Source organism: Pyrus communis, chromosome 4, assembly GCF_041283825.1.
Source record: "Pyrus communis isolate YQ-2024b chromosome 4, ASM4128382v1, whole genome shotgun sequence".
NCBI classification, from domain to species: Eukaryota; Viridiplantae; Streptophyta; class Magnoliopsida; order Rosales; family Rosaceae; genus Pyrus; species Pyrus communis.
In genome coordinates this window covers 9,787,687-9,859,775 of record NC_142568.1, presented here as the reverse complement: position 1 = coordinate 9,859,775, position 72,089 = coordinate 9,787,687, and positions in this window count along the sequence as shown.

Here is a 72,089-nt window from a genome sequence, read left to right as displayed (position 1 = left end):
GCAGAATGTAATTAACAAAGAGAAGAGTTTAGGGACGCAAATCTGGTTATGGAGTGTAAATTCCCTCTTCTCCTTGGTAATTGCATTGAGGCTTTGATCATAGTGACTCCACAGGCTTACTCTTGAACTGGTTTCCGCCCATCATTGATTTTCCTTTGTGCTACTGTTGAACTGGGCAGCAGGATTCTTTTGGTCTTCCCCGAAGGTCTGAGCTTACCCCTTTGGTCTATTTCTTTGTTCAATCTTTCCAATTCGTATTGAAAAGCGTTGGAGGATAACTCAGCCTATGTTTGTCTCCACATGCTTCAATGTATCATTTTCACTTGCCTTACTCGCTCCCTTTTGCAGAAGTGGTCCCTTCTCCGGAAGTGTATCAACCGTTGAAGATGACTACTCGAGAGCAACGCTAGGTAAGCAATCAGGAATAGATTCCAGGCAGTTGGCTCCAGATCGGAAGATTGACTCCAAGTGCCGGCTGATTGCTTCTTTTACTTTGCCATGCGAGTAAGAACAAGCACAAAGAAAAAGACAGGGAAAGAGCATGATATGAGATACTTTTGCTTTTGACCTTTATGATATGAGATACCTTTGCTTTTGAAGAAGCGGTGAATGAATCAGCACATGTATTTGTTGTGCTGTTTCCTCCTGGGTCATATGTACTCCAGGCATCTGGTATCATCTTTGGGGAAGAAGAAAGAATTGAGTCTTTCGAAAGGCTTTGCTGGGAGTGCGCCCTCAGAGGTGAGGGAGAGTTGGGCATTTTTCTTCAGGTTTGCCTTGCCATAAAAGACGAAGGTCGACATATATAGAGATAATATCAAGTGGTGGTATTGTTCTTTTACCCTTGTCGACAAACGTTTTGATCCCGCAAATCCGGCTTTTTGAAATAGTGGCGCCTCTTCGATTTCTGAATGACGCCTCTTCGATTTCTGAGCAGGCGCCCCTTTGCTTTCTGAACGACACGTAGTAGTGCGGATGCGGCTCCTTTTGACAAAGCTGCACGCGTTTTCTGAAAAGCAGCGAAAGTGTCGCCGAACTTTGCGCTTGTCGGCTAAAGATGTGTAGTTGCGGTGATGGCCTCCACGTGTTGTCTGAAAAGAAGAAATCTTTTGACAAAGTTGAACGCGTCTTCTGAAAAGCCGAGAAAGCGTTGCCTAAATTACGCCGGAAATTCCGGCTTTTTGAATCGGTGGACGCGTCGCTTTGGCTTTTTTATTGAGCTATCGATCACCACAACAAACACACTCTGAAGATTTCCCATTCTTGAAAATCGACTCCGGCCCTTTGAAATTTAACTCCATCCCTTCTCTTTGAACACTTTTGAAAAATGGCAAACTCATCGAACCTTAGCTTGGAATTGAGCCTTAGCAGTGATACGGGCGCGCCGCGTCAAGGTAACGTATGGCGCCCTTCTTTCTTATCTTCTAACGGTCCTCTCACAGGTGAAGACTCCGTGATGCAGGACGCCACAACAGCTACAATAGTAGCTAGGAACCTCCTCACTCCAAAAGATAGTAGGCTGCTGTCAGGACGGTCCGATGAGTTGGCCGTTCAAGAGTCCCTCGCACTTAGTGTTCAGTGTGCGAGTTCTGTGTCCAACATGGGCCAACGCCTACTTGCCCGCTCCCGTCAGGTGGAATCATTGATGGCAGAAGTGGAAAGTCTTAAGCAAGAGATCCAGCAGCTTAAGTACGAGAATAGAAGTTTGCATGTGCTTGCAAACAACTATTCGACGGGCATGAAGAGGAAGCTTGATGAGCTGCAAGAGTCTGAAGGTCGGATTCACAGTGACCGTCAAAGGTTTTCGTCTTTCCTCCAGAGGCACCTTTTTCCTGGCTCATCCAGCGCTTGGCCAAGTATTGAGGCCTGGAATGCTCTAGCTCCGATGCCTCCCGCTCCGATGCCTTCCGCTCCAATGCCTTCCGCTTCGATGCCTTCCGCTTCGATGCCTTCGGCTTCGACGCCTTCCGCTTCGACGCCTCGTAGTGGGGCTTCACGTAAACAACCTTTGTGAAGGTCCACCTTTCTCCATGTTTAGTATCCTTTTTTTTTTTTTCTTTTTTTTTTTTTTCTTTTGTTTTTTTTTTTTCTTTTTTTTATGAACATGCTTTGTTTTATTCAGCGCATTGGGTTGCCTCCCAAGTAGCGCTTTCTTTTACGTCTTGCAGCCGGACGAAGAACCCAATCACTCCAGGATATGTTCACAAATCGGATGAGAACTCCGAGTCATGAACTAGTACCTAAAACAAGAAACAAAACAAAATTACGAATCTGGAAAAATAAAAACAAACAAAAATAAAACAATCCAAGGGATTAGCAAATTTTCTAATCCCCGGCAACGGCGCCAAAATTTGATGCGAGAATTATACGCACACAAATTAAACCCTCTTTTCGTCAAATTGTAGTATATGTATAAGTAGGGATCGTTCTAGACCGGGGATTAGGAGGGATTGTTAATCACTTGGATTTGACTCAAAAACATAAAAACAAAGTTAAAAACGTTCACAAAGACTCAAAGGACTCAAAACAACACAAACACACTCAAATCTGCCTAAAAACCACTTTCTGGGCAGATTTGAGCACAAACACAAATTTGGACGAATTTGTGTAACAAAATGACTCAAGAACGTAAAAACACAATATAAAACACTAAACTAACTCAAAGAATGTAAAACTAAATGCTTGAAACAGTAAAACAAACCAAAAGACTCAAACATCACCCAAAACACTCAAAACTGCCTTAAAATCACTTTCTGGGCAGTTTTGAGCACTTTGGTGAATTTGGACGAAATTGGGAAATAAAATGAATCAAAACACTCATAAACACAAACTAAGATACTTTCTAACTAAATTGGACATTAAAGTAAAGGGGGATTGAGGTTTATACGAAATTAAATTAAATGAACAAATTAAACTTAAAACAGAATGTAACTATGAAATTGATGAAATGGAATGAATGGATGATAGAATAGCTAAGGGGTTCATCTCCACATATGTTATACTTGCATAATAAAATGATTTCCAATTGCATTTCAATAAACCATGAATTCTCAACACCCCAAGTTAACCGTGATGCACTAATTAACCTTCAAATCTTCCTAACGTTATTGAATTGGATGATGCATGCGACAATTCAAAACATTCCCCACAAGTCCTCAACATGAATGCATAGAAGAGGTACAAGCAAGAATCATTACGCTCTATGAAAATTATAAGTGTTGACGAGGCATTCGTTACTATGAATGCATGAAACTATGATGGAAATCTGATTTCTTTGAAGATGCATGTGCAATGAAGTGGAATGACAGCTAGGTTATGATGATGAATGCATGTGGCTGATTTAATTGAATAGGAAAGCATGTGAAATGTTTGTGGTGAGTGAATGTTCATGTGAATTAAAGCTAAAGTGATGATGATAAGTGATAAGTGATAAGTGATATGATATGTGGTTATGATGTGATAAGTGGTTATGATAAGTGATAAGTGATATGATAAAGTGATGATGATAAGTGATAAGTGATAAGTGATATGATATGTGGTTATGATAAGTAATGGGAGCATGTGGGTTAATTAATGAAGGAAATGCATGTGCAATGACAATGTGTTAGAATGGATGTGTGTTATGCATGGCATGATTGGGATTAGGAAAGGTTTAAATGTCCTAAAACTAAAGAGAACAAGGTTCCAACACTTTGGCTCCAATTAGGTCTTCAATTTCGTCCAACACTTTGGCTCCAAGCATAAGCTATCCATCCTTAGCCCAAAAGTGCTCCAAAAATCTCCAAAATGCATCTTTTTGCTCCTTTAGCCCTTTGGACCTACAAACACACGAAAATAGCTTAAAGTACTAAAATAACTAAAGAAACATAACGTAAATGCACGAGAACAAGCCATTTAAGTCGCATGAATATGCTCCTATCAGTGTTCAAAGTTGACTTCTGCGTTCTAAAGGGAATTCTAAGTGCCTAATTCAATACTTTGCTCACTATTGCTTAAAGAACATTTGTTTTCCCTATCCTTTCTTTGTTAGCCAAACACCTTTAGCCCCGTTTCAACCCTTATGCTTCTATCTTGATCGTTATGTGTTCAATAATGTGGAGTTTGGAATTGATATGAGCTTATGGAATCACTGGTTCTCGTTCTAATTAGTAGCATTCCATTCATGAGATCATATATATACATGTTAATAATTCCAGAAAATGCTTTCCTTGTTATAACATATGTGAGTGTTCGTCTACATGTTTACATCAATCTTCTCACATATACCTAGTGTAGGGTGTGTAGTCAGAAAATCTGTGTGAAAAACGAGTGCATATCTTGTAAGGATTTGAGCAAATTCTCTAAGGCATGTTACTACATTCAAAACATAGTTTTAAATGCTTAATTGTGAAATAATATGTGGTGACTATGAGTAAGAATGTACTTAAGTGTGAAGATGACAAAAATCTATGGGACTAATGATTTTTAACTTGTCATGTGCATTGGAAATCCGTGAGACGATTGTTGGAAGGTGTAGGTTGTGTTTTGTTCGTTTTGTCTAGTTTCGTGTTCTTTTGTTGTTTTGTTTTGCTCGAGGACTAGCAAAAGATAAGTGTGGGGGTATTTGATAGGAGCATATTCATGCGACTTAAATGGCTTGTTCTCGTGCATTTACGTTATGTTTCTTTAGTTATTTTAGTCCTTTATGCTTCTTTTGTGTGTTTTCAGGTTCTAAGGGCAAAGTATGCAAAAGGATGCCTTTGGAGCCTTTTGGAGCAAATTAGAGATTGGAATGGATATCATATGCTTGGAGCCAAGAGGATGGACGAAATTGAAGGATTCCTCCTCCATTGCAGCCACATGCACATTCAATCATTCACACCAAAACCTTGCACATGCTTTCCCATTTCATTATTCATTCACCTTGCAGCCACTCCACATGCATTTCTAGCTTTTCCTTTGCATTCCCCCTTTAATCAACACATGCATCCACTCACCAAGAAATCATTCATTCCACATGCACCCAAAACACCACCAGAAATCATCATTGCCATTGTTCCTCCATCATTGCACCACAATGCAGCCACATGCACTTGTTCCTCTAACATTTCAGCCACTTGCACTCCCATTCTCTCCCAAAACCGTGCACATGCCTTCTCCTTGCATTTCCAGCCATTCCACATGCTATTTCAGCCACATGCACTCATAATCATTCAACCAACATGTGCACATGCAACCTAGCTGTCATATTCCCCCCCATTTCACCTATAAATACTCATTCATTCACACTCATTCATAGACATCCATTCACCACAGAAATAAGGCCTTTGTGCCAGAAATTCACCCATTCCAAACACTCTTCCATGGACTCATCCATTGCAGAAATGTAGACCATCAAACTCCCTTGTGCCGTGCTCTCCCTTACAATCCAAACACCATTCTTCCATTTCCACCACTCCTCTTCCATATCTCCACCACTCCCCAAACCATTCACACCATCAAACTCACCTTAGACCTTGTGCCACAACGAAGAGGAAGAGAAGAGTGCCTAAACGTTCATACAATTCAAGTTTGAGTTGTTGGAATGTTTAGGTGTTTCTTTGATTTCAATGTTTAAGTTCAATGCTCTTTGTTTTGTACGAATGAGGAATGGATGATAAGAGGGCCTAAACGTTCATACAATTCAAGTTTGAGTTGTTGGAATGTTTAGGTGTTTCTTTGATTCTCTTTGTTTTGTACCATGAGGAACTAAACCCCCCTTGGTTAGGGGGTGATTCGAATATATGTTTATGCTTGCATTTTGATTTGAATACTTCTAATTGCGTTTCATAAGTTGTGGATTCAATTCGTTTAACTGTTTGATTGATAACTTATTTATGTATGTTCATTGAGAGTGCACACTTAATTTTCATGCATGAATATGACGCTAGAATATAAGTGAGTTTCACCTAATCGTTATGAACTTATATTCACAAGTAGTGGAGGTTGCTTATAAACAATCGCGTTAAATGAATTCTTGGCATAAGTTTCATGCAATCCATAGTAACGAATGCCTCGTCAACACTTATAATTTTCATAGAGCGTAATGATTCTTGCTTGTACCTCTTCTATGCATTCATGTTGAGGACTTGTGGGGAATGTTTTGAATTGTCGCATGCATCATCCAATTCAATAACGTTAGGAAGATTTGAAGGTTAATTAGTGCATCACGGTTAACTTGGGGTGTTGAGTATTGATGCGAGATTTATACGCACACAAATTAACCCTCTTTTTATCATTTGTAGTATAGGTGCAAGTAGGGATCGTTCTGGACCGGGGATTAGGAGGGATTGTTAATCACTTGGATTTGACTCAAAAACATAAAAACAAAGTTAAAAACGTTCACAAAGACTCAAAGGACTCAAAACAACACAAACACACTCAAATCTGCCTAAAAACCACTTTCTGGGCAGATTTGAGCACAAACACAAATTTGGACGAATTTGTGTAACAAAATGACTCAAGAACGTAAAAACACAATATAAAACACTAAACTAACTCAAAGAATGTAAAACTAAATGCTTGAAACACTAAAACAAACCAAAAGACTCAAACAACACAAACACACTCAAATCTGCCTAAAAACCACTTTCTGGGCAGATTTGAGCACAAACACAAATTTGGACGAATTTGTGTAACAAAATGACTCAAAACTCTTATAAACACAAACTAAGACACTTTCTAACTAAATTGGACATTAAAGTAAAGGGCGATTGAGGTTTATACGAAATTAAATTAAATGAACAAATTAAACTTAAAACAGAATGTAACTATGAAATTGATGAAATGGAATGAATGGATGATAGAATAGCTAAGGGGTTCATCTCCACATATGTTATACTTGCATAATAAAATGATTTCCAATTGCATTTCAATAAATCATTAATTCTCAACACCCCAAGTTAACCGTGATGCACTAATTAACCTTCAAATCTTCCTAACGTTATTGAATTGGATGATTGCATACGACAACCCAAAACATTCCCCACAAGTCCCCTACATGATTGCATAATAGAGATACAAGCAAGAATCATTACGCTCTATGAAAATTATAAGTGTTGACGGGGCATTCGTTACTATGATTGCATGAAACTTATGCCAAGAATTCGTTTAACGCGATTGTTTCTAAGCAACCTCCACTACTTGTGAATATAAGTTTGTAACTATTAGGTGAAACTCACTTATATTCTAGCGTCAAATTCATGCATGAAAATTAAGTGTGCACTCTCAATAAACATACATAAATAAGTTATCAATCAAATAGTTAAACAAATTGAATCCACAACTTATGAAATGCAATTAGAAGTAATCAAATCAAAATGCAAGCATAAACATTTATTTCGAATCCCCCCCTAGCCAAGGGGGGTTTAGTTCCTCATAACTTTGAAATCAAAGAAACACCTAAACATTCCAACAACTCAAACTTGAATTGTATGAACGTTTAGGCACTCTTCTCTTCCATTCCTCATACGTACAAAACAAAGAGAATTGAATTTAAACATTGAAATCAAAGAAACACCTAAACATTCCAACAACTCAAACTTGAATTGTATGAACGTTTAGGCACTCTTCTCTTCCTCGTTGTTGTATCACAAGGTCTAAGGTGAGTTTTGGGATAGTGTGAAGTGTTTTGGAGGGATGGGGAGTGGTTGGAGTGGTGTTTGGATTAGTAGGGAAACTCAGGGATGATTTCTGGTGGTGTTTTGGATGATTTTCTGAATATGGACGAATTCAATGAGAATGAATGCAATGGATGCTTATTTATAGGTGAAATAGGAGGAACATGACAGCTAGGAGGGAATGTGGCTGCATGTTTGAATGATTAAAGGATACATGTGGGTTGGAATTGCATGTGCAATGAATATGTGGCTGCATGTGCAAGGGGACAATCTGAAAATGCATGTGAAAGCATGTGTTGGCTGCAATGATGAAATGGATGGGAGTGCATGTGGCTTAATTAATTAAAGGGAGTGCATGTGCAATGTTTTGAAGGATGGAATGCATGCTGATATGATGGAAATCTGATATGGTGATGGGAGATGCATGTGGCTGATTTATGCATGTGATTAAAGGGAGTGCATGTTTGGTTGTTGTTGGTGCAATGATGGAGGAACAAGTGCATGTGGCTGAAATGTGGAAGGTGTGTGGCTACTTCAAGTAGGAATCCTTGTGACATCAATTCTTCAATTTCGTCCATTCCTTTTGCTCCAAGTATAAGTTATCCCTTCCAAGTCCAATTTTGCTCCAAAATGCATCTTTTTGCTTCCTTAGCCACATGAACCTAAAAACACACGAAAATGGCTTAAACGCCAAAAACAACTATGAATTAACAATATAAATGCACGAAAACAAGCTAAGTAAGTCGCCTAAATATGCTCCTATCAAGTATCATAGTTTATTGAAATGCAATTGGAAATCATTTTATTATGCAAGTATAACATGTATGGAGATGAACCCCTTAGCCATTCTATCATCCATTCATTCCATTCCATCAAATTTGTTTTACAATCTGTTTAGTTTATTAACTTGTTTTGTTATTTCAATTTTCGTATAAATCTAAATCCCCCTTTACTTTAATGTCCAATTTAGTTAGAAATCAATTTAGTTTGTGCTTTTAAGTGTTTTGATTCATTTTATTTCCCAATTTCGTCCAGATTCACCAAAGTGCTCAAAACTGCCCAGAAAGTGATTTTAAGGCAGTTTTGAGTGTTTTGGGTGATGTTTGAGTCTTTTGGTTTGTCTTAGTGTTTTAAAGTTTAGCTTTGCATTCTTTGAGTCTAGTATAGTGTTTCATATTGTTATTTTACGTTTTTGAGTCAAATCCAAGTGGTTAACAATCCCTCCTAATCCCCGGTCTAGAACGATCCCTACTTATACATATACTACAATTTGACGAAAAGAGGGTTTAATTTATGCGCGTATAATTCTCGCATCAATAAGTAAATTGAATTCACAACTTATGAAACGCAATTAGAAGTAATCAATTCATATAGCAAGTATGTTCATGGTTTCGAATCCCCCCCCTAGCCAAGGGGGGGGTTTAGTTCCTCATACGCACAAAACAAAGAGAATTGAAATTAAACATTGAATTCAAAGGAAAAGAAACACCTAGAAATTCCAGCGACGCGAACTCGAATTGCATGAACTCCCGAGCTTCCTTCTCCTCCTCCTTGGTGCGGCAAGGGTCTAGGGACAGGTTTTAGGGCCTTAGGTGTATGGATGCATGGTTATGGAGGGATGTAGTAGTGTTTAGGGGAAGGGGATGGTGCGGCAAAGCTTAAAACTAAGGAGAAAGGTGTTTGGTGGCTGCGGCAAGGGTGTGGAGAGGGTTGGACGAATTTCTGGAGTTAATGAATGTGTATGAGAGGTGGTGATCTGATCTAGGGGTTAATATGAGTATATATAGGCACTTAAAACCCTAGGGTAATCAGATATGGACTTGAATAACCCAAATCCACAAGGAAATAAGCTTAGAAATCAGAAATAGAAAGGGATAATGCTTCCTAGGTGCGGCAGGTAAGGAGATAAGGTGATAAGGCTTCTAGAATGCCTTGCAAGGCAAGGGAAATCAGCTTTCTAGAAGGATTTGGGGCGCCACTTTTGTAGGAGATAAGATAAGGTTCCTAGAATCATGTTTTAAGGGCCAAATTTGTAGGGAAAAAGAGATAAGGGTGCAGCACCTTTGTAGGGATAATGTTAGGGCTTCTAGAAAGCCTAAAAACTGAGGGGATTTAGATAAAACCCACGGCAAAGATAGGATAGGGCATCTAAGGCTTCTAGAAACCCTCCAAGATAAGGTAAAGTGCATGGCATCCCTATAGGATTAGGATAAGGTGTCCTAAATGGATAAGGACTCCTCATTGCACTTGGAAACTTTGCCTATTAGGATTAGGAAACCTTGTCTTCATCATTCCTTCTTCATCTTGGACTCCTTTTCCTTCTTGGACTTGGAAAACTTCTTTGTTGCTTCACATGAGACCATTTGGACTTTGCCTTTCCTACTTCAAGTAGGAAACCTTGTTTGAGTAGGCAACTTTGTTCTTCTAGGAATCCTAATTCAACTAGGAAACCATCTTCCATGAGGGACTTTCCTACTTCAACTAGGAAACCTTGCTCAAGTAGGAATCATCATCTTCAAGTCTTCAATTTCGTCCATCCTCTTGGCTCCAAGCATATGATGTCCATTCCAAGCTCTAATTTGCTCCAAAAGGCTCCAAAATGCATCCTTTTGCATACTTTGCCCTTAAAACCTGAAAATACATAAAACTAGCTTAAAAGACTACTTTACTAAGGAAAAACACTATAAATGCACAAGAACAAGCTAAACTAAGGTGCGTAAATATGCTCCTATCATGTGGAAGTAGGGGAATGGTGTATAGTTGGTTGTAAGGTCACCGCAAGGGTGAATTTCTGAATGAATGTATGAAAGTTGTGTGAAGGGGTGGTGGTTAAATGGCACGGCAAGGGGGTCTATTTATAGTGCAAAATCCCTTCTAAATCAGCAAGGAAAAAGGACTAAGTATTTGAAGATGACAAGGAAATCAAAACCCATCAGGAATAGGCCATCTAGAAGATAGGAAACCCCAAAGGAAAAGGAATAGAGGCGCCAGATTTTTAGGGTTCTAGAAACAAAGTGTTTTGTGGCAGAAATTGGCACTTCTAGAAGGATTTGGGGCGCCACCTTTGTAGGAGATAAGATAAGGTTCCTAGAATCATGTTTTAAGGGCCAAAATTGTAGGGAAAAAGAGATAAGGATGCGGCACCTTTGTAGGGATAATGTTAGGGCTTCTAGAAAGCCTAAAAACTAAGGGGATTTGGATAAAACCCACGACGAAGATAGGATAGGGCATCTAAGGCTTCTAGAAACCCTCCAAGATAAGGTAAAGTGCATGGCATCCCTATAGGATTAGGATAAGGTGTCCTAAAGTGTTTAGGACTCCTCTTTGTGGCTGAAAACCTTGTGCATTAGGATTAGGAAAGCTAATCCTTCTTCATCTTGGAATTCTTCTCCTTCTTGGACTTGGAAAACTTCTTTGTTGCTGCAACTTGAGGCCATTGGGATTTAACTTTCCTACTTCAATTAGGAAACCTTGCTCAAGTAGGAATCATCATCTTCAAGTCTTCAATTTCGTCCATCCTCTTGGCTCCAAGCATATGATATCCATTCCAAGCTCTAATTTGCTCCAAAAGGCTCCAAAATGCATCCTTTTGCATACTTTGCCCTTAAATCCTGAAAATACATAAAACTAGCTTAAAAGACTACTTTACTAAGGAAAAACACTATAAATGCATAAGAACAAGCTAAACTAAGGTGCATAAATATGCCCCTATCAGTAACTTTCTTTGTAAAACAGCGGAAATGATAGGAGCATATTCATGCGACTTAAATGGCTTGTTCTCGTGCATTTACGTTATGTTTCTTTAGTTATTTTAGTACTTTAAGCTATTTTCGTGTGTTTGTAGGTTCTAAGGGCAAGGTATGCAAAAGGATGCCTTTTGGTGCCTTTTGGAGCAAATTAGAGATTGGAATGGATATCATATGCTTGGAGCCAAGAGGATGGACGAAATTGAAGACTTGAAGTAGGAAAGTTAAATCCTAAAAGACCTCATGTTTGAGCATCATTGAAGACTCCTACGCATTTTAGAACACAAAAACAACATTCCTTGCAACCTTAGGACATTATCGTAGGTTTCCTTGTGTCTCCCTTCCTTGCCATGCAAGGAAGGGCTTTGTTCCCTATCTTAAACACTTCCACATATCATTCACCACTTATCATTCATCACATATCATATCATACACTTATCACTTATCACAACAACAACCTTGCACATGCACATTCATCCACATGCACCCATAATCATTCACTCATCTTTAATCCACATGCATCTTCCATAAATTAAATAAGCCACACCCACATGCAACCATAATCATCCTTTACCATTTCAGCCACATGCATTCATACAAAGCTTTAATCCACTTGCACTCCCACCCTTTAATCACATGCATAAATCAGCACATGCATCTCCCATTCCCATCAGATTCCCATCATATTCACATGCATTCCATCCTTTAAAACATTGCACATGCACTCCCTTTAATTAATTAAGCCACATGCACTCCCATCCATTTCATCATTGCAGCCAACACATGCTTTCACATGCATTTTCAGATTGTCCCCTTGCACATGCAGCCACATATTCATTGCACATGCAATTCCAACCCACATGCATCCTTTAATCATTCAAACATGCAGCCACATTCCCTCCTAGCTGTCATGTTCCCCCCATTTCACCTATAAATAAGCATCCATTGCAATTCATTCTCATTCACTCTTCCATATTCCAGAAATTCGTCAAAACCTCTCCACACCCTTGCAACAGCCACCAAAACACTTTTCTCCTCCATTACAGCCACTTCAACCACTCCCCAAACCATTCACACCATCAAACTATCCTTAGACCTTGTGCTACAACGAAGAGGAAGATAAGAGGGCCTAAACGTTCATACAATTCAAGTTTGAGTTGTTGGAATGTTTAGGTGTTTCTTTGATTTCAATGTTTAATTTCAATACTCTTTGTTTTGTACGAATGAGGAATGGAAGAGAAGAGGGCCTAAACGTTCATACAATTCAAGTTTGAGTTGTTGGAATGTTTAGGTGTTTCTTTGATTCCAATGTTTAAATTCAACTAAACCCCCCCTTTGCTAGGGGGGGATTCGAAATAAATGTTTATGCTTGCATTTTGATTTGATTACTTCTAATTGCGTTTCATAAGTTGTGGATTCAATTTGTTTAACTATTTGATTGATAACTTATTTATGTATGTTTATTGAGAGTGCACACTTAATTTTCATGCATGAATTTGACGCTAGAATATAAGTGAGTTTCACCTAATAGTTACAAACTTATATTCACAAGTAGTGGAGGTTGCTTATAAACAATCGCGTTAAACGAATTCTTGGCATAAGTTTCATGCAATCATAGTAATGAATGCCCCGTCAACACTTATAATTTTCATCGAGCGTAATGATTCTTGCTTGTATCTCTATTATGCAATCATGTAGGGGACTTGTGGGGAATGTTTTGGGTTGTCGTATGCAATCATCCAATTCAATAACGTTAGGAAGATTTGAAGGTTAATTAGTGCATCACGGTTAACTTGGGGTGTTGAGAATTAATGATTTATTGAAATGCAATTGGAAATCGTTTTATTATGCAAGTATAACATGTATGGAGATGAACCCCTTAGCTAGCCTTCATTCCATTCATTCTATCACATTCACATTTACATTTTGCTTTAATTTACAATCTGTACATTTTAGTTTAATTTCGTATAAACCTAAATCCCCCTTTACTTTAATGTCAAATTAGTTAGAAATACATTTAGTTTGTGTTTATAAGTGTTTTGTTTCATTTTGTTTCCCAAATTCGTCCAAAGTACTCAAGGTGCTCAAAACTGCCCAGAAAGTGTTTTTAAGGCAGTTTCGAGTGCTTTGGGTACTGTTTGAGTCTTTCGGTTTGTTTTAGTGTTTTAAAGTTTAGTTTTACATTCTTTGAGTCTAGTTTAGTGTTTTAATTACGTTTTTACGTTTGTGATTCAATTTGTTACATAAATTCGTCCAAAGTACTCAAAGTGCTCAAAACTGCCCAGAAAGTGATTTTAAGGCAGTTTTGAGTGTTTTGGGTAATGTTTGAGTCTTTTGGTTTGTTTTAGTGTTTTAAAGTTTAGTTTTGCATTCCTTGAGTCTAGTATAGTGTTTCATATTGTTATTTTACGTTTTTGAGTCAAATCCAAGTGGTTAACAATCCCTCCTAATCCCCGGTCTAGAACGATCCCTACTTATACATATACTACAATTTGACGAAAAGAGGGTTTAATTTGTGTGCGTATAAATCTCGCATCAGGAAACATTCTCACTTACCCTTACTACCGCTTTATGTGACGCCTTCTTCCTTGTAGTGCACAATTCCTTCAAGAACTTAGCGTATTTGGGCACTTGCTTTATGGCATCTAGGAGCGGGATATTGACTTGAACTTTCCTAAACGTCTCAAGAATGTCCTTCTCATGCTCCTCTTTCTTTGTTTGCAAAAATCTGTGAGGAAAAGGCACATTGGGTGGAACGATGTTAGAATTAATCAAATTTGAACCCAACTTACCTTTGGTGGCCGAATGGGATGGTGATAGGAGCATATTTAGGCGACTTACTTAGCTTGTTTTCGTGCATTTATATTGTTAATTGATGCGAGAATTACACGCACTCAAATTAAACCCTCTTTTCGTCAAATTGTAGTATATGTATAAGTAGGGATCGTTCTAGACCGGGGATTAGGAGGGATTGTTAACCACTTGGATTTGACTCAAAAACGTAAAATAACAATATGAAACACTATACTAGACTCAAAGAATGCAAAGCTAAACTTTAAAACACTAAGACAAACCAAAAGACTCAAAACAACACCCAAAACACTCAAAACTGCCTTAAAATCACTTTCTGGGCAGTTTTGAGCACTTTGGTGAATCTGGACGAAATTGGGAAATAAAATGAATCAAAACACTTAAAAGCACAAACTAAATTGATTTCTAACTAAATTGGACATTAAAGTAAAGGGGGATTTAGATTTATACGAAAATTGAAATAACAAAACAAGTTAATAAACTAAACAGATTGTAAAACGAATTTGATGGAATGGAATGAATGGATGATAGAATGGCTAAGGGGTTCATCTCCATACATGTTATACTTGCATAATAAAATGATTTCCAATTGCATTTCAATAAATCATTAATTCTCAACACCCCAAGTTAACCGTGATGCACTAATTAACCTTCAAATCTTCCTAACGTTATTGAATTGGATGATTGCATACGACAACCCAAAACATTCCCCACAAGTCCCCTACATGATTGCATAATAGAGATACAAGCAAGAATCATTACGCTCTATGAAAATTATAAGTGTTGACGGGGCATTCGTTACTATGATTGCATGAAACTTATGCCAAGAATTCGTTTAACGCGATTGTTTATAAGCAACCTCCACTACTTGTGAATATAAGTTTGTAACTATTAGGTGAAACTCACTTATATTCTAGCGTCAACTTCATGCATGAAAATTAAGTGTGCACTCTCAATAAATATACATAAATAAGTTATCAATCAAATAGTTAAACAAATTGAATCCACAACTTATGAAACGCAATTAGAAGTAATCAAATCAAAATGCAAGCATAAACATTTATTTCGAATCCCACCCTAGCCAAGGGGGCTTTAGTTCCTCATAACTTTGAAATCAAAGAAACACCTAAACATTCCAACAACTCAAACTTGAATTGTATGAACGTTTAGGCACTCTTCTCTTCCATTCCTCATACGTACAAAACAAAGAGAATTGAATTTAAACATTGAAATCAAAGAAACACCTAAACATTCCAACAACTCAAACTTGAATTGTATGAACGTTTAGGCACTCTTCTCTTCCTCGTTGTTGTATCACAAGGTCTAAGGTGAGTTTTGGGCTAGTGTGAAGTGTTTTGGAGGGATGGGGAGTGGTTGGAGTGGTGTTTGGATTAGTAGGGAAACTCACGGATGATTTCTGGTGGTGTTTTGGATGATTTTCTGAATATGGACGAATTCAATGAGAATGAATGCAATGGATGCTTATTTATAGGTGAAATGGGGGGAACATGACAGCTAGGAGGGAATGTGGCTGCATGTTTGAATGATTAAAGGATGCATGTGGGTTGGAATTGCATGTGCAATGAATATGTGGCTGCATGTGCAAGGGGACAATCTGAAAATGCATGTGAAAGCATGTGTTGGCTGCAATGATGAAATGGATGGGAGTGCATGTGGCTTAATTAATTAAAGGGAGTGCATGTGCAATGTTTTAAAGGATGGAATGCATGTGAATATGATGGAAATCTGATATGGTGATGGGAGATGCATGTGGCTGATTTATGCATGTGATTAAAGGGAGTGCATGTTTGGTTGTTGTTGGTGCAATGATGGAGGAACAAGTGCATGTGGCTGAAATGTGGAAGGTGTGTGGCTACTTCAAGTAGGAATCCTTGTGACATCAATTCTTCAATTTCGTCCATTCCTTTTGCTCCAAGTATAAGTTATCCCTTCCAAGTCCAATTTTGCTCCAAAATGCATCTTTTTGCTTCCTTAGCCACATGAACCTAAAAACACACGAAAATGGCTTAAACGCCAAAAACAACTATGAATTAACAATATAAATGCACGAAAACAAGCTAAGGAAGTCGCCTAAATATGCTCCTATCAAATTCCCCCACACTTAGCTTTTGCTAGTCCTCGAGCAAAACAAAACAAAAGAAACCAAAAACAAAACAAAACGAACAAAACACAACCTACACCTTCCAACAATCGTCTCAGGGATTTCCAATGCACATGACATGTTAAAAATCATTATTCCCACAGATTTTGGTTATCTTTACACTTAAGTACATACTTAATCATAGTCACCACATACTAATTCACAATTAAGCATTTAAAACTATATTTTGAATGTAGTAACATGCCTTAGAGAATTTGCTCAATTCCTTACAATATATGCACTCAATTTTCACTCAGATTTTCTGACTACACACCTTAAACTAGTTATATGTGAGAAGATTGATGTAAACATAAAAACGAACACTCACATATATGTATTTCAAAGGAAGCAATTTCTGGAGTTAATAAGCATGTTTAGATATGATCTCATGAATGGAATGCCACTACTTAGAACGAGAGCCAGTGATTCCATAAGCTCATATCAATTCCAAACTCCACATTATTGAACACATAACGATCAAGATAGAAGTCAAAGGGGTGTAACGGGGCTAGGGTATTGGCTAACAATGAAAGGTGAAGGATAAACAAACATTCTTAAAGCAATAGTGAGCAAAGCATTTGAATTAACGTAGAATTCACTTTTGAATGAAAACTCAATCTTTTGAACAACAAGGGGGAACAAGCTCTTTTTCCTTTCTTTCTTTTCTTTTCTGTTTTTCTTTTTCATATGTTTTTCACAATTTTTTTTTTCCTTTTCTTTTGACTCTCAAAACATACATAAACACTTAAGAACAAAACATTCTCTCCCCCACACTCATTTTCTTTCATAATGTACTCAAAAGGAATTCATTTAAGTCATGCTCACTATCTTTTAAGAACAAGGGTGTGGACTGTCCTATACTAGGCTAGGTAAGGGGTGATGTGGTTAGCAAAGAAAATAGGCTAAACGAGGCTCAACAGGGTTAAAACTAATATATACGAAATATGGGAAGTAAGGCTATTTGGCTATGGTGGCAACTACACAACTTCATCTTGATATATGTTATGCAATTCAATGTCATGCTTTGAATGAAACGGATATAAGTTCTAGTATTTAATTCTATCATGATACAATTGCATTCTAAGTAGCAACCAAGCAAGGAATAATGAGATCATGCAACAACTTTAGAAAACAAAGAATCACAGAAGATAACTCTCCAAAGAAGGTAATGGCTCGAGTTTCACAGGGTTGTAATGTTTGTTTGAGTTCCTTCCTTCAAGCATGTTACAAAAACGAATTTTTCTTTTATGATTGCATGTGAAGTCATACATTATAACCATAACCAAGCATATACCAAGAGTAAATCAAACGTTTCTCTATGTTTATAACTCTTTTTAACCGTCATGCAATTACAAACCAAATCCTTATCATTGTGTTGGAAGGTACCCTAAGACACAAACACACAAAAACGACTCACAACACTCTTTTTAGGCTTTTTAAAACATGTTTTTCAAATTTTTATGTCATTTTCGGAGTTATAAAAGCAAAACATACTAAAACACTCTAAAATAACTTAAAAACACCTTAAAACAGCAAGGAACAACATTTTAAGTAATGGGTGATAAAATCCCACGAACTTGCATCAAATATACTTAGTTACCCCCCCCCCCCCACACTTAAATCAAACATTGTCCTCAATGTTTTAAGCATAGATTCACACAAAACATAAGTAAACTGATAGGAGCATATTCATGCGACTTAAATGGCTTGTTCTCGTGCATTTACGTTATGTTTCTTTAGTTATTTTAGTCCTTTAAGCTATTTTCGTGTGTTTGTAGGTCCAAAAGGCTAAAGGAGCAAAAAGATGCATTTTGGAGACTTTTGGAGCACTTTTGGGCTAAGGATGGATAGCTTATGCTTGGCGCCAAAATGTTGGACGAAATTGATGACCAAAGTGTTGGAACTTTTGTTCCCTTTAGTTTTAGGACATTTAAACCTTTCCAATTCCCTTATGCCGTGCATCTCCACCTTTCTCCCAAAACCATACACATGCTCCCATTACTTATCATATCACTTATCATTCACCACTTATCATTCATCACTTATCATTCACCACTTATAGTATCATATCATTCACCACTTATCATTCATCAAACACATGCATTCACATGTTTTCACAATCTGCCATCATTCCATCCTTTAAAACATTGCACATGCACTTTAAACATTCACCCACATGCATTTCCACCCACATGCTATCCCATTTCAGATTGTCATTTCCCCTTTAATCAACACATGCATCCCCTCACCAAGAAATCATTCATTCCACATGCAATCGGAAAATCCACTTCATTGCACATGCATTCCATCTTTTAATATTAATCACATGCACATTCACCTTGCATTTGCAGAAAATCCACTTCATAACACATGCATCTTGGCAGATTTCACATGCACTCATGCACATTCACCTTAATCATTCACATAGCTTTAATTCACATGCAAACACATTGCATTACCATTCACCACCAGAAAATCACCATCATTGCCGTGAGTTTCATACACTTTCCAGCCATTCCACATGCCATTGTCATTCCACTTCATTTCACCTTGCATTTTCAGATTATTCCTTCATCATTGCACCACACATTCATTGCACATGCTTTCACATTCAACACACATCCAAAAATCCTCTCAAAACCATGCATTCCCTTTCATTTCTGTCAACACACATGCAATTCCAGATTTCACATGCACACACAAACATTAGCACATGCAACCTAGCTGTCATGTTCCCCCCATTTCACCTATAAATACTCATTCATTCATTCTCATTCATTCACAATTCATTTCACAACAGAAATTGGTCCCTTGGGGCTGTGCCCTTCACAAAGTCCATCCATTCCATTCAAACACTCATCCATTGCAGAAATGTAGACATCAAACCACCCTTGTGCCGTGCCTTCCCCTACAAATCCAAACACCATCCTTCCATTCCTCCATCACTACCCAAACCATTCACACCATCAAACTATCCCTAGACCTTGTGCTACAACGAAGAGGAAGATAAGAGTGCCTAAACGTTCATACAATTCAAGTTTGAGTTGTTGGAATGTTTAGGTGTTTCTTTGATTTCTATGTTTAATTTCAATACTCTATGTTTTGTACGAATGAGGCATGGAAGAGAAGAGTGCCTAAACGTTCATACAATTCAAGTTTGAGTTGTTGGAATGTTTAGGTGTTTCTTTGATTCTCTTTGTTTTGTATCATAAGGAACTAAACCCCCCTTGGCTAGGGGGTAATTTGAAATATATGTTTATGCTTGCGTTTTGATTTGATTACTTCTAATTTCGTTTCATAAGTTGTGATTCAATTTGTTTAACTATTTGATTGATAACTTATTTATGTATGTTTATTAAGAGTGCACACTTAATTTTCATGCATGAATATGACGCTAGAATATAAGTGAGTTTCACCTAATAGTTACGAACTTATATTCACAAGTAGTGGAGGTTGCTTATAAACAATCGCGTTAAATGAATTCTTGGCAAGAGTATCATGCATTCATAGTTACAATTGCCTCGTCAATACTTATAATTTTCATAGAGCGTAATGATTCTTGCTTGTATCTCTATTATGCAGTCATGTAGGGGACTTGTGGGGAATGTTTTGAATAGTTGTATGCGCTAACCCATCCAATTCAATAACGTTAGGAAGATTTGAAGGTTAATTAGTGCATCACGGTTAACTTGGGGTGTTGAGAATTAATGATTTATTGAAACGCAATTGGAAATCATTTTATTATGCAAGTATAACATATGTGGAGATGAACCCCTTAGCTATTCTATCATCCATTCATTCCATTTCATCAATTTCATAGTTACATTCTGTTTTAAGTTTAATTTGTTCATTTAATTTAATTTCGTATAAACCTCAATCCCCCTTTACTTTAATGTCCAATTTAGTTAGAAAGTATCTTAGTTTGTGTTTATGAGTGTTTAGATTCATTTTATTTCCCAATTTCGTCCAAATTCACCAAAGTGCTCAAAACTGCCCAGAAAGTGATTTTAAGGCAGTTTTGAGTGTTTTGGGTGATGTTTGAGTCTTTTGGTTTGTTTTAGTGTTTCAAGCATTTAGTTTTACATTCTTTGAGTTAGTTTAGTGTTTTATATTGTGTTTTTACGTTCTTGAGTCATTTTGTTACACAAATTCGTCCAAATTTGTGTTTGTGCTCAAATCTGCCCAAAAAGTGGTTTTTAGGCAGATTTGAGTGTGTTTGTGTTGTTTTGAGTCCTTTGAGTCTTTGTGAACGTTTTTAACTTTGTTTTTATGTTTTTGAGTCAAATCCAAGTGATTAACAATCCCTCCTAATCCCCGGTCCAGAACGATCCCTACTTGCACCTATACTACAAATGATAAAAAGAGGGTTTAATTTATGCGCGTATAAATCTCGCATCAAATTTTGGCGCCGTTGCCGGGGATTAGAAAATTTGCTAATCCCTTGGATTGTTTTATTTTTGTTTGTTTTTATTTTTCCAGATTCTTAATTTTGTTTTGTTTCTTGTTTTAGGTACTAGTTCATGACTCGGAGTTCTCATCCGATTTGTGAACATATCCTGGAGTGATTGGGTTCTTCGTCCGGCTGCAAGGCGTAAAAGAAAGCGCTACTTGGGAGGCAACCCAATGCGCTGAATAAAACAAAGCATGTTCATAAAAAAAAAATAAATAAATAAAAAAAAAAAAAAAAAAAAAAGGATACTAAACATGGAGAAAGGTGGAGCTTCACAAAGGTTGTTTACGTGAAGCCCCACTACGAGGCGTCGAAGCGGAAGGCGTCGAAGCGGAAGGCATCGAAGCGGAAGGCATCGAAGCGGAAGGCATCGAAGCGGAAGGCATCGAAGCGGAAGGCATCGGAGCGGAAGGCATTGGAGCGGAAGGCATCGGAGCGGGAGGCATCGGAGCTAGAGCATTCCAGGCCTCAATACTTGGCCAAGCGCTGGATGAGCCAAGAAAAAGGTGCCTCTGGAGGAAAGACGAAAACCTTTGACGGTCACTGTGAATCCGACCTTCAGACTCTTGCAGCTCATCAAGCTTCCTCTTCATGCCCGTCGAATAGTTGTTTGCAAGCACATGCAAACTTCTATTCTCGTACTTAAGCTGCTGGATCTCTTGCTTAAGACTTTCCACTTCTGCCATCAATGATTCCACCTGACGGGAGCGGGCAAGCAGGCGTTGGCCCATGTTGGACACATAACTCGCACACTAAACACTAAGTGCGAGGGACTCTTGAACGGCCAACTCATCGGACCGTCCTGACAGCAGCCTACTATCTTTTGGAGTGAGGAGGTTCCTAGCTACTATTGTAGCTGTTGTGGCGTCCTGCATCACGGAGTCTTCACCTGTAAGAAGACCGTTAGAAGATAAGAAAGAAGGGCGCCATACGTTACCTTGACGCGGCGCGCCCGTATCACTGCTAAGGCTCAATTCCAAGCTAAGGTTCGATGAGTTTGCCATTTTTCAAAAGTGTTCAAAGAGAAGGGATGGAGTTAAATTTCAAAGGGCCGGAGTCGATTTTCAAGAATGGGAAGTCTTCAGAGTGTGTTTGTTGGCGGTGATCGATACCTCTATAAGAAGCCAAGGCGACGCGTCCTCCGATTCAAAAAGCCGGAATTTCCGGCGAAATTTAGGCGACGCTTTCTCGGCTTTTCAGAAAACGCGTTCAACTTTGTCAAAAGATTTCTGACAAAGCTGAAAACACGTGGAGGCCATCATCGCAACTACACGTCTTTAGCCGACAAGCGCAAAGTTCGGCGACGCTTTCTCTGCTTTTCAGAAAACGCGTGCAGCTTTGTCAAAATGAGCCGCATCCGCACTACCACGTGTCGTTCAGAAAGCAAAGGGGCGTCGTTCAGAAATCGAAGGGGCGCCTGCTCAGAAATCGAAGAGGCGTCGTTATGATATCGAAGAGACATTTGTCGACAAGGGTAAAAGAATAGTACCACCATTTGATATTATCTCTATATATGTCGACCTTCGTCTTTTATGGCAAGGCAAACCTGAAGAACCATGCCCAACTCTCTCTCACCTCTGAGGGCGCACTCCCAGCAAAGCCTTTCGAAATACTCAATTCTTTCTTCATCCCCAAAGATGATACCAGATGCCTGGAGTACAGATGACCCAGGAGGAAACGGCGGATTGAAGTATGTTGATTCATTCACCGCTTCTTCAAAAGCAAAGGTATCTCATATCATCAAGGTCAAAAGCAAAAGTATCTCATATCATGCTCTTTCCCTGTCTTTTTCTTTGTCCTTGTTCTTACTCGCATGGCAAAGTAAAAGAAGCAATCAGCCGGCACTTGGAGTCAGTCTTCCGATCTGGAGCCAATTGCCTGGAATCTATTCCTGATTGCTTACCTAGCGTTGCTCTCGAGTAGTCATCTTCAACGGTTGATACACTTCCAGAGAAGGGACCACTTCTGCAAAGGGGAGCGAGTAAGGCAAGTGAAAATGATACATTGAAGCATGTGGAGACAAACTTAGGCTGAGTTATCCTCCAACCCTTTTCAATACGAATTGGAAAGATTGAACAAAGAAACAGACCAAAGGGGTAAGCTCAGACCTTCGGGGAAGACCAAAAGAATCCTCCAGCCCAGTAGCACAAAGGAAAATCAACAAGTGGAGGAGACCAAAAGAATCCTGCTGCCCAGTTCAACAGTAGCACAAAGGAAAATCAATGATGGGCGGAAACCAGTTCAAGAGTAAGCCTGTGGAGTCACTATGATCAAAGCCTCAATGCAATTACCAAGGAGAAGAGGGAATTACACTCCATAACCAGATTTGCGTCCCTAAACTCTTCTCTTTGTTAATTACATTCTGCCATGTTTAGTATGTTTAAATGCTTTTTGTGTGTTTACTTATGCTTTGTTTAAATCTATGCTTAAAACATTGAGGACAATGTTTGATTTAAGTGTGGGGGGGTAACTAATGTTGTTAATGCAAATTCGTGGGATTTTATCACCCATTACTTCAAATGTTGTTCCTTGCTGTTTTAAGATGTTTTTAAGTTGTTTTAGAGTGTTTTTAGTGTGTTTTGTTTTATAACTCCGAAAATCACATAAAAATTTGAAAAACATGTTTTGAAAAGCCTAAAAAGAGTGTTTTGAGTCGTTTTTGTGTGTTTGTGTCTTAGGGTACCTTCCAACACAATGATAAGGATTTGGTTTGTAATTGCATGACGGTTAAAAAGAGTTATTTACATAGAGAAAAGTTTGATTTACTCTTGGTATATGCTTGGTTATGGTTATAATGTATGACTTCACATGCAATCATAAAAGAAAAATTCGTTTTTGTAACATGCTTGAAGGAAGAAACTCAGACAAACGCTACATCCCTGTGAGACTCGAGCCATTACTTTCTTTGGAGAGTTATTTTCTGTGATTCTTTGTTTTCTAAAGTTGTTGCATGATCTCATTATTCCTTGCTTGGTTGCTACTTAGAATGCAATTGTATCATGATAGAACTAAATGCTAGAACTAATATCCGTTTCATTCAAAGCATGATATTGATTGCATAACATACAATAAGATGAAGTTGTTAGTCAAGCCAAAGCCAAAAAGCCTATCCCTTTTCACATGTATTGTAGGATTACCCCTTTTGAGCCTTTTCAAGCTTATTTTCTTTGTTAACCCCTTGTTCTTAAAGGATAGTGAAGCATGACTTAGAATGAACTCCTTTTGATCAATATACTGCAGAAAATAAGCGTGGGGGAAGATAATAGGTGATAGGAGCATATTTACGCACCTTAGTTTAGCTTGTTTTTGTGCATTTATAGTGTTTTTCCTTAGTAAAGTAGTCTTTTAAGCTAGTTCTATGTGTTTTCAGGTTTTAAGGGCAAAGTATGCAAAAGGATGCATTTTGAAGCCTTTTGGAGCAAATTAGAGCTTGGAATGGACATCATATGCTTGGAGCCAAGAGGATGGACGAAATTGAAGACTTGAAGATGATGATTCCTACTTGAGCAAGGTTTCCTAGTTGAAGTAGGAAAGTCCCTAAATGGAAGATGGGTTTCCTAGTTGAATTAGGATTCCTAGTTAAAATGGGTTTCCTAGTTGAATTAGGATTCCTAGAAGAATGAAGATTCCTACTCAAATAAGGTTTCCTACTTGATGAAGGAAAGTCAAAATCCTTATGGTCTCAAGTGAAGCAACAAAGAAGCTTTCCAAGTCCAAGAAGGAGAAGAATTCCAAGATGAAGAAGGATTAGCTTTCCTAATCCTAATGCACAAGGTTTTCAGCCACAAAGAGGAGTCCTAAACACTTTAGGACACCTTATCCTAATCCTATAGGGACGCCATGCACTTTACCTTATCTTGGAGGGTTTTTAGAAGCCTTAGATGCCCTATCCTATCTTTGCCGTGGGTTTTATCCAAATCCCCTTAGTTTTTAGGCTTTCTAGAAGCCCTAACATTATCCCTACAAAGGTGCTGCACCCTTATCTCTTTTTCCCTACAAATTTGGCCCTTAAAACATGATTCTAGGAACCTTATCTTATCTCCTACAAAAGTGGCGCCCCAAATCCTTCTAGAAAGCTGATTTCCCTTGCCTTGCAAGGCATTCTAGAAGCCTTATCACCTTATCTCCTTACCTGCCGCACCTAGGAAGCATTATCCCTTTCTATTTCTGATTTCTAAGCCTATTTCCTTGTGGATTTGGGTTATTCAAGTCCATATCTGATTACCCTAGGGTTTTAAGTGCCTATATATACTCATATTAACCCCTAGATCAGATCACCACCTCTCATACACATTCATTAATTCCAGAAATTCGTCCAAACCTCTCCACACCCTTGCCGCAGCCACCAAACACCTTTCTCCTTAGTTTTAAGCTTTGCCGCACCATCCCCTTCCCCTAAACACTACTACATCCCTCCATAACCATGCATCCATACACCTAAGGCCTAAACCTGTCCCTAGACCCTTGCCGCACCAAGGAGGAGGAGAAGGAAGCTCGGGAGTTCATGCAATTCGAGTTCGTGTCGCTGGAATTTCTAGGTGTTTCTTTTCCTTTGATGTCAATGTTTAATTTCAATTCTCTTTGTTTTGTGCGTATGAGGAACTAAACCCCCCCTTGGCTAGGGGGGGATTCGAAATACATGTTTATGCTTGCGATATGATTTGATTACTTCTAATTGCGTTTCATAAGTTGTGAATTCAATTTACTTATCTATGTGAATTACATTGATTTGTGTGTGTTGGTTGAGAGTGCACGCTTAATTATCATGCATAAATTGGATGCTAGGATATAAGGAAATTTCACCTAATCGTTATGGAATTATATTCACTAGTAAAGGTTGATGATCTCAATCGCGTTAAGTAAATTCTTGGCATAAGTTTCATGCAATCATAGTAACAAGTGCTTCGTCAATGCTTATGGTTTTCGTAGAACTTAATGATTCTTGCTTGTATCTCTATTATGCAATCATGTAGGGGACTTGTGGGGAATGTTTTGGGTTGTCGTATGCAATCATCATATTCAATAACGTTAGGAAAATCTGAAGGTTAATTTAAGCGAACCTAATTAACTTGGGGCGTTGAGAATTCATGAGTTATTGAAAAGCAATTGGAAATTGTTTTATATGCAAGTATAACATGTGTGGAGATGAACCCCTTAGCTAGCTTCCCATCCATTCAATTCCATCAAATTCGTTTTACAATCTGTTCTAATTTAAAAAGTTTGTTTTGTTTTTAAATTCGTCCAAAACCAATCCCCCTTTACTTTGTTGAGTCATAGTAGTTAGAAATCACTTTAGTTTGTGTTTTTAAGTGTCTTAGGTCAAAGTAAAACCAATTTTCGTCCAAAGTTGTGTCTAGTGTTCAAAACTGCCCAGATTGTGTTTTTAAGGCAGTTTTGAGTGTTTTGGTGCTGTTTTGAGTCTTTTGGTTTGTTTTGGTGTTTTAAAGTTTAGTTTTACATTCTTTGAGTCTAGTATAGTGTTTAAAACTTGTTTTTACATATTTGAGTCAGTTTCCAAGTGATTAACAATCCCTCCTAATCCCCGGTCCAGAACGATCCCTACTTACATTCTTCACTACAATTGATAAAAAGAGGGTTTAATTTGTGTGCGTATAATTCTCGCATCAAATTTTGGCGCCGTTGCCGGGGATTAGCAACTTTGCTAATCCCTTGGATTGTTATTTTCGTTTTTCTTATTAGATCAGATTCTTATGTTATTTTGTTTCTTGTTTTAGGTACTTGTTTATGACTCGGAGTTCTAATCCGGTTCACGAACATATTTTAGACTTTGACGACGATTTTGAGCGTGAGTTGAGACGTAAGAGGAAGAACCCGGAACCTAGTGAATCAAGTGCAAGTTCCGAGTCCGTTTCTGAATTTGAAGAAGAAGTGGAAGACATGGCAGCAGACAACCGAACAATAAAGGAGCTTTCCGCTTCAGGATTGGCCAATGCCGCACCCTTGTGCATCCAATACCCAAGGGCGGCTCAAGACAAGACTGCCGACTTCGAATTGAAGTCAAGCCTGTTACATCACATTCCAAAGTACCATGGGCTATCCATGGAAGATCCGAACAAGCACTTGAAGGAGTTTGAAGTCGTTTGCTCAAGCATGACTCCGGTGAACGTGGATGAGAGCATCTTGAAGATGAAGGCCTTTCCCTTTTCTCTCCAGGAGAAAGCGAAAGATTGGTTGTACGAGTTGGCTCCCGGAACGGTCACATCATGGGAGAGCATGAAACGAGCTTACTTGGAGAAGTTTTTCCCAACTTCTCGAGTCATCCTCCTACGAAAAAGGATAAGTGGAATTCAACAAGATGAAGGTGAATCCTTTCCTACTTATTATGAACGTTTTAAATCTCTTGTTGCTTCATGTCCACAGCATCAAATGAAGGAGGAACTACTTCTACAATACTTTTACGAGGGACTTCTACCTATTGAACGTCAAATGCTAGATGCCTCAGCGGGAGGAGCCTTGGTGGACAAGACCCCCACGGCTGCAAAGTCCTTGATTGCTAATCGAGCGTTGAACGCTCAACAATACGAAGGCGTTGGACAGAGGAGTACCCCACGGCAATACCAAGTCAATGAGGTAAGTGCCATAACCGAACTTCAAAATCAAATGGCTAACCTTACTACGTTGCTTTCTCAGGTGGTGGAAGGTCCAAAAGTCAAAACCGTAGCTTCTTGTGGCGTATGCTCCATGCAAGGACACCCTACGGACAAGTGCCCACAATTGATCGAGAATGGAGGGTGGGAGACACTCAATGCCGTGGGATATGGCAACCAATACCAAACACGTGGTGATCCGTTTTCTAGTACTTACAATCCCGGTTGCCGTGATCATCCGAATTTCAAATGGCGAGACCCCCAACAAGGTCAACAACAAAGCGGATTTAGGCAACAACCCCCGGGTTTCTATCAAAAGCCGTTGGCACCACCACAAGCCCAAGCACAACCTGCCCACAGCAATGTAGGTAATTGATGCGTGATTTATACGCACACAAATTAAACCCTCTTTTTGTCAATTGTAGTATAAGTATAAGTAGGGATCGTTCTGGACCGGGGATTAGGAGGGATTGTTAATCACTTGGATTTGACTCAAAAACATAAAAACAAAGTTAAAAACGTTCACAAAGACTCAAAGGACTCAAAACAAGTTCAAAAGACTCAAAACTGCCTAAAAACACTAACTAGGCAGTTTCTGACCTTAACCCCAATGTTGGACGAATTTAGGATTATGGCTTGATTCAAACGTAAAATAACAATATAAAACACTATACTAGACTCAAAGAATGCAAAACTAAACTTTAAAACACTAAAACAAACCAAAAGACTCAAACATCACCCAAAACACTCAAAACAGCCTTAAAATCACTTTCTGGGCAGTTTTGAGCACTTTGGTGAATTTGGACGAATTTTGGGAAATAAATTGAATCAAAACACTTTAAAACATAAACTAAACAAAGTCTAAACACTAAAGAACAAGAAAGTAAAGGGGGGTTTTAAATTGACGAGAATTGAAATAACGAAACAAGTTAATAAACTAGACAGAATGTAAAGATGAATTTGATGGAATTGAATGGATGAGAACCTAGCTAAGGGGTTCATCTCCATACATGTTATACTTGCATAATAAAATGATTTCCAATTGCATTTCAATAAACTATGATACTCAACACCCCAAGTTAACCGTGATGCACTAATTAACCTTCAAATCTTCCTAACATTATTGAATTGGATGATGCATGCGACAATTCAAAACATTCCCCACAAGTCCTCAACATGAATGCATAGAAGAGGTACAAGCAAGAATCATTACGCTCTATGAAAATTATAAGTGTTGACGAGGCATTCGTTACTATGATTGCATGAAACTTATGCCAAGAATTTGTTTAACGCGATTGTTTATAAGCAATCTCCACTACTTGTGAATATAAGTTCGTAACTATTAGGTGAAACTCACTTATATTCTAGCGTCATATTCATGCATGAAAATTAAGCGTGCACTCTCAATAAACATACATAAATAAGTTATCAATCAAACAGTTAAACAAATTGAATCCACAACTTATGAAACGCAATTAGAAGTAATCAAATCAAAATGCAAGCATAAACATATATTTCGAATCCCCCCCTAGCCAAGGGGGGTTTAGTTGAATTTAAACATTGGAATCAAAGAAACACCTAAACATTCCAACAACTCAAACTTGAATTGTATGAACGTTTAGGCCCTCTTCTCTTCCATTCCTCATTCGTACAAAACAAAGAGTATTGAAATTAAACATTGAAATCAAAGAAACACCTAAACATTCCAACAACTCAAACTTGAATTGTATGAACGTTTAGGCCCTCTTATCTTCCTCTTCGTTGTAGCACAAGGTCTAAGGATAGTTTGATGGTGTGAATGGTTTGGGGAGTGGTTGGAGTGGCTGCAATGGAGGAGAAAAGTGTTTTGGTGGCTGCTGCAAGGGTGTGGAGAGGTTTTGACGAATTTCTGGAATATGGAAGAGTGAATGAGAATGAATGCAATGGATGCTTATTTATAGGTGAAATGGGGGGAACATGACAGCTAGGAGGGAATGTGGCTGCATGTTTGAATGATTAAAGGATGCATGTGGGTTGGAATTGCATGTGCAATGAATATGTGGCTGCATGTGCAAGGGGACAATCTGAAAATGCATGTGAAAGCATGTGTTGGCTGCAATGATGAAATGGATGGGAGTGCATGTGGCTTAATTAATTAAAGGGAGTGCATGTGCAATGTTTTAAAGGATGGAATGCATGTGAATATGATGGAAATCTGATATGGTGATGGGAGATGCATGTGGCTGATTTATGCATGTGAATGCATGTGGCTGCAATGGATTAGGAATCCTTCAATTTCGTCCATTCCTTTTGCTCCAAACATAAGCTATCCATTCCAAGTCCAATTTTGCTCCAAAATGCTCCAAAATGCATCTTTTTGCTTCCTTAGCCATATGAACCTAAAAACACACGAAAATGGCTTAAACGACTAAAACAACTATGAATTAACAATATAAATGCACGAAAACAAGCTAAGTAAGTCGCCTAAATATGCTTCTATCAAATTCCCCCACACTTATCTTTTGCTAGTCCTCGAGCAAAACAAAACAAAAGAAACCAAAAACTAAACAAAACGAACAAAACACAACCTAGACCTTCCAACAATCGTCTCAGGGATTTCCAATGCACATGACAAGTTAAAAATCATTATTCCCACAGATTTTAGCCATCTTTACACTTAAGTACATTCTTACTCATAGTCACCACATACTAGTTCACAATTAAGCATTTAAAACCATGATTTGAATGTAGTAACATGCCTTTAGAGAATTCCCTCAATTCCTCACTAGATGTACTCTCGTTTTTCACACAGATTTTCTGACTACACTCCCTACACTAGGTATATGTGAGAAGATTGATGTAAACATGTAGACGAACACTCACATATGTTATAACAAGGAAAGCATTTTCTGGATTTATGATAATGACATGAATATGATCTCATGAATGGAATGCTACTACTTAGGATGAGAACCAGTGATTCCATAAGCTCATATCAATTCCAAACTCCACATTATTGAACACATAACGATCAAGATAGAAGCATAAGGGTTGAAACGGGGCTAAAGGTGTTTGGCTAACAAAGAAGGGATATGGAAAACAAAGGTTCTTAAAGAAATAGCGAGCAAAGCATTTGAATTAACTTAGAATTCACTTTTGAATGAAAACTCAACTTTTGAACAACAAGGGGGAACAAGCTCTTTTTTTTTTCTTTCTTTCTTTCTTTTCTTTTCTGTTTTTTTTTCTTTTTCATATGTTTTTCAGAATTTTTTCTTTTCTTTTGACTCTCAAAACATACATAAACGCTTAAGAACAAAACATTCTCTCCCCCACACTCATTTTCTTTCATAATGTACTCAAAAGGAATTCATTTAAGTCATGCTCACTATCTTTTAAGAACAAGGGTGTGGACAGTCCTAAACTAGGCTAGGTTAGGATAATGTGGGTTAACAATGAATAAAGGCTAAACAAAGCTCAACGGGTTTAAAACTTACAACAAATACGAAAAATGGGAAGTAAGGCTATTTGGCTATGGTGGCAACTACACAACTTCATCTTGATATATGTTATGCAATTCAATGTCATGCTTTGAATGAAACGGATATAAGTTCTAGCATTTAGTTCTATCATGATACAATTGCATTCTAAGTAGCAACCAAGCAAGGAATAATGAGATCATGCAACAACTTTAGAAAACAAAGAATCACAGAAAATAACTCTCCAAAGAAATTAATGGCTCGAGTCTCACAGGGATGTAGCGTTATTATGAGTTTCTTCCTTCAAGCATGTTACAAAAACGAATTTTTCTTTTATGATTGCATGTGAAGTCATATATTATAACCATAACCAAGCATATACCAAGAGTAAATCAAACTTTTCTCCATGTTTATAACTCTTTTTAACAGTCATGCAATTACAAACCAAATCCTTATCATTGTGTTGGAAGGTACCCTAAGACACAAACACACAAAAACGACTCAAAACACTCTTTTTAGGCTTTTCAAAACATGTTTTTCAAATTTTTATGTGATTTTCGGAGTTATAAAACAAAACACACTAAAAACACTCTAAAACAACTTAAAAACACCTTAAAACAGCAAGGAACAACATTTGAAGTTATGGGTGATAAAATCCCACGAATTTACATTAACAACATTAGTTACCCCCCCCCCCCCCCCACACTTAAATCAAACATTGTCCTCAATGTTTTAAGCATAGATTCACACAAAACATAAGTAAACACACAAAAAGCATTTAAACATACTAAACATGGCAGAATGTAATTAAGAAAGAGAAGAGTTTAGGGACGCAAATCTGGTTATGGAGTGTAAATTCCCTCTTCTCCTTGGTGATTGCATTGAGGCTTTGATCTTTGTGATTCCACAGGCTTACTCTTGAACTGGTTTCCGCCCATCGTTGATTTTCCTTTGTGCTACTCTTGAACTGGGCAGCAGGATTCTTTTGGTCTCCTCCACTTGTTGATTTTCCTTTGTGCTACTGGGCTGGAGGATTCTTTTGGTCTTCCCCGAAGGTCTGAGCTTACCCCTTTGGTCTGTTTCTTTGTTCAATCTTTCCAATTCGTATTGAAAAGGGTTGGAGGATAACTCAGCCTATGTTTGTCTCCACATGCTTCAATGTATCATTTTCACTTGCCTTACTCGCTCCCCTTTGCAGAAGTGGTCCCTTCTCCGGAAGTGTATCAACCGTTGAAGATGACTACTCGAGAGCAACGCTAGGTAAGCAATCAGGAATAGATTCCAGGCAGTTGGCTCCAGATCGGAAGATTGACTCCAAGTGCCGGCTGATTGCTTCTTTTACTTTGCCATGCGAGTAAGAACAAGGACAAAGAAAAAGACAGGGAAAGAGCATGATATGAGATACTTTTGCTTTTGACCTTGATGATATGAGATACCTTTGCTTTTGAAGAAGCGGTGACTGAATCAGCACATGTATTTGTTGTGCTGTTTCCTCCTGGGTCATATGTACTCCAGGCATCTGGTATCATCTTTGGGGAAGAAGAAAGAATTGAGTCTTTCGAAAGGCTTTGCTGGGAGTGCGCCCTCAGAGGTGAGGGAGAGTTGGGCATTTTTCTTCAGGTTTGCCTTGCCATAAAAGACGAAGGTCGACATATATTGAGATAATATCAAGTGGTGGTACTGTTCTTTTACCCTTGTCGACAAATGTCTCTTCAATATCAGAACGACGCCTCTTCGATTTTTGAGCAGGCGCCCCTTCGATTTCTGAACGACGCCCCTTCTCTTTCTGAACGACACGTGGTAGTGCAGATGCGTCTCCTTTTGACAAAGCTGCACGCGTTTTCTGAAAAGTAGAGAAAGCATCGCCGAACTTTGCGCTTGTCGGCTAAAGACGTGTAGTTGCGATGATGGCCTCCACGTGTTTTCAGCTTTGTCAGAAATCTTTTGACAAAGTTGAACGCGTTTTCTGAAAAGCCGAGAAAGCGTCGCCTAACTTACGCCGGAAATTCCGGCTCTTTGAATCGGTGGACGCGTCGCCTTGGCTTTTTATAGAGCTATTGATCACCGCCAACATACACACTCTGAAGATTTCCCATTCTTGAACATCGTCTCCGGCCCTTTGAAATTTTAACTCCATCCACCCCTTCTCTTTGAACACTTTCGAAAATGGCAAACTCATCGAACCTTAGCTTAGATTTGAGTCTCAGCAGCGATCCGGTTGCGCCCCGTCAAGGTAATGTATGGCGCCCTTCTTTTTTATCTTCTAACGGTCTTCTTACAGGTGAAGACTCCGTGATGCAGGACGCCACAACAGCTACCATAGTAGCTAGGAACCTCCTCACTCCAAAAGATAGTAGGCTGCTGTCAGGACAGTCCGATGAGTTGGCCGTTCAAGAGTCCCTCGCACTTAGTGTTCAGTGTGCGAGCTCTGTGTCCAACATGGGCCAACGCCTGCTTGCCCGCTCCCATCAGGTGGAATCATTGATGGCGGAGGTGGAAAGTCTTAAGCAAGAGATCCAGCAGCTTAAGTACGAGAATAGAAGTTTGCATGTGCTTGCAAATAACTATTCGTCGGGCATGAAGAGGAAGCTTGATGAGCTGTAAGAATCTGAGGGTCGAATTCACAGTGACCGTCAAAGGCTTGCGTCTTATCTCCAGAGGCACCTTTTTCCTGGGTCATCCAGCGTTTGGCCAAGTATTGAGGCCTGGAATGCTCTAGCTCCGATGCCTCCCGCTCCGATGCCTTCCGCTTCTATGCCTCCCGCTCCGATGCCTTCCGCTTCTATGCCTTCTGCTTCGACGCCTCGTAGTGGGGCTTCACGTAAACATCCTCTGTGAAGGCTCCATCTTTCTCCATGTTTAGTATCTTCTTTTTTTTTTTTTTTTTTTTTTTAACATAAATAAAATCAAACGGCATGGAATTGGTCCTTGAATGGAAGGTGATACTTGAAGTGAACCGGCATTGGTTTGAATTCTAGTGTAGGTGCCTGATTCATAAAAAACAGCAAGTTAGTATAAAATGTAATGGAATTTGGAAAAAAAAACTTACTTGTTTTGTCCGATAAGAACTCAATGACAAACACCACTCCTTTCAAAGTTTCAGGGATATTGGACTTGGCCAGATTGCAAGTGATGGTTATGACTTGTCCCATGTCATCAAATTTAACTTCTTTGGATTTTGTGGTTTCAAGAACGTCCTCTTTGATGAATTCATGACATTCCCTACTTTGCACCTTTGGAAGGGCTTCCAAGATGTCTTTTTCACTTTCTTCTTCCTTGGAATTCATGAACCTGCAAGGAATAGGGATATTTGTTGGAATGAGGTTAGAACTAATTGGAACAACCTTACTTGAATTAGGTGGCGTAGGAGCAATAAGTGCTTCTGACAAAGGTGCTTCAAATCCTCCCTTCGGATTTACAATGGTTGAACTAGGGAGTTTGCCTTGGTCGCAAAATTGTCCTACGAACTCCGCTATCTGCCCAATTTGCTTTTCCAAGTGGTCCAACCTTTTGTCTTCTTGTCGAGCCTCATTGTCTTGATTTTGTGAGCCCTGCACCAAACAAATTAATTCGTTAAGCTTTTGATTATAATCTATTGACGAACTTAAATTTGGTTGGGCATATTGAATATGAGGTTGTGGTGGGTGTATAGGTCTTGAATAGAACTCCTCATATGGCTGCCAATATCCTTCTTCTTGAACATGTTGAGGTTCCCACCACATAGAGTTTGAATGATCACTCCAATCTGAACTGTAAGTATTGGAAAACACGTTATTCCTTGATTGAAGATCAAATATATCAACACTTTGCATTTGAGACCTTTCCATGAGTTGTGACAAAAGAGAAGCATTATCAAGTGCCATGTTGTTCTTCTCTAGTATTTGAATTCAACAAACAAAACAAAAATCAAAAACTAAAACTAAAATACATAACAGAAACAAACAATCCAAGAGATTAGCAAATTTGCTAATCCCCGGCAACGGCGCCAAAATTTGATGCGTGATTTATACGCACACAAATTAAACCCTCTTTTTGTCAATTGTAGTATAAGTATAAGTAGGGATCGTTCTGGACCGGGGATTAGGAGGGATTGTTAATCACTTGGATTTGACTCAAAAACATAAAAACAAAGTTAAAAACGTTCACAAAGACTCAAAGGACTCAAAACAAGTTCAAAAGACTCAAAACTGCCTAAAAACACTAACTAGGCAGTTTCTGACCTTAACCCCAATGTTGGACGAATTTAGGATTATGGCTTGATTCAAACGTAAAATAACAATATAAAACACTATACTAGACTCAAAGAATGCAAAACTAAACTTTAAAACACTAAAACAAACCAAAAGACTCAAACATCACCCAAAACACTCAAAACAGCCTTAAAATCACTTTCTGGGCAGTTTTGAGCACTTTGGTGAATTTGGACGAATTTTGGGAAATAAATTGAATCAAAACACTTTAAAACATAAACTAAACAAAGTCTAAACACTAAAGAACAAGAAAGTAAAGGGGGGTTTTAAATTGACGAGAATTGAAATAACGAAACAAGTTAATAAACTAGACAGAATGTAAAGATGAATTTGATGGAATTGAATGGATGGGAACCTAGCTAAGGGGTTCATCTCCATACATGTTATACTTGCATAATAAAATGATTTCCAATTGCATTTCAATAAACTATGATACTCAACACCCCAAGTTAACCGTGATGCACTAATTAACCTTCAAATCTTCCTAACATTATTGAATTGGATGATGCATGCGACAATTCAAAACATTCCCCACAAGTCCTCAACATGAATGCATAGAAGAGGTACAAGCAAGAATCATTACGCTCTATGAAAATTATAAGTGTTGACGAGGCATTCGTTACTATGATTGCATGAAACTTATGCCAAGAATTTGTTTAACGCGATTGTTTATAAGCAATCTCCACTACTTGTGAATATAAGTTCGTAACTATTAGGTGAAACTCACTTATATTCTAGCGTCATATTCATGCATGAAAATTAAGCGTGCACTCTCAATATGCGGCATTGGTATGGATAAGTCTTCTAGAAACTGAAATAGGTGTTTAGATGTGTAATTGATTCCCCCTAATTAGCTAGGTTTAAGTCCCAATCTGATTTGGATAGGATAGAATAGGATAATGTTAGAGTTAGGATAGGATAAGGTTTCTAGGATAGGATAAGATAAGGTTGGATAAGGTTGGATAAGGTTCCTTGTTTCTTGCTTCTTCCTTATCTTCATTGGAATAGAACTTCTTCCACCAGATTTGTAGCCTTTCCTAGCTCTTCTTGTCTTCAATTTCGTCCATCCTCTTTGCTCCATGGTTAAGCTATCCAATCCATGCCCAAAAATGCTCCAAATAGCCTCAAAATGCACTTTCTTGCTCCCTTTGCCATTAGAACCTAAAAACATACGAAAATGTCTTAAAATACTAAAACAACTATGAATTAACAACATAAATGCACGAAAACAAGCTAAGTAAGTCGCCTAAATATGCTCCTATCACTAGGCGGAATTTCGAAACCATGGCTATATTTGCATGATGATTTGATTACTTTCAGTTGTGATTTCATGAATGGTGCATTCAATTTACTTATCTGTTTTAATTAAAACTTGTTTATGTATATGAATTGAGAGTGCACACTTAACTTGCATGCATAAATCTGATGCTAGGGTATAAGGAAACTTCACCTAATCGTTGGGAACTTATATTCATGAGTAGTTAAGATTGTTGGTCACAATTATGTTAAGAATTCTTGGCATCAGTATCATACGCTTTCATAGTTACAAATGCCTCGTCAACACCTATGATTTCCATAGAACTTAATGATCTTTGACCTAAGGGAATTTGATTGCAATGCGCTAATTCCATTCAATTCAATGACCTAAGGGAATTCTGAGAGTTAATTTAAGCGTACCTAATTAACTTGGGGTGTTGAGTGATGCGTGATTTATACGCACACAAATTAACCCTCTTTTTATCATTTGTAGTATAGGTGCAAGTAGGGATCGTTCTGGACCGGGGATTAGGAGGGATTGTTAATCACTTGGATTTGACTCAAAAACATAAAAACAAAGTTAAAAAAATTCACAAAGACTCAAAGGACTCAAAACAACACAAACACACTCAAATCTGCCTAAAAACCACTTTCTGGGCAGATTTGAGCACAAACACAAATTTGGACGAATTTGTGTAACAAAATGACTCAAGAACGTAAAAACACAATATAAAACACTAAACTAACTCAAAGAATGTAAAACTAAATGCTTGAAACACTAAAACAAACCAAAAGACTCAAACATCACCCAAAACACTCAAAACTGCCTTAAAATCACTTTCTAGGCAGTTTTGAGCACTAACACAAATTTGGACGAATTTGTGTAACAAAATGACTCAAGAACGTAAAAACACAATATAAAACACTAAACTAACTCAAAGAATGTAAAACTAAATGCTTGAAACACTAAAACAAACCAAAAGACTCAAACATCACCCAAAACACTCAAAACTGCCTTAAAATCACTTTCTAGGCAGTTTTGAGCACTTTGGTGAATTTGGACGAAATTGGGAAATAAAATGAATCAAAACACTCATAAACACAAACTAAGATACTTTCTAACTAAATTGGACATTAAAGTAAAGGGGGATTGAGGTTTATACGAAATTAAATTAAATGAACAAATTAAACTTAAAACAGAATGTAACTATGAAATTGATGAAATGGAATGAATGGATGGATGCTAGCCAAGGGGTTCATCTCCATACATGTTATACTTGCATACTAAATGATTTCCAATTGCATTTCAATAAACCATGAATTCTCAACACCCCAAGTTAACCGTGATGCACTAATTAACCTTCAAATCTTCCTAACGTTATTGAATTGGATGATGCATGCGACAATTCAAAACATTCCCCACAAGTCCTCAACATGAATGCATAGAAGAGGTACAAGCAAGAATCATTACGCTCTATGAAAATTATAAGTATTGACGAGGCATTCGTTACTATGAATGCATGAAACTCTTGCCAAGAATTCGTTTAACGCGATTGTTTATAAGCAACCTCCACTACTTATGAATATAAGTTCGTAACTATTAGGTGAAACTCACTTATATTCTAGCGTCATATTCATGCATGAAAATTAAGCGTGCACTCTAATAAACATACATAAATAAGTTATCAATAAAACGGTTAAACAAATTGAATCACAACTTATGAAACGCAATTAGAAGTAATCAAATCAAAATGCAAGCATAAACATATATTCGAATCACCCCCTAACCAAGGGGGGTTTAGTTCCTCATGGTACAAAACAAAGAGAATCAAAGAAACACCTAAACATTCCAACAACTCAAACTTGAATTGTATGAACGTTTAAGCCCTCTTATCATCCATTCCTCATTCGTACAAAACAAAGAGCATTGAAATTAAACATTGAAATCAAAGAAACACCTAAACATTCCAACAACTCAAACTTGAATTGTATGAACGTTTAGGCACTCTTCTCTTCCTCTTCGTTGTGGCACAAGGTCTAAGGTGAGTTTGATGGTGTGAATGGTTTGGGGAGTGGTGGAGATATGGAAGAGGAGTGGTGGAAATGGAAGGATGGTGTTTGGATTGTAAGGGAGACTCACGGCACAAAGGGGGTGGTTTGATGGTCTACATTTCTGCAATGGATGAGTTTATGGAAGAGTGTTTGGAATGGGTGAATTTCTGGCACAAAGGCCTTATTTCTGTGGTGAATGGATTGTGTATGAATGAGAATGAATGAATGAATGAGTATTTATAGGTGAAATGGGGGGAACATGACAGCTAGGAACTTGGTGGAAATCTGAAATGGTGATGGGAGATGCATGTGGCTGTTTGTGCATGTGATTAAAGGGTGGAAATGCATGTGTTTTGACAGAAATGAAAGGGAATGCACGTTTTTGGTTGATTTCTGGTGGTTGTGAGGTGGAAATCTAGGTGGAAATGCATGTGGATTAAAGCTATGTGAATGATTAAGGTGAATGTGCATGAGTGCATGTGAAATCTGCCAAGATGCATGTGTTATGAAGTGGATTTTCTGCAAAGCAAGGTGAATGTGCATGTGATTAAATTAAAAGATGGAATGCATGTGAATATGATGGAAATCTGATTTCTTTGAAGATGCATGTGCAATGAAGTGGAATGACAGCTAGGTTATGATGATGAATGCATGTGAATATGATGGAAATCTGATTTCTTTGAAGATGCATGTGCAATGAAGTGGAATGACAGCTAGGTTATGATGATGAATGCATGTGGCTGATTTAATTGAATAGGAAAGCATGTGAAATGTTTGTGGTGAGTGAATGTTCATGTGAATTAAAGCTAAAGTGATGATGATAAGTGATAAGTGATAAGTGATATGATATGTGGTTATGATAAGTGATAAGTGATATGATAAAGTGATGATGATAAGTGATAAGTGATAAGTGATATGATATGTGGTTATGATAAGTAATGGGAGCATGTGGGTTAATTAATGAAGGAAATGCATGTGCAATGACAAGGTGTTAGAATGGATGTGTGTTATGCATGGCATGATTGGGATTAGGAAAGGTTTAAATGTCCTAAAACTAAAGAGAACAAGGTTCCAACACTTTGGCTCCAATTAGGTCTTCAATTTCGTCCAACACTTTGGCTCCAAGCATAAGCTATCCATCCTTAGCCCAAAAGTGCTCCAAAAATCTCCAAAATGCATCTTTTTGCTCCTTTAGCCCTTTGGACCTACAAACACACGAAAATAGCTTAAAGTACTAAAATAACTAAAGAAACATAACGTAAATGCACGAGAACAAGCCATTTAAGTCGCATGAATATGCTCCTATCATTGAGGTTCATAATTCATTGAATAAGCAACTGGAGATTGTGTTGTATGCAAGTATGCCATGTGTGGAGAAAAACCTCCTAGCCATCTCACCATCCACTTAATTCCATCAAATTCGTCCAAATCTGCCTAGTTTAAATTATTGTTTTGGTTGTTTGATTTTCGTCCAAAACCAAATCCCCAATTGTTTTAGAGTGTCTAATTGGTTCAAATATGTTTTAGATTGTGTTTTTAAGAGTTTTTAGTCAAGTTAGAACCAATTTTCGTCCAAGTTTGTGTTTAGGCTCAAAACTGCCCAGTTTGTGTTTTTAGGCAGTTTTGAGTGTTTTTAGCTTATTTTGAGTCTTGCGAACTTGTTTTGAGTTTTTTTAAGTTGAGTTAAGTGTTTAAAAGGTTAGTTTTACTTAATTGAGTCAGTTTAAAGTGTTTAGCAATCCCTTCTAATCCCCGGTGTAAGAACGATCCCTACTTAGTTATATGCTACAATTGTCAAAAGACGGTTAATTTGTGTGTTAAGTTAATTTTCACATCATTAACTTCCTACTTCATGTAGGAAACCTTCTTTGACTAGGAATCCTTTTTTGATTAGGAATTTGCTCATATTTAGGCGACTTACTTAGCTTGTTTTCGTGCATTTATGTTGTTAGTTCGTAGTTATTTTAGTAGTTTAAGCCATTTTCGTGTGTTTTTAGGTTCCCGCGGCTAAGGAAGCAAAAAGGTGCATTTTGGAGCAAAATTAGACTTGGAATGGATAGCTTATGCTTGGAGCAAAAGGAATGGACGAAATTGAAGACCTAAAGGAATTAGGATTCCTAATCTCAAGAGGATTCCTAATCAAATGAGGAATCCTAGTCAAAGAAGGTTTCCTACTTGGAGAAGGAAAGTTAAGCCAAGGTTTCCTATTTTGCTTTAACCTTTCCTAATCCTAAATGTCCTTGAATCCCAGCAAGTTTGAAGGCACCTTATGTATTTTAGGACACAAAACAAAGTTCCCTTGCAACCTAAATACCATGCCGTGCATCCCTTAGTGTTTCCCTTCCTTGCCGTGCAAGGGAGGGCCTTCTTTCCTATTCTAAAGCATTAAAACACATTCCTTTTTCATATCAAACTCAGCCATAACTCACATACCTTTTTCTATTCCAAAATCCTTGCCTAATTTCAGAAATAAAGCACATTCCCTTTCTTGCACTCCTTTGCCGCAAGTTACATGCCTTTCCCTTTAATTTCTGACTTTGTGTTTCCTTTTCTTTAAGGATTTGGAGTTAATTCTTTTCCTAAACTAAGTAATAAAGCCTTAGGATTCTTTCTTCCATATAAATACCCAATGCCGCACCCTTATTGAACCCTAATCACCCATCCACACAACCTGCCTTCATTCACTCAGAAACATAATTGATGTGAAAATTATGTTGACACACAAATTAAACCCTATTTGTGACAATTGTAGTATATATGCAAGTAGGGATCGTTCTAACCGGGGATTAACTAGGGATGCTAACCTACTCTAAACTTGTGACATCCCATCCCGGGATTATTAAACGCATGTGTGAAATTACCTTTTTGCCCTTAGGTTGTTTTTGTCACGTTGTGGGTTGTTTTGTGTGGTGTGGCATGTGTTGGACCACACACACACACTCACACACACAGTCACTCTTCCCCTCCCTCTGTCTCTCTCCCCCGTGTCTCTCTCTTCCTTCCCGTTATCACCATACGTACGGACAAACACCAAAACCACCCAAACCACCACGGATCGAGGAAACCAAGAACACCATTCTACTCGTGAGGTCAAGGGGAGCACGACCATAGCATTTTCAGGTAAGAACTTCGACGTTTTCACGTCGATATCGCGAGGTCCGTTTTGAGCACTGTTCATGCAACATTAATTTACTTAGTTTTTGGACATTTGAAGCTTGTAGGTGTGTTGGTGAGGTCCTAAGGAGCGTCGGAGTAGCTCGTTGGACGAATTTGGACGTCGGGAAGGCCTAGTTCGAAGTTGGCCGGTTTTTGAGTTTTGAGACAGGTATGATCGCGTAACTTTTAGCCTTTAAAAGTGGTCCAACGTGATTCTACTAGCTTAGGGCTTTCTTTTGGTCCAAGAATCATAGAAAACGGTTGAGAAACGAAGGAGAATAGTTAGTTTAAAGTTTTTCCCAGTTTCCGGCGACCGGAGTCCGGCGAGGGTAGGCCGGAGAAGAAAGGGGAATATTCCGTCAAGTTTGACGGAATATTCCTAACGGCAGTGACGGTATCTGGTTAGATTTGACGGAATATTCCGTCAGTTTAACGGAATATTCCTGACGGCGTCTGTTGACACCGTCAGTGTGCCTGGCACGTGGCCGCGCGTGGGGGGCGCGTAGGTCCGTGCCTGTGCTGGCGCGTGGGGGCGCGTGCGGGGTCCAAAAATTATTTTAAAAATATGGTTGTGATCCTGAGGTTGTGTAGAGCACATTGGTATATTCATTTGTCCATTTTGAGCAATGTATGAGAAGTTATTACGAGAAACGGGTTATGTGCTTTAAAGTTAACGTTTTTATAGTTGTTTCGCATTTAGGTGACACGTACCCAGAGGACGAGCGTGCACACGCGAGGCAGGGGGGCTACGACCCTTCTACATACCAGTGAGTGGGCTTTTGTTTTCCGTATATACCTATATACATTTATATTCCCAGAAATTGATTTAAAAAGGGTTATTTGCCTTATGCCATGCATGTTATTATTATCTTTTATGCATCATCACATTTATTAGTAGTGGCATGCATATACATATTTATATGTGGGTGCTGTGGAGGCATAGGTAAGTGCCAGGTAAGCATTAATTAACGATTGCATTAATTAGTGGTTAGAGATGTTTAGAGAGCTCACAACCTGCACCCCCGGTGTTAGTGCTCCCGCCCAGAGTAGGGCACAGTCCTTCACGTGTTGTTCACCTCCCGCACCATACGCTCAGCTTGGATCCAAGCTAGGTGCATAGGCCTGTCGTACAGACCACAATAGGTGGTTCCGACTCGTAGGTGACCCGCGATTATTCGCACAGCCTTCACGTGATCGTAGCACTAGAGCGTATATATATGTTACACCCAGGCTTGTCGTACAGACCACTTTAGGTGGTTCCGACTCGTGGGCAGGTTTAGATATTGAGATTGAGATTTGAGCTCTAGATGCAGCCGTACAGGTCACGTTAGGTGACTCCGGCTGCCAGATTACATGATATTGATATGGTTATACCTGGGCACTTGCATATCACTTTGAGATTGTGGCATGGCATATCTTGAGCATGATTGGTATACCCTTGAGCATGTTTTGCATGTTTACACATACGTATATATGTTTATTTTCTGGGAAGTATACAGGTTTTACGGCGAGGGGTTAGAAAGTATTTTGTAAATGGTTTTAGAAAGAATTGTTTTTGCCCACTCACGCTTTTGTTTTGCGCCCCTCCAGGTTCTAGTTGCTTAGCCGTTGCGGTGGTTTCCCTTGTGAGCTTTTCGGCGTTCTGACAGACACTCCACATCGTATGGTCGCCTTCGGGCGTACTATTGTTGTCGTTTTATTGGACTGCTATAGACCTGCTCTGAATTTGTATCTCACTAACTAGCACTCATTTTAGTTCTTGTATGCTAGTTTTTAATTTATTCGTACTTTTATATTACTACTTATTAGCTTCCGCACGTGCACATGGCTACGTCACCTTTGTGTGACGGCCAGCACGCTCCGATCTCGGTCGGGGTGTGTCAGTTTGGTATCAGAGCCAGGTTTGGCAGTCCTGTGTCCTTGTGAGTATTCTAATAATTTTGGTGTCTTCTGTCAGAACTATGCCGCCTCGTCGGGAACCCCGTCGCTCTTCTGAGCCTATATTCCCCGATATTACTCAGTTGGGGGAAGCTTTTGCTACAGCCCTTCAGGCAGTGATGCGCCCTCCCCAGAGGACTCCTCTGGAGACCATGTACAATCTGAAGTTGGATAAGTTTAAGGGCAGTGAGGGACCCGAGAGCGCAGAGCGCTGGCTAGAACACATAGAGAAGACTTTCCGGGTGCTGCATAATCAGGGGAACTTGCCTATGGAGAGGTGGGTCGAGACGACCGCTTGGTTTCTAGATACGGAGTCGGCAGCTTGGTGGGAGCAGGAGCTTCGTAGGTTGACTCCGGATCAGAGGATTGATTGGAACGTGTTTACGGGGTTGTTTAGGAGAAGATATGTACCCCCTGAGTACATTGACCGCAAGAAGCAGGAGTTTTCCGAACTGAAACAGCGGAAGATGTCAGCGAATGAGTACTACCGTAAGTTTACGGACTTGTCCCGTTATCACCCTGATGTCGCTGGTAATCCGGCGGAGATGCTCCGTCTTTTCCGTCTGGGCACCAGGAAGAAGTGGCGTTCTATGGCGTCTACGGTCCACAGCGAGACTTATCGGGACTTCTATGAGATACTACTGAGGATCGAGGATTCCGAGAATATGTCGAGCGATACTGATGAAGAGAAGGACGGCAACCAGAAGAAAGATGACAAAGGCAAAGGTCAGGCATCGCTCGGGGCCCGTCAGACTCAGAGCTCGGGGCCCGCAGGTGTAACAACCGACATTTCGGTGAGTGTAGACGTGGTAGCAACGGTTGTTTCACATGTGGACAGGTGGGACATAGAGCGGCAAATTGTCCCCAGGGTCAGCAGCAGCAGAAACCACAGCAGACCTTTATGCCACCGCCTGCACCACTCCAGCAGATCCAGGGTCCTAGTAGTTACGGCCAGACGGGTCGAGGTGGTGCTTACCACTATCAGGGAGATGCTGTCCCTTATGCTCCGGGGCAGTATCAGTACCCTCAGGATCCCTATTCCCAGGGTGGCTATCCCCAGTATTCGGGCGGCTATATGCCGTATCCTCCAGGCCCAGCGGGTGGTTCACAGTGGTATCAGGGAGGACAGTATCAGCAGGGGGAGATTGCCACTAGCAGTGCAGGATCTTCGAGACAGTCGGGCCAGCCCAGTCAGGGGCGTAGTGCTCAGGGACGCGGTGTTCAGGCGAGCCGAGGCCGCGGTGGGCGTCAGCAGGGACAGGGGCGTCTTCACAATATTTCTCTGCAGGACGCTCAGAACAACCCAGACTTGATTATGGGTACGTTGAACATTCTTGGTTGTTTTGCTAGAGTCTTAATTGATTGTGGAGCTACACATTCCGTAATTTCTCATACATTTGCTCAAGCGACGCAACCTCGCCCCACACCCCTAGGGTATGATTTAGAGTTGGTTATGCCTAGGGGAGAGAGTTGCGTTGTAGATTGTGTGTACCCGGGGTGTCCAGTGATCGTAGAGGGTGTTGCTTTGTCAGCCGATCTTATCCCGTTAGATATTGTGGACTTTGATGTGATTCTGGGCACGGATTGGTTGCACTTCTATCGTGCCAACATTGACTGTTATGGAAAAGTGGTTACGTTTCACCGACCTGGACTACCTGTGGTTACCTTCGTGGGTGAGCAGAGTGGGGTGAAATATGGCGTTATTTCGGCGCTACGAGCGAAAAGGTTGTTAACTAAGGGTTGTCAGGGGTATCTGGCTCATGTGGTGCTGGATGAGGTTGTTACTAGCAGAATAGAGGATGTGAGAGTGGTCAGACACTTCCCTGATGTATTTCCTGAGGATTTACCTGGGTTACCCACAGATCGAGACGTAGAGTTCACCATTGAGTTGATTCCAGGTACCAATCCTATTTCTTTAACTCCTTATCGTATGGCTCCTGCGGAGTTAAGGGAATTGAAAGTTCAGCTGCAAGAGTTAGTAGATAAGGGATTTATCCAGCCTAGTACTTCGCCTTGGGGTGCTCCAGTGTTGTTTGTGAGGAAGAAGGATGGAACTTTGAGACTGTGCATCGACTACAGGCAACTCAATCGGGTGACGATTAAAAACCGTTATCCATTGCCTCGTATCGATGATTTGTTCGATCAGCTGAGAGGTGCTTGCGTGTTCTCTAAGATAGACTTGAGGTCTGGTTACTATCAGCTGAAGATCAGTAGGAATGATGTCCCTAAGACGGCGTTCAGGACTCGTTACGGTCATTACGAGTTTCTGGTTATGCCATTTGGGTTGACGAATGCACCAGCCGCCTTTATGGATTTGATGAACCGAGTATTCCAGCCTTACTTGGATAGATTTGTCATTGTCTTCATTGACGATATTCTGGTGTATTCTAAGTCGAAATCGGAGCATGTTCGACATCTTACTTTGGTGTTGAAAAGGTTGAGGGAACACCAGTTATATGCTAAGTTTAGCAAGTGCCAGTTCTGGTTAGACCAAGTTGCGTTCTTGGGGCACGTCATTTCTGCTCAGGGTATTTTGGTTGACCCTCAGAAGGTTGCAGCGGTAGAGAGTTGGGAGCAACCGAGAACCGTCACCGAGGTGAGAAGTTTCCTTGGTTTGGCAGGGTATTATCGGAGATTCGTTAAGGATTTTTCGGTGATTGCCTTACCACTGACGAGGTTAACGAGGAAGGATGTCAAATTTGAGTGGGATGATAAGTGTGAGCAGAGTTTCCAACGGTTGAAGCATTGGCTCACTCATGCACCTGTTTTGGCACTCCCAGACGATAGTGGTGATTTCGAGGTTTACAGCGATGCTTCCTTGAATGGTTTGGGATGTGTATTGATGCAGCATGGTAGGGTGATTGCTTATGCTTCGCGGCAGTTGAAACCTCATGAGAGGAATTACCCTACACATGATTTGGAGTTGGCTGCTATCATTTTTGCGTTAAAGTTGTGGAGGCACTATCTTTACGGAGAAAAGTGCAGGATCTTTACGGATCACAAGAGTCTCCAGTATCTCTTTACTCAGAAGGAACTCAATCTTCGTCAGCGGAGGTGGTTGGAGTTGCTCAGCGATTACGATTGCACGATTGATTATCATCCTGGTCGTGCGAACGTAGTGGCTGATGCACTTAGCAGGAAGTCACAGGGCCGTATTAATGCGTTGTACGCTAGTCGTGCTCCTCTTTTGGTGGACTTGCGTACTACGGGGGTAAGGCTAGAAGCCGAAGATCGAGATGTGGCATTACTTGCTAATTTCCAAGTTAGGCCGATACTTGTTGATAGGGTGCTTGAAGCCCAAGTAACTGATCAGGAGACTCAAGAACTTATTCAAGCTCGAGAGCAAGGAAGGAGGCGAGACCTCAGAGTTCGGGATTCGGATGACATGTTGATGCTAGAAGGTAGAATGTTCGTGCCTAAGAGTGTGGAGTTGAAGAAAGAAATTCTCGATGAAGCACATATCTCGGCTTATGCCATGCACCCAGGAGCTACTAAAATGTATCATACCATTCGACCATTTTACTATTGGCCGGGTATGAAGAGGGAGATAGCCGAGTATGTGAGCAGGTGTGCTGTATGTCAGCAAGTTAAAGCAGAAAGGAAGAAGCCGTTTGGGTTGTTGCAGCCGCTTCCCGTTCCAGAGTGGAAATGGGAAAATATCACCATGGATTTTGTGTACAAGCTCCCGCGTACACATAATGGCTTTGACGGCATTTGGGTGATCGTCGATCGACTCACTAAGTCGGCTCATTTTATTCCTGTGAGGGAGAAGTATTCCCTGAGCCGTTTAGCGGAGTTGTTCATTTCGAAGGTTGTGAAGTACCACGGTGTCCCAGTGAGTATTGTTTCGGATCGAGATCCACGATTTACGTCGAAGTTTTGGGTAGCTTTCCAGGAAGCTTTGGGCACGAGATTACTTTACAGCACGGCGTATCATCCACAGACAGACGGACAGTCAGAGAGAACTATTCAGACCTTGGAGGATATGCTGCGAGCTTCGGTGTTGCAGTTTGGTGACGCTTGGCACCAAAGATTGGATTTGATGGAATTTGCTTACAACAACAGTTTTCATTCGAGCATTGGCATGGCGCCATTTGAGGCCTTGTATGGCAGAGCTTGTCGCACACCGTTGTGTTGGTCAGAGGTTGGCGAAAGAGTTTTAGTGGGTCCAGAGATTGTCGAGGAGACTTCTCAGAATGTTCAGGTGATTAAGTCTAACCTGAAAGCAGCTCAGGACAGGCAGAAGAGTCTAGCGGATCGGCGTGCTACGGACAGAACATATGAGGTCGGAGATTGGGTATTTCTGAAGCTTTCACCGTGGAGAGGTGTTGTGCGGTTCGGAAAGAAAGGGAAGTTGAGTCCCAGGTACATCGGACCATACGTGGTCACAGAACGAGTTAGTGAGGTAGCTTACAGGTTGGAGTTGCCCCCGGAGTTGGCTAGAGTGCATAATGTTTTTCACGTGTCTATGCTCCGACACTATGTTGCTGATCCATCTCACGTGATACCTCCGCAACCGCTTGAGATTAATCCAGATTTGACGTACGATGAGGAACCGGTGACGATCATTGATTGGAAAGAGAAGGTTTTGAGGAACAAGACAGTGAATTTGGTGAAGGTTTTGTGGAGGAACCATTCAGCCGAAGAAGCTACGTGGGAGACAGAGAATCGGATGAGGGATTTGTATCCTCGGTTGTTCTTTGACCACTAGGGGTTGTTATTTGGTTGTTTGAATTTCGGGATGAAATTCTATTAAGGTAGGAAGGTTGTGACATCCCGTCCCGGGATTATTAAACGCACGTGTGAAATTACCTTTTTGCCCTTAGGTTGTTTTTGTCACGTTGTGGGTTGTTTTGTGTGGTGTGGCATGTGTTGGACCACACACACACACTCACACACACAGTCACTCTTCCCCTCCCTCTGTCTCTCTCCCCCGTGTCTCTCTCTTCCTTCCCGTTATCACCATACGTACGGACAAACACCAAAACCACCCAAACCACCACGGATCGAGGAAACCAAGGACACCATTCTACTCGTGAGGTCAAGGGGAGCACGACCATAGCATTTTCAGGTAAGAACTTCGACGTTTTCACGTCGATATCGCGAGGTCCGTTTTGAGCACTGTTCATGCAACATTAATTTACTTAGTTTTTGGACATTTGAAGCTTGTAGGTGTGTTGGTGAGGTCCTAAGGAGCGTCGGAGTAGCTCGTTGGACGAATTTGGACGTCGGGAAGGCCTAGTTCGAAGTTGGCCGGTTTTTGAGTTTTGAGACAGGTATGATCGCGTAACTTTTAGCCTTTAAAAGTGGTCCAACGTGATTCTACTAGCTTAGGGCTTTCTTTTGGTCCAAGAATCATAGAAAACGGTTGAGAAACGAAGGAGAATAGTTAGTTTAAAGTTTTTCCCAGTTTCCGGCGACCGGAGTCCGGCGAGGGTAGGCCGGAGAAGAAAGGGGAATATTCCGTCAAGTTTGACGGAATATTCCTAACGGCAGTGACGGTATCCGGTTAGATTTGACGGAATATTCCGTCAGTTTAACGGAATATTCCTGACGGCGTCTGTTGACACCGTCAGTGTGCCTGGCACGTGGCCGCGCGTGGGGGGCGCGTAGGTCCGTGCCTGTGCTGGCGCGTGGGGGCGCGTGCGGGGTCCAAAAATTATTTTAAAAATATGGTTGTGATCCTGAGGTTGTGTAGAGCACGTTGGTATATTCATTTGTCCATTTTGAGCAATGTATGAGAAGTTATTACGAGAAACGGGTTATGTGCTTTAAAGTTAACGTTTTTATAGTTGTTTCGCATTTAGGTGACACGTACCCAGAGGACGAGCGTGCACACGCAAGGCAGGGGGGCTACGACCCTTCTACATACCAGTGAGTGGGCTTTTGTTTTCCGTATATACCTATATACATTTATATTCCCAGAAATTGATTTAAAAAGGGTTATTTGCCTTATGCCATGCATGTTATTATTATCTTTTATGCATCATCACATTTATTAGTAGTGGCATGCATATACATATTTATATGTGGGTGCTGTGGAGGCATAGGTAAGTGCCAGGTAAGCGTTAATTAACGATTGCATTAATTAGTGGTTAGAGATGTTTAGAGAGCTCACAACCTGCACCCCCGGTGTTAGTGCTCCCGCCCAGAGTAGGGCACAGTCCTTCACGTGTTGTTCACCTCCCGCACCATACGCTCAGCTTGGATCCAAGCTAGGTGCATAGGCCTGTCGTACAGACCACAATAGGTGGTTCCGACTCGTAGGTGACCCGCGATTATTCGCACAGCCTTCACGTGATCGTAGCACTAGAGCGTATATATATGTTACACCCAGGCTTGTCGTACAGACCACTTTAGGTGGTTCCGACTCGTGGGCAGGTTTAGATATTGAGATTGAGATTTGAGCTCTAGATGCAGCCGTACAGGTCACGTTAGGTGACTCCGGCTGCCAGATTACATGATATTGATATGGTTATACCTGGGCACTTGCATATCACTTTGAGATTGTGGCATGGCATATCTTGAGCATGATTGGTATACCCTTGAGCATGTTTTGCATGTTTACACATACGTATATATGTTTATTTTCTGGGAAGTATACAGGTTTTACGGCGAGGGGTTAGAAAGTATTTTGTAAATGGTTTTAGAAAGAATTGTTTTTGCCCACTCACGCTTTTGTTTTGCGCCCCTCCAGGTTCTAGTTGCTTAGCCGTTGCGGTGGTTTCCCTTGTGAGCTTTTCGGCGTTCTGACAGACACTCCACATCGTATGGTCGCCTTCGGGCGTACTATTGTTGTCGTTTTATTGGACTGCTATAGACCTGCTCTGAATTTGTATCTCACTAACTAGCACTCATTTTAGTACTTGTATGCTAGTTTTTAATTTATTCGTACTTTTATATTACTACTTATTAGCTTCCGCACGTGCACATGGCTACGTCACCTTTGTGTGATGATAGAAGCATATTTAGGCGACTTACTTAGCTTGTTTTCGTGCATTTATATTGTTAATTCATAGTTGTTTTAGTCGTTTAAGCCATTTTCGTGTGTTTTTTGGTTCATATGGCTAAGGAAGCAAAAAGATGCATTTTGGAGCATTTTGGAGCAAAATTGGACTTGGAATGGATAGCTTATGTTTGGAGCAAAAGGAATGGACGAAATTGAAGGATTCCAAATCCATTGCAGCCACATGCATTCACATGCATAAATCAGCCACATGCATCTCCTATCACCATATCAGATTTCCATCATATTCACATGCATTCCATCCTTTAAAACATTGCACATGCACTCCCTTTAATTAATTAAGCCACATGCACTCCCATCCATTTCATCATTGCAGCCAACACATGCTTTCACATGCATTTTCAGATTGTCCCCTTGCACATGCAGCCACATATTCATTGCACATGCAATTTCAACCCACATGCATCCTTTAATCATTCAAACATGCAGCCACATTCCCTCCTAGCTGTCATGTTCCCCCCATTTCACCTATAAATAAGCATTCATTCTCATTCATTCATACACTCTTCCATATTCCAGAAATTCGTCAAAACCTCTCCACACCCTCATTGCAGCCACCAAAACACTTTTCTCCTCCATTGCAGCCACTCCAACTACTCCCCAAACCATTCACACCATCAAACTATCCTTAGACCTTGTGCTACAACGAAGAGGAAGAGAAGAGTGCCTAAACGTTCATACAATTCAAGTTTGAGTTGTTGGAATGTTTAGGTGTTTCTTTGATTTCAATGTTTAATTTCAATACTCTTTGTTTTGTACGTATGAGGAATGGAAGAGAAGAGTGCCTAAACGTTCATACAATTCAAGTTTGAGTTGTTGGAATGTTTAGGTGTTTCTTTGATTCCAATGTTTAAATTCAACTAAACCCCCCTTGGCTAGGGGGGAATTCGAAATATATGTTTATGCTTGCATTTTGATTTGATTACTTCTAATTGCGTTTCATAAGTTGTGGATTCAATTTGTTTAACCGTTTGATTGATAACTTATTTATGTATGTTTATTGAGAATGCGCGCTTAATTTTCATGCATGAATATGACGCTAGAATATAAGTGAGTTTCACCTAATAGTTACGAACTTATATTCACAAGTAGTGGAGGTTGCTTATAAACAATCGCGTTAAACAAATTCTTGGCATAAGTTTCATGCAATCATAGTGACGAATGCCTCGTCAACACTTATAATTTTCATAGAGCGTAATGATTCTTGCTTGTACCTCTTCTATGCATTCATGTTGAGGACTTGTGGGGAATGTTTTGAATTGTCGCATGCATCATCCAATTCAATAACGTTAGGAAGATTTGAAGGTTAATTAGTGCATCACGGTTAACTTGGGGTGTTGAGTATCATAGTTTATTGAAATGCAATTGGAAATCATTTTATTATGCAAGTATAACATGTATGGAGATGAACCCCTTAGCTAGCCTTCATTCCATTCAATTCTATCACACATTCACATTTACATTTTGCTTTTACTTACAATCTGTTCTTTTAGTTTAAATTCGTCAAAAGCTAACCCCCCCTTTACTTTCTTGTTCTTTAGTGTTTAGACTTTGTTTAGTTTATGTTTTAAAGTGTTTTGATTCAATTTATTTCCCAAAATTCGTCCAAATTCACCAAAGTGCTCAAAACTGCCCAGAAAGTGATTTTAAGGCTGTTTTGAGTGTTTTGGGTGATGTTTGAGTCTTTTGGTTTGTTTTAGTGTTTTAAAGTTTAGTTTTGCATTCTTTGAGTCTAGTATAGTGTTTTATATTGTTATTTTACGTTTGAATCAAGCCATAATCCTAAATTCGTCCAACATTGGGGTTAAGGTCAGAAACTGCCTAGTTAGTGTTTTTAGGCAGTTTTGAGTCTTTTGAACTTGTTTTGAGTCCTTTGAGTCTTTGTGAACGTTTTTAACTTTGTTTTTATGTTTTTGAGTCAAATCCAAGTGATTAACAATCCCTCCTAATCCCCGGTCCAGAACGATCCCTACTTATACTTATACTACAATTGACAAAAAGAGGGTTTAATTTGTGTGCATATAAATCACGCATCAAATTTTGGCGCCGTTGCCGGGGATTAGCAAATTTGCTAATCTCTTGGATTGTTCGTTTCTGTTATGTATTTTAGTTTTAGTTTTTGATTTGTGTTTTGTTTGTTAAAATCAAGTACTAGAGAAGAACAACATGGCACTTGATAATGCTTCTCTTTTGTCACAGCTCATGGAAAGGTCCCAAATGCAACGCGTTGATATATTTGATCTTCAATCAAGGAATAACGTGTTTTCCAATACTTACAATTCGGATTGGAGTGATCATTCAACTTCTATGTGGTGGGAACCTCAACATGTTCAACAAGAAGGATATTGGCAGCCACCTCATATTCAATATGCCCAACCAAACTCAAGTTCGTCAATAGATTATAATCAAAAGCTTAATGAATTAATTTGTTTGGTGCAGGGATCACAAAATCAAGTCAAGGAGGGCCAAAATCAAGACAAAAGGTTGGACCACTTGGAAGAGCAAATTGGGCAGATCGCGGAGTTCGTAGGACAATTTTGCGACCAAGGCAAACTCCCTAGTTCAACCATTGTAAAACCGAAGGGAGAATTTGAAGCACCTTTGCTGGAAGCACTTATTGCTCCTACGCCATCTAATTCAAGTAAGGTTGTTCCAATTAGTTCTAACCCCATTCCACCTAATATCCCTATTCCTTGCAGGTTCATGAATTCCAAGGAAGAAGAAAGTGAAAAAGACATCTTGGAAGACCTTCCAAAGGTGCAAAGTAGGGAATTTCATGAATTCATCAAAGAGGATATACTTGAGACAACAATGCCCAAAGAAGTTGAATTTGATGACATTGGACAAGTCATAACCATCACATGCAATTTGGCCAAGTCCAATATCCCTGAAACTTTCAAAGGAGTGGTGTTTGTCATTGAGTTCTTGTCAGACAAAACAAGTAAGTCATTTTTTTCAAATTCCATTACATTTTATACTAACTTGTTGTTTTTTTTGAATCAGGCACCTACATTAGAATTCAAACCAATGCCGGTTCACTTCAAGTATCACCTTCCATTCAAGGACCAATTCCATGCCGTTTGATTTTATTTATGTTAATATAAAAATAAAAAAAATAAAAAAATAAAAAGAAAAAAAAAAAGAAAGATACTAAACATGGAGAAAGGTGGAGCTTCACAAAGGTTGTTTGCGTGAAGCCCCACTACGAGGCGCAGAAGCGGAAGGCATAGAAGCGGGAGGCATCGGAGCGGAAGCTATCGGAGCGGAAGACATCGGAGCGGGAGGCATCGGAGCTAGAGCATTCCAGGCCTCAATACTTGGCCAAGCGCTGGACGACCCAGGAAAAAGGTGCCTCTGGAGATAAGACGCAAGCCTTTGACGATCACTGTAAATTCGACCCTCAGATTCTTGCAGCTCATCAAGCTTCCTCTTCATGCCCGACGAATAGTTATTTGCAAGCACATGCAAACTTCTATTCTCGTACTTAAGCTGCTGGATCTCTTGCTTAAGACTTTCCACCTCCGCCATCAATGATTCCACCTGACGGGAGCGGGCAAGCAGGCGTTGGCCCATGTTGGACACAGAGCTCGCACACTGAACACTAAGTGCGAGGGACTCTTGAACGGCCAACTCATCGGACCGTCCTGACAGCAGCCTACTATCTTTTGGAGTGAGGAGGTTCCTAGCTACTATTGTAGCTGTTGTGGCGTCCTGCATCACGGAGTCTTCACCTGTAAGAAGACCGTTAGAAGATAAAAAAGAAGGGCGCCATACATTACCTTGACGGGGCGCAACCGGATCGCTGCTGAGACTCAAATCTAAGCTAAGGTTCGATGAGTTTGCCATTTTCGAAAGTGTTCAAAGAGAAGGGGTGGATGGAGTTAAAATTTCAAAGGGCCGGAGACGATGTTCAAGAATGGGAAATCTTCAGAGTGTGTATGTTGGTGGTGATCGATAGCTCTATAAAAAGCCAAGGCGACGCGTCCACCGATTCAAAGAGCCGGAATTTCCGGCGTAAGTTAGGCGACGCTTTCTCGGCTTTTCAGAAAACGCGTTCAACTTTGTCAAAAGATTTCTGACAAAGCTGAAAACACGTGGAGGCCATCATCGCAACTACACGTCTTTAGCCGACAAGCGCAAAGTTCGGCGACGCTTTCTCTACTTTTCAGAAAACGCGTGCAGCTTTGTCAAAAGGAGACGCATCTGCACTACCACGTGTCGTTCAGCAAGAGAAGGGGCGTCGTTCAGAAATCGAAGGGGGCGCCTGCTCAGATATCGAAGAGGCGTCGTTCTGATATCGAAGAGCCATTTGTCGACAAAGGTAAAAGAACAGTACCACCACTTGATATTATCTCTATATATGTCGACCTTCGTCTTTTATGGCAAGGCAAACCTGAAGAAAAATGCCCAACTCTCCCTCACCCCTGAGGGCGCACTCCCAGCAAAGCCTTTCGAAAGACTCAATTCTTTCTTCTTCCCCAAAGATGATACCAGATGCCTGGAGTACATATGACCCAGGAGGAAACAGCACAACAAATACATGTGCTGATTCATTCACCGCTTCTTCAAAAGCAAAGGTATCTCATATCATCAAGGTCAAAAGAAAAAGTATCTCATATCATGCTCTTTCCCTGTCTTTTTCTTTGTCCTTGTTCTTACTCGCATGGCAAAGTAAAAGAAGCAATCAGCCGGCACTTGGAGTCAATCTTCTGATCTGGAGCCAACTGCCTGGAATCTATTCCTGATTGCTTACCTAGCGTTGCTCTCGAGTAGTCATCTTCAACGGTTGATACACTTCCGGAGAAGGGACCACTTCTGCAAAGGGGAGCGAGTAAGGCAAGTGAAAATGATACATTGAAGCATGTGGAGACAAGCATAGGCTGAGTTATCCTCCAACCCTTTTCAATACGAATTGGAAAGATTGAACAAAGAAACAGACCAAAGGGGTAAGCTCAGACCTTCGGGGAAGACCAAAAGAATCCTCCAGCCCAGTAGCACAAAGGAAAATCAACAAGTGGAGGAGACCAAAAGAATCCTGCTGCCCAGTTCAAGAGTAGCACAAAGGAAAATCAACGATGGGCGGAAACCAGTTCAAGAGTAAGCCTGTGGAATCACAAAGATCAAAGCCTCAATGCAATCACCAAGGAGAAGAGGGAATTTACACTCCATAACCAGATTTGCGTCCCTAAACTCTTCTCTTTGTTAATTACATTCTGCCATGTTTAGTATGTTTAAATGCTTTTTGTGTGTTTACTTATGTTTTGTGTGAATCTATGCTTAAAACATTGAGGACAATGTTTGATTTAAGTGTGGGGGGGGTAACTAATGTTGTTAATGCAAATTCGTGGGATTTTATCACCTATTACTTCAAATGTTGTTCCTTGCTGTTTTAAGGTGTTTTTAAGTTGTTTTAGAGTGTTTTGTTTTATAACTCCGAAAATCACATAAAAATTTGAAAAACATGTTTTAAAAAGCCTAAAAAGAGTGTTTTGAGTCATTTTTGTGTGTTTGTGTCTTAGGGTACCTTCCAACACAATGATAAGGATTTGGTTTATAATTGCATGACGGTTAAAAAGAGTTATTAACATAGAGAAAAGTTTGATTTACTCTTGGTATATGCTTGGTTATGGTTATAATATATGACTTCACATGCAATCATAAAAGAAAAATTCGTTTTTGTAACATGCTTGAAGGAAGAAACTCATAATAACGCTACATCCCTGTGAGACTCGAGCCATTACTTTCTTTGGAGAGTTATTTTCTGTGATTCTTTGTTTTCTAAAGTTGTTGCATGATCTCATTATTCCTTGCTTGGTTGCTACTTAGAATGCAATTGTATCATGATAGAACTAAATGCTAGAACTTATATCCGTTTCATTCAAAGCATGACATTGAATTGCATATCATATATCAAGATGAAGTTGTGTAGTTGCCACCATAGCCAAATAGCCTTACTTCCCATTTTTCGTATTTGTTGTAAGTTTTAACCCCGTTGAGCTTTGTTTAGCCTTTATTCATTGTTAACCCACATTATCCTAACCTAGCCTAGTTTAGGACTGTCCACACCCTTGTTCTTAAAAGATAGTGAGCATGACTTAAATGAATTCCTTTTGAGTACATTATGAAAGAAAATGAGTGTGGGAGAGAGAATGTTTTGTTCTTAAGCGTTTATGTATGTTTTGAGAGTCAAAAGAAAAGAAAAAATTCTGAAAAACATATGAAAAAGAAAAAAAAACAGAAAAGAAAAGAAAGAAAGAAAGAAAAAAAAAAGAGCTTGTTCCCCCTTGTTGTTCAAAAGTTGAGTTTTCATTCAAAAGTGAATTCTAAGTTAATTCAAATGCTTTACCCGCTATTTCTTTAAGAACCTTTGTTTTCCATATTCCTTCTTTGTTAGCCAAACACCTTTAGCCCCGTTTCAACCCTTATGCTTCTATCTTGATCGTTATGTGTTCAATAATGTGGAGTTTGGAATTGATATGAGCTTATGGAATCACTGGTTCTCATCCTAAGTAGTAGCATTCCATTCATGAAATCATATTCATGTCATTATCATAAATCCAGAAAATGCTTTCCTTGTTATAACATATATGAGTGTTCGTCTACATGTTTACATCAATCTTCTCACATATACCTAGTGTAGGGAGTGTAGTCAGAAAATCTGTGTGAAAAACGAGAGTACATCTAGTGAGGAATTGAGGGAATTCTCTAAAGGCATGTTACTACATTCAAATCATGGTTTTAAATGCTTAATTGTGAACTAGTATGTGGTGACTATGAGTAAGAATGTACTTAAGTGTAAAGATGGCTAAAATCTGTGGGAATAATGATTTTTAACTTGTCATGTGCATTGGAAATCCCTGAGACGATTGTTGGAAGGTATAGGTTGTGTTTTGTTCGTTTTGTTTTGTTTTTGGTTTCTTTTGTTTTGTTTTGCTCGAGGACTAGCAAAAGATAAGTGTGGGGGAATTTGATAGAAGCATATTTAGGCGACTTACTTAGCTTGTTTTCGTGCATTTATATTGTTAATTCATAGTTGTTTTAGTCGTTTAAGCCATTTTCGTGTGTTTTTAGGTTCATATGGCTAAGGAAGCAAAAAGATGCATTTTGGAGCATTTTGGAGCAAAATTGGACTTGGAATGGATAGCTTATGTTTGGAGCAAAAGGAATGGACGAAATTGAAGGATTCCAAATCCATTGCAGCCACATGCATTCACATGCATAAATCAGCCACATGCATCTCCTATCACCATATCAGATTTCCATCATATTCACATGCATTCCATCCTTTAAAACATTGCACATGCACTCCCTTTAATTAATTAAGCCACATGCACTCCCATCCATTTCATCATTGCAGCCAACACATGCTTTCACATGCATTTTCAGATTGTCCCCTTGCACATGCAGCCACATATTCATTGCACATGCAATTTCAACCCACATGCATCCTTTAATCATTCAAACATGCAGCCACATTCCCTCCTAGCTGTCATGTTCCCCCCATTTCACCTATAAATAAGCATTCATTCTCATTCATTCATACACTCTTCCATATTCCAGAAATTCGTCAAAACCTCTCCACACCCTCATTGCAGCCACCAAAACACTTTTCTCCTCCATTGCAGCCACTCCAACTACTCCCCAAACCATTCACACCATCAAACTATCCTTAGACCTTGTGCTACAACGAAGAGGAAGAGAAGAGTGCCTAAACGTTCATACAATTCAAGTTTGAGTTGTTGGAATGTTTAGGTGTTTCTTTGATTTCAATGTTTAATTTCAATACTCTTTGTTTTGTACGTATGAGGAATGGAAGAGAAGAGTGCCTAAACGTTCATACAATTCAAGTTTGAGTTGTTGGAATGTTTAGGTGTTTCTTTGATTCCAATGTTTAAATTCAACTAAACCCCCCTTGGCTAGGGGGGAATTCGAAATATATGTTTATGCTTGCATTTTGATTTGATTACTTCTAATTGCGTTTCATAAGTTGTGGATTCAATTTGTTTAACCGTTTGATTGATAACTTATTTATGTATGTTTATTGAGAATGCGCGCTTAATTTTCATGCATGAATATGACGCTAGAATATAAGTGAGTTTCACCTAATAGTTACGAACTTATATTCACAAGTAGTGGAGGTTGCTTATAAACAATCGCGTTAAACAAATTCTTGGCATAAGTTTCATGCAATCATAGTGACGAATGCCTCGTCAACACTTATAATTTTCATAGAGCGTAATGATTCTTGCTTGTACCTCTTCTATGCATTCATGTTGAGGACTTGTGGGGAATGTTTTGAATTGTCGCATGCATCATCCAATTCAATAACGTTAGGAAGATTTGAAGGTTAATTAGTGCATCACGGTTAACTTGGGGTGTTGAGTATCATAGTTTATTGAAATGCAATTGGAAATCATTTTATTATGCAAGTATAACATGTATGGAGATGAACCCCTTAGCTAGCCTTCATTCCATTCAATTCTATCACACATTCACATTTACATTTTGCTTTTACTTACAATCTGTTCTTTTAGTTTAAATTCGTCAAAACCTAACCCCCCCTTTACTTTCTTGTTCTTTAGTGTTTAGACTTTGTTTAGTTTATGTTTTAAAGTGTTTTGATTCAATTTATTTCCCAAAATTCGTCCAAATTCACCAAAGTGCTCAAAACTGCCCAGAAAGTGATTTTAAGGCTGTTTTGAGTGTTTTGGGTGATGTTTGAGTCTTTTGGTTTGTTTTAGTGTTTTAAAGTTTAGTTTTGCATTCTTTGAGTCTAGTATAGTGTTTTATATTGTTATTTTACGTTTGAATCAAGCCATAATCCTAAATTCGTCCAACATTGGGGTTAAGGTCAGAAACTGCCTAGTTAGTGTTTTTAGGCAGTTTTGAGTCTTTTGAACTTGTTTTGAGTCCTTTGAGTCTTTGTGAACGTTTTTAACTTTGTTTTTATGTTTTTGAGTCAAATCCAAGTGATTAACAATCCCTCCTAATCCCCGGTCCAGAACGATCCCTACTTATACTTATACTACAATTGACAAAAAGAGGGTTTAATTTGTGTGCGTATAAATCACGCATCATGTGACGGCCAGCACGCTCCGATCTCGGTCGGGGTGTGTCAAAACTGACTTAAAAACACAAAATTAAACTTTAAAACACTTACCTAGGCCTATATGACTCAAAACAACTTAAAAAGACTCAAAACAACCCAAAACACTCAAATAGACTCAAACTAGACTCTAAAGGGTGATTTGGACGAAATTTAACTAACTTAGACTAAAAACACTAATCTGGACAGATTCAAACACTTTTCTAACTAATCTAACACACTTAATAAAATGGGGACTTGATTTGGACGAAATTAATTAAAATGGACAGATTGTAAATTAAACAGATTAGGCACTAAACTAGGTGAATTGAATGGGAAAAAGGCTAGTTAGGGGGTTCTTCTCCACACATGCACATATGTAACATCAATTGATATCCAGAGTTTATTCCTTTTAAATCATGAACGAGAATGCCCCAAATTAATTGTGAAAAGCACAAATTAACTCTCAAATTTTCCTAGTTTCATTGAATTGGATGGAATACACATTGAAATCAAATTATTCTTATCAAATTCCCTACATGAACTGCATAATAGAGATAAAATCAAAGATCATTAAGCTTTTTGAAAACCCTAAGCACTGACTAGGCATTCGTAACTATGAATTGCATGAAACTCTTGCCTAGAATTTACTTAATACAATCATGACTAGTGATTTCCACTACTTATGAATATAAGGTCAAAACGATTAGGTGAAATTCCCTTATATCCTAGCAACAAATTCATGTATGAAAACTAAGTATGCATCCTTAATTAACACACAAGAACAAGTTCTCAATAAATCAATTAAGTAAATCACATCCACAATTCAAGAAACAAAATCTGGAGGATTTCAATTCATAGAAAACATATGCCCATGGTTTCAAATTCACCCCTAACTAAGAAAAACTTAGTTACACATGTTCATTGATAGGAGCATATTTAGGCGACTTAGTTAGCTTGTTCTTGTGCATTTACGTTGTTATTTCTTAGTTCTTTAAGTCTTTTAAGCCATTTTCGTATGTTTTCAGATTCTAAGGGCTAAAGGAGCAAAGAAGTGCATTTTGGAGCCTTTTGGAGCACTTTTGGGCTAAGGATGGATAGCTTATGTTTGGAGCCAAAGCATTGGACGAAATTGAAGACCAAGTGAGCCTAGAATCGAAGGAAGAAGGAGGAATCAAGAATTGGAAACTAGTTTCCATTATGGGGAGTTTCTATTCTTGAAAGGTTTCCAATTATGCAAGTTTCCATATAATGTGGTTGCCTAAATCACATGTTCTAGTAGCCCTAGTGATAGGAGCATATTCATGCGACTTAAATGGCTTGTTCTCGTGCATTTACGTTATGTTTCTTTAGTTATTTTAGTACTTTAAGCTATTTTCGTGTGTTTGTAGGTCTAAAGGGCTAAAGGAGCAAAAAGATGCATTTTGGAGACTTTTGGAGCACTTTTGGGCTAAGGATGGATAGCTTATGCTTGGAGCCAAAGTGTTGGACGAAATTGAAGACCTAATTGAAGACCAAAGTGTTGGAACCTTGTTCCCTTTAGTTTTAGGACATTTAAACCTTTCCTAATCCCATTCATCAACACATGCATCCACATGCATTCACCCTTTAAACCATTAAATCCACATGCTTTCCTATTCAATTAAATCAGCCACATGCATTCATCATCATAACCTAGCTGTCATTCCACTTCATTGCACATGCATCTTCAAATAAATCAGCCATTCCACATGCATATTCAACCTAGCTGTCATTGCACATGCATTCACTCTTTAATTCACATGCAAAACATCCCATTCCATCTCCCATTTCAGATTGCATTCCATAATCATTCACTCACCTTTAATCCACATGCATCTTCCATAAATCAAATCAGCCACATTCACCACCACATTCACTCACCACAAACATTCCACATGCATTCATCAACATATCTAGTTGTCACTCACATGCATTTCCTTCATCATTTCCAACCCACATGTCCCTTTAATCATTCAAACATACACCCATTCACCACCAGAAATCATCCTTGCCAAGAGTTCCCATCAGATTTCCATCATATTCACATGCATTCCATCCTTTAAAACATTGCACATGCACTCCCTTTAATTAATTAAGCCACATGCACTCCCATCCATTTCATCATTGCAGCCAACACATGCTTTCACATGCATTTTCAGATTGTCCCCTTGCACATGCAGCCACTTATTCAAAGCACATGCATTTCCACCCTTTAATCACATGCATAAATCAGCCACATGCATCTCCCATCACCATTCCAGATTTCCACCACCCTCCTAGCTGTCATGTTCCCCCCATTTCACCTATAAATAACCTTTCATTGCAGCCACAAAGGGGGGGATCCATTCACCACAGAAATAAGGCCTTTGTGCCAGAAATTCATCCATTCCATAAACACTTCCATTCCATTGTACATACCACCAACACTTCCCCCTTTGTGCCGTGAGTTTCCCTTACAATCCAAACACCATCCTTCCATTTTCACCACTCCCCAAACCATTCACACCATCAAACTATCCTTAGACCTTGTGCTACAACGAAGAGGAAGAGAAGAGTGCCTAAACGTTCATACAATTCAAGTTTGAGTTGTTGGAATGTTTAGGTGTTTCTTTGATTTCAATGTTAATTTCAATACTCTTTGTTTTGTACGTATAAGGAATGGAAGAGAAGAGTGCCTAAACGTTCATACAATTCAAGTTTGAGTTGTTGGAATGTTTAGGTGTTTCTTTGATTTCAAAGTTATGAGGAAATTCGAAATATATGTTTATGCTTGCATTTTGATTTGATTACTTCTAATTGCGTTTCATAAGTTGTGATTCAATTTGTTTAACCGTTTGATTGATAACTTATTTATATATGTTTATTGAGAGTGCACGCTTAATTTTCATGCATGAATATGACGCTAGAATATAAGTGAGTTTCACCTAATAGTTACGAACTTATATTCACAAGTAGTGGAGGTTGCTTATAAACAATCGCGTTAAACGAATTCTTGGCATAAGTTTCATGCGTATTCCATAGTAACGAATGCCTCGTCAACACTTATAATTTTCATAGAGCGTAATGATTCTTGCTTGTATCTCTATTATGCAATCATGTAGGGGACTTGTGGGGAATGTTTTGAATTGTTGTATGCGCTAACCCATCCAATTCAATAACGTTAGGAAGATTTGAAGGTTAATTAGTGCATCACGGTTAACTTGGGGTGTTGAGAATTCATGGTTTATTGAAATGCAATTGGAAATCATTTTATTATGCAAGTGTAACATGTGTGGAGAAGAACCTTCTAGCTAGCATTCATCCATTCATTTTCATCGCATTCATATTTACATTCTGTCTAGTTTATTAAACTTGTTTCGTTATTTCAATTTTCGTCAAATTAAAATCCCTCTTTACTTTATTGTCTAATTTAGTTAGAAAGTGTCTTAGTTTGTGTTTATAAGAGTTTTGAGTCATTTTGTTACACAAATTCGTCCAAATTTGTGTTTGTGCTCAAATCTGCCCAGAAAGTGGTTTTTAGGCAGATTTGAGTGTGTTTGTGTTGTTTTGAGTCTTTTGGTTTGTTTTAGTGTTTTAAAGTTTAGTTTTGCATTCTTTGAGTCTAGTATAGTGTTTTATATTGTTATTTTACGTTTGAATCAAGCCATAATCTTAAATTCGTCCAACATTGGGTTTAAGGTCAGAAACTGCCTAGTTAGTGTTTTTAGGCAGTTTTGAGTCTTTTGAACTTGTTTTGAGTCCTTTGAGTCTTTGTGAACGTTTTTAACTTTGTTTTTATGTTTTCGAGTCAAATCCAAGTGATTAACAATCCCTCCTAATCCCCAGTCCAGAACGATCCCTACTTATACTTATACTACAATTGTCAAAAAGAGGGTTTAATTTGTGTGCGTATAAATCTCGCATCAAATTTTGGCGCCGTTGCCGGGGATTAGAAAATTTGCTAATCCCTTGGATTGTTTTATTTTCGTTTGTTTTTATTTTTCCAGATTCTTAATTTTGTTTTGTTTCTTGTTTTAGGTACTAGTTCATGACTCGGAGTTCTCATCCGATTCGTGAACATATCCTGGAGTGATTGGGTTCTTCGTCCGGCTGCAAGACGTAAAAGAAAGCGCTACTTGGGAGGCAACCCAATGCACTGAATAAACAAAGCATGTTCACAAAAAAAAAAAAAAAAAAAAAAAAAAAAAAAAAAAAATTTATATATTAAATAAAGATACTAAACATGGAGAAAGGTGGTGCTTCACAAAGGTTGTTTACGTGAAGCCCCACTACGAGGCGTCGAAGCGGAAGGCTTTGAAGCGGAAGGCATCGGAGCGGAAGGCATCGGAGCGGAAGGCATCGGAGCGGGAGGCATCGGAGCGGAAGGCATCGGAGCGGGAGGCATCGGAGCTAGAGCATTCCAGGCCTCAATACTTGGCCAAGCGCTGGATGAGCCAGGAAAAAGGTGCCTCTGGAGGAAAGACGAAAACCTTTGACGGTCACTGTGAATCCGACCTTCAGACTCTTGCAGCTCATCAAGCTTCCTCTTCATGCCCGTCGAATAGTTGTTGGCAAGCACGTGCAAACTTCTATTCTCGTACTTAAGCTGCTGGATCTCCTGCTTGAGACTTTCCACCTCTGCCATCAATGATTCCACCTGACGGGAGCGGGCAAGCAGGCGTTGGCCCATGTTGGACACAGAACTCGCACACTGAACACTAAGTGCGAGGGACTCTTGAACGGCCAACTCATCGGACCGTCCTGACAGCAGTCTATGATGCGAGAATTATACGCACACAAATTAAACCCTCTTTTTATCAATTGTAGTGAAGAATGTAAGTAGGGATCGTTCTGGACCGGGGATTAGGAGGGATTGTTAATCACTTGGAAACTGACTCAAATATGTAAAAACAAGTTTAAAACACTATACTAGACTCAAAGAATGCAAAACTAAACTTTAAAACACCAAAACAAACCAAAAGACTCAAAACAGCACCAAAACACTCAAAACTGCCTTAAAAACACAATCTGGGCAGTTTTGAACACTAGACACAACTTTGGACGAAAATTGGTTTTACTTTGACCTAAGACACTTAAAAACACAAACTAAAGTGATTTCTAACTACTATGACTCAACAAAGTAAAGGGGGATTGGTTTTGGACGAATTTAAAAACAAAACAAACTTTTTAAATTAGAACAGATTGTAAAAACGAATTTGATGGAATTGAATGGATGGGAAGCTAGCTAAGGGGTTCATCTCCACACATGTTATACTTGCTTATAAAACGATTTCCAATTGCTTTTCAATAACTCATGAATTCTCAACGCCCCAAGTTAATTAGGTTCGCTTAAATTAACCTTCAGATTTTCCTAACGTTATTGAATTGGATGATTGCATACGACAACCCAAAACATTCCCCACAAGTCCCCTACATGATTGCATAATAGAGATACAAGCAAGAATCATTAAGTTCTATGAAAACCATAAGCATTGACGAAGCACTTGTTACTATGATTGCATGAAACTTATGCCAAGAATTTACTTAACGCGATTGAGATCATCAACCTTTACTACTTGTGAATATAATTCCATAACGATTAGGTGAAATTTCCTTATATCCTAGCATCCAATTTATGCATGATAATTAAGCGTGCACTCTCAACCAACACACACAAATCAATGTAATTCACATAGATAAGTAAATTGAATTCACAACTTATGAAACGCAATTAGAAGTAATCAATTCATATAGCAAGTATGTTCATGGTTTCGAATCCCCCCCTAGCCAAGGGGGGGTTTAGTTCCTCATACGCACAAAACAAAGAGAATTGAAATTAAACATTGAATTCAAAGGAAAAGAAACACCTAGAAATTCCAGCGACGCGAACTCGAATTGCATGAACTCCCGAGCTTCCTTCTCCTCCTCCTTGGTGCGGCAAGGGTCTAGGGACAGGTTTAGGGCCTTAGGTGTATGGATGCATGGTTATGGAGGGATGTAGTAGTGTTTAGGGGAAGGGGATGGTGCGGCAAAGCTTAAAACTAAGGAGAAAGGTGTTTGGTGGCTGCGGCAAGGGTGTGGAGAGGGTTGGACGAATTTCTGGAATTAATGAATGTTTATGAGAGGTGGTGATCTGATCTAGGGGTTAATATGAGTATATATAGGCACTTAAAACCCTAGGGTAATCAGATATGGACTTGAATAACCCAAATCCACAAGGAAATAGGCTTAGAAATCAGAAATAGAAAGGGATAATGCTTCCTAGGTGCGGCAGGTAAGGAGATAAGGTGATAAGGCTTCTAGAATGCCTTGCAAGGCAAGGGAAATCAGCTTTCTAGAAGGATTTGGGGCGCCACTTTTGTAGGAGATAAGATAAGGTTCCTAGAATCATGTTTTAAGGGCCAAATTTGTAGGGAAAAAGAGATAAGGGTGCACCTTTGTAGGGATAATGTTAGGGCTTCTAGAAAGCCTAAAAACTAAGGGGATTTGGATAAAACCCACGGCAAAGATAGGATAGGGCATCTAAGGCTTCTAGAAACCCTCCAAGATAAGGTAAAGTGCATGGCATCCCTATAGGATTAGGATAAGGTGTCCTAAAGTGTTTAGGACTCCTCTTTGTGGCTGAAAACCTTGTGCATTAGGATTAGGAAAGCTAATCCTTCTTCATCTTGGAATTCTTCTCCTTCTTGGACTTGGAAAGCTTCTTTGTTGCTTCACTTGAGACCATATGGGTTTTGACTTTCCTTCATCAAGTAGGAAACCTTATTTGAGTAGGAATCTTCATTCTTCTAGGAATCCTAATTCAACTAGGAAACCCATTTTAACTAGGAATCCTAATTCAACTAGGAAACCCATCTTCCATTTAGGGACTTTCCTACTTCAACTAGGAAACCTTGCTCAAGTAGGAATCATCATCTTCAAGTCTTCAATTTCGTCCATCCTCTTGGCTCCAAGCATATGATGTCCATTCCAAGCTCTAATTTGCTCCAAAAGGCTCCAAAATGCATCCTTTTGCATACTTTGCCCTTAAAACCTGAAAACACATAGAACTAGCTTAAAAGACTACTTTACTAAGGAAAAACACTATAAATGCACAAAACAAGCTAAACTAAGGTGCGTAAATATGCTCCTATCAGTCTACTATCTTTTGGAGTGAGGAGGTTCCTAGCTACTATTGTAGCTGTTGTGGCGTCCTGCATCACAGAGTCTTCACCTGTAAGAAGACCGTTAGAAGATAAGAAAGAAGGGCGCCATACGTTACCTTGACGCGGCGCGCCCGTATCACTGCTAAGGCTCAATTCCAAGCTAAGGTTCGATGAGTTTGCCATTTTTCAAAAGTGTTCAAAGAGAAGGGATGGAGTTAAATTTCCAAGGGCCGGAGTCGATTTTCAAGAATGGGAAATCTTCAGAGTGTGTTTGTTGGTGGTGATCGATACCTCTATAAAAAGCCAAGGCGACGCGTCCACCGATTCAAATAGCCGGAATTTCCGGCGTAATTTAGGCGACGCTTTCTCGGCTTTTCAGAAGACGCGTTCAACTTTGTCAAAAGATTTCTTCTTTTCAGACAACATGTGGAGGCCATCATCGCAACTACACATCTTTAGCCGACAAGCGCAAAGTTCGGCGACGCTTTCTCTGCTTTTCAGAAAACGCGTGCAGCTTTGTCAAAAGGAGCCGCATCCGCACTACTACATGTCGTTCAGAAAGCAAAGGGGCGTCGTTCAGAAATCGAAGGGGCGCCTGCTCAGAAATCGAAGAGGCGTCGTTCAGATATCGAAGAGACATTTGTCGACAAGGGTAAAAGAACAGTACCACCATTTGATATTATCTCTATATATGTCGACCTTCGTCTTTTATGGCAAGGCAAACCTGAAGAACCATGCCCAACTCTCCCTCACCTCTGAGGGCGCACTCCTAGCAAAGCCTCTTGAAATACTCAATTTTTTCTCCCCCAAAGAAGATACCAGAAACCTGGAGTACAAATGAGGCAGAAGGAAACGGTCGGTCGAAGCATGTGGAGACAACCACAACAAATACATGTGCTGCTTCATTCGCCGTTTCTTCAAAAGCAAAGGTATCTCATATCATCAAGGTCAAAAGCAAAAGTATCTCATATCATGCTCTTTCCCTGTCTTTTTCTTTGTCCTTGTTCTTACTCGCATGGCAAAGTAAAAGAAGCAATCAGCCGGCACTTGGAGTCAGTCTTCCAATCTGGAGCCAACTGCCTGGAATCTATTCCTGATTGCTTACCTAGCGTTGCTCTCGAGTAGTCATCTTCAACGGTTGATACACTTCCGGAGAAGGGACCACTTCTGCAAAGGGGAGCGAGTAAGGCAAGTGAAAATGATACATTGAAGCATGTGGAGACAAACATAGGCTGAGTTATCCTCCAACCCTTTTCAATACGAATTGGAAAGATTGAACAAAGAAACAGACCAAAAGGGTAAGCTCAGACCTTCGGGGAAGACCAAAAGAATCCTCCAGCCCAGTAGCATGATAGAAGCATATTTAGGCGACTTACTTAGCTTGTTTTCGTGCATTTATATTGTTAATTCATAGTTGTTTTAGTCGTTTAAGCCATTTTCGTGTGTTTTTAGGTTCATATGGCTAAGGAAGCAAAAAGATGCATTTTGGAGCATTTTGGAGCAAAATTGGACTTGGAATGGATAGCTTATGTTTGGAGCAAAAGGAATGGACGAAATTGAAGGATTCCTAATCCATTGCAGCCACATGCATTCACATGCATAAATCAGCCACATGCATCTCCCATCACCATATCAGATTTCCATCATATTCACATGCATTCCATCCTTTAAAACATTGCACTTGCACTCCCTTTAATTAATTAAGCCACATGCACTCCCATCCATTTCATCATTGCAGCCAACACATGCTTTCACATGCATTTTCAGATTGTCCCCTTGCACATGCAGCCACATATTCATTGCACATGCAATTCCAACCCACATGCATCCTTTAATCATTCAAACATGCAGCCACATTCCCTCCTAGCTGTCATGTTCCCCCCATTTCACCTATAAATAAGCATTCATTCTCATTCATTCTCATTCACTCTTCCATATTCCAGAAATTCGTCAAAACCTCTCCACACCCTTGCAGCAGCCACCAAAACACTTTTCTCCTCCATTGCAGCCACTCCAACCACTCCCCAAACCATTCACACCATCAAACTATCCTTAGACCTTGTGCTACAACGAAGAGGAAGATAAGAGGGCCTAAACGTTCATACAATTCAAGTTTGAGTTGTTGGAATGTTTAGGTGTTTCTTTGATTTCAATGTTTAATTTCAATACTCTTTGTTTTGTACGAATGAGGAATGGAAGAGAAGAGGGCCTAAACGTTCATACAATTCAAGTTTGAGTTGTTGGAATGTTTAGGTGTTTCTTTGATTCCAATGTTTAAATTCAACTAAACCCCCCTTGGCTAGGGGGGGATTCGAAATATATGTTTATGCTTGCATTTTGATTTGATTACTTCTAATTGCGTTTCATAAGTTGTGGATTCAATTTGTTTAACTGTTTGATTGATAACTTATTTATGTATGTTTATTGAGAGTGCACGCTTAATTTTCATGCATGAATATGACGCTAGAATATAAGTGAGTTTCACCTAATAGTTACGAACTTATATTCATAAGTAGTGGAGGTTGCTTATAAACAATCGCGTTAAACAAATTCTTGGCATAAGTTTCATGCAATCATAGTAACGAATGCCTCGTCAACACTTATAATTTTCATAGAGCGTAATGATTCTTGCTTGTACCTCTTCTATGCATTCATGTTGAGGACTTGTGGGGAATGTTTTGAATTGTCGCATGCATCATCCAATTCAATAACGTTAGGAAGATTTGAAGGTTAATTAGTGCATCACGGTTAACTTGGGGTGTTGAGTATCATGGTTTATTGAAATGCAATTGGAAATCATTTTATTATGCAAGTATAACATGTATGGAGATGAACCCCTTAGCCATTCTATCATCCATTCATTCCATTCCATCAAATTCGTTTTACAATCTGTTTAGTTTATTAACTTGTTTTGTTATTTCAATTTTCGTATAAATCTAAATCCCCCTTTACTTTAATGTCCAATTTAGTTAGAAATCAATTTAGTTTGTGCTTTTAAGTGTTTTGATTCATTTTATTTCCCAATTTCGTCCAGATTCACCAAAGTGCTCAAAACTGCCCAGAAAGTGATTTTAAGGCAGTTTTGAGTGTTTTGGGTGATGTTTGAGTCTTTTGGTTTGTTTTAATGTTTTAAAGTTTAGTTTTGCATTCTTTGAGTCTAGTATAGTGTTTCATATTGTTATTTTACGTTTTTGAGTCAAATCCAAGTGGTTAACAATCCCTCCTAATCCCCGGTCCAGAACGATCCCTACTTATACATATACTACAATTTGACGAAAAGAGGGTTTAATTTGTGTGCGTATAAATCTCGCATCATAGCACAAAGGAAAATCAACAAGTGGAGGAGACCGAAAGAATCCTGCTGCCCAGTTCAAGAGTAAGCCTGTGGAATCACAAAGATCAAAGCCTCAATGCAATCACCAAGGAGAAGAGGGAATTTACACTCCATAACCAGATTTGCGTCCCTAAACTCTTCTCTTTGTTAATTACATTCTGCCATGTTTAGTATGTTTAAGTGTTTTTTTTTTGTGTGTTTACTTATGTTTTGTGTGAATCTAGGCTTAAAACATTGAGGACAATGTTTGATTTAAGTGTGGGGGGGGGGGGGGGTAACTAAGTATATTTAATGCAAATTCGTGGGATTTTATCACCCATTACTTCAAATGTTGTTCCTTGCTGTTTTAAGGTGTTTTTAAGTTGTTTTAGAGTGTTTTAGTATGTTTTGTTTTTATAACTCCGAAAATCACATAAAAATTTGAAAAACATGTTTTAAAAAGTCTAAAAAGAGTGTTTTGAGTCGTTTTTGTGTGTTTGTGTCTTAGGGTACCTTCCAACACAATGATAAGGATTTGGTTTGTAATTGCATGACGGTTAAAAAGAGTTATTAACATAGAGAAAAGTTTGATTTACTCTTGGTATATGCTTGGTTATGGTTATAATGTATGACTTCACATGCAATCATAAAAGAAAAATTCGCTTTTGTAACATGCTTGAAGGAAGAAACTCAAACAAACGCTACATCCCTGTGAGACTCGAGCCATTACTTTCTTTGGAGAGTTATTTTCTGTGATTCTTTGTTTTCTAAAGTTGTTGCATGATCTCATTATTCCTTGCTTGGTTGCTACTTAGAATGCAATTGTATCATGATAGAACTAAATGCTAGAACTAATATCCGTTTCATTCAAAGCATGATATTGATTGCATAACATACAATAAGATGAAGTTGTTAGTCAAGCCAAAGCCAAAAAGCCTATCCCTTTTCACATGTATTGCAGGATTACCCCTTTTGAGCCTTTTCAAGCTTATTTTCTTTGTTAACCCCTTGTTCTTAAAGGATAGTGAAGCATGACTTAGAATGAACTCCTTTTGATCAATATACTGCAGAAAATAAGTGTGGGGGAAGATAATAGGGCACGGCCAAAGAATGAAATAAAGAAAAAAAAAATTGTTGAAAAGAAAGAAAAGAAAAAAAAAAAAGAGTTGAAAAATAAGTGAGAATGATCTCACAAGCATTGGTTATTGAAGGAAGGGTCCAAAAGAGTGAATTTGACCCTAGTTGTTGCATGAATCTTCCCTTGTGTTTAAAAGTTGATTTCTGCCATTAAAAGTGAGTTTAAGTGTCAATTTCATTACTTCGCTTCCTATTACTTTAAGAACCTTTGTTTTACTTTACCTTTCTTTGTTAAACCATTACCCTTAGCCCCGTTACAACCCTCAACTTCTATCTTGATGTTATGTATTCAATATGTGGAGTTTGGAATTGATATGAGCTTATGGAATCCCTGGTTCTCATTCTAAGTAGTAGCATTCCATTCATGAGATCATATTCATGTCATTATCGTAAATCCAGAAAATGCTTTCTTTGTTATAACATATGTGAGATGCTAGTCTTTCATGTTTACATCAATCTCTCACATATAACTAGTGTAGGGTGTGTCGTCAGAAAATCTGTGTGAAAATAGAGTGCATTCTAGTAAGGAATTGAGGAAATTCTCTAAGGCATGTTACTACATTCGAAATGTGTTTTAAATGCTTAATTGTGAACTAGTATGTGGTGACTATGATTAAGAATGTACTTAAGTGTAAAGATGGCTAAAATCTGTGGGAATAATGATTTTTAACTTGTCATGTGCATTGGAAATCCGTGAGACGATTGTTGGAAGGTGTAGGTTGTGTTTTGTTCGTTTTGTCTAGTTTCGTGTTCTTTTGTTGTTTTGTTTTGCTCGAGGACTAGCAAAAGATAAGTGTGGGGGTATTTGATAGGAGCATATTCATGCGACTTAAATGGCTTGTTCTCGTGCATTTACGTTAT